Below are 54,496 nucleotides of genomic sequence, written 5' to 3'. Positions count from 1 at the left end.
GAACCCCGAGTTCGGGCGCTGGGAGCCGCAGAGGCCGCGACCCCCCAGCGCTCCCCCTCCGCCTTCTCACCGTGAAATTCGGCTTTGTCAAAACCTTCAGCTTCCTCCAAAGCCACCTGGCTGCTTGCATTTGCCACAGCAAAAGGCTAATTTTGCAAAAGGAAAAATTTTCTATCTCTTATGAGGAAGGGGAGTCCTTGGCGTGGTGGTTTCTTTCATCAAATCCTCCTGGGAAAGCTGCCCTGAACTTCAGGGAGCGGAGGGGCCGAGCGCTGCTTGCGCACGCGCTGGGACCTGGTTCAGAGAGGGGATTGTCCTTGGTAATTGATGAAACCATCGCTTTTTAGTGGAGTATTTATTGTTTGGAGCTTTACCACGAGCTGAACTACTAAGAAATGTTTTAAAGGCAGTGTTACCACAGACCAGCTCCTGTGGGCCCCGCAGCCACCCAAGCTCAGCCCCCCGGGAAAGTCTCCTGCACCCCTTGGGTGAGATACACAGGTGCTACTTCATTTATTTTTGAAATTTTTTTTTTTTACAAATCCAAAAGAACCTGGATTCCTTTGTAGTTTATTCTTTACTTACTGTTTTTTAATTTTCAGCAGCAGGCTGTGCCATCAGCTCTAGGGCTGGTACTTTCGGAATCAAACTTTTAATAATGTTCTTTGTTGTGGGTAAGTGAAAGCAGGTTTAAGTTAAGCTGCCCAGCAGTGCACGGCCAGTGGAAAGAGCAGAGGGAGAAAACACCTTCAACACCAACTGTCCCAGCATGTCCTTGCAGCAAAGCCCTCAGTGGCTGCTGGACCCTGGAGGGCAGCAGTTCTGCTCCGGAGCAAAGGGAATTATCCTTTAAATTCACCCCAGTTTAACTGGGCAGCTCGTTGTCCCGGCGCAGCGCGGGAGCGTGTCCGGGCTCAGGAGGCAGCTGGACACACGTGGAACTCGGGGCTGGGAGCTGCCGAGACCCCGGCCGCTGCCATCCCCGGGCAGCGCAGGGCTGCAGCCCCTCGCCTTCTCCTCTCGCGGGTTTATGCTCGTTTTCTCAACTTCTGTTGCTCGTTTCTACCCAAAGCGAGGAGGGAGTTTGGTCTGTCCCGCTGTTTAAGTGCTTTACAGTTCTTACTAAACCCCTGGGAGGCCGGGGCTGTGCGCTCCGCTGCCGGGAAAGTCACACCCAGGAGGAAAATCCCCACAAGCTGCATTCTGTAAAAAGCCTGATTTCCCATTTCTAACCCATCTCTTCCACGTGGAGGGTGAGAATGGCCACCTGCCTATTCGAGAGCTCCACAGGATTTTGCAGTGAAGCAGCTGGATCCAAGCACTGCTGAAAGACCTGCGTTTATTTTTCTCCTTATTTATATACATCTGGTTTACGTTATCCAAACCTGAGTCTGGACCCATTTTTAAGTTCCTTGTATTACCTGTCTCTAGCGGGGAGCCTGAATGTCACTTTTTCATCAAGAACATCCTCATCTCTCAGATAAACCCGGGCAGGGAGCTCTGCCCAGCCACCACCCGCCCTCCTGCACGTCCCCCACGGATCTGAACACCCGTCTGGTTTGGATGCCCAAAATCTTAGATTTGATAGTTTTGGTAAGAACTGCAAGTGCTTGTTCTCCTTCAGTTCCGCACAGTTATTGCCTGCAGTGAGGACAATATTTATTCTATTTGTGTCTGTTTATTCACACTCGTATATTTTCATATATTTACAGCTCCCCGTTTCCCACAGCAAGTAGAGAAGGTCCTGCCAGCGCTCGCTGCCCCATTCCTCACAGAGATCTCTGCTTCCACGGCGTTTAAACAGAATTGTCGAATCCCAACCCTTTCTTCTTTCATAAATTAAATACCTGTATTTTTGTCTCTTTTGTTTCAACTAGTCCATTTGTTCCAAAGTTTTGGTGGGTTATTCAGCCGCACTCCCTGGTCCTTGGCAGGGGTGTGACGGTCCCTCCACCCAGCTGCTTCATCCTCCAGCGGAGCTCTGTCCTCTGAGCTCACCCAGCGCGGTCTCTGCCCCCTGACCCCGCCGCTCTCCTGCCTCCAGGTTCGTGCGCTGGGTGCCCGTGGTCGAGCTCCCTGCGCCGCGGGTTTTCAGGACGTGGATGGGTGCCAGCTGGGTGCCAGCATCTCCTCTGCAGCGGGAGGGACCCTGCCTGGGGCGGCTGTGGAGAAACAGCGAAACAGAGGTAAAAGAATGGCCCGGCGGACTCGTTTTTAGAACCTGTGTTGCATTTTTGGACGCTTTTTGACTTCTGTATAAAATAATAAAATAAAAAAAAAAATACTCCTCCTCGCCGTATGTCTCAGTGAATGGGTAATCCCATCAGGGACGGGGTTACAACCAGGCGTAATTACTACGTGGCTGAAGAGAAGAGGAGTTAATGAGTCCCTTTCCTGCTAATGAACTATTTTGGATTTAAAACAGCCCTGCTCCATCTGTTACCCAGCTGACGTGACGGTTTTTATTCCCCCTTTAAAGCGAAAAGCTCAGTTGGTGGCATTCCGCCGGCCCGAGCTCAGGACTCGCCCTTCTCGCCGGGCACGTTTTGGGGAGGAAAAACCCCAAACGGTGCCAAACGAGGCGACGTCCCCGCGGGCTGAGCCCTCGCAAACTCGGTGCATGCGAGACGGGGCGTGGCGGGGAGGGCGTGGCGTGTGATGGGCGTGTCCGTGGGCGTGGCGGGCGGCCCGGGGGCGTGTCCGGGGGCGCGTCCGCGGGCGCGGGCGGGCGGCGCATTGTGCGCGGCGGCGGCGGCGGGGCCGGGCCGGGGCCATGGAGCGCTGGACCGGGCGCGTCGCGCTGGTGACCGGCGCCTCCGTGGGCATCGGCGCGGCCGTGGCGCGGGCGCTGGTGCAGCACGGCATGAAGGTGGTGGGGTGCGCCCGCAGCGTCGATAAGATCGAGGTACCGGGGCGGGGGGACCGGGGGGGCCGGGGGGGCCGGGGGGACCGGGCCCGCGGGCTGCCTGAGGCCGGGGGAGCGTGGGGGGCGGCGGGCCGGGGGGTCTCTCGGCGGTCCCGGCCCCGCAGCCCTGCGGGGGGGCTGCCCTGGTGCTGTCACCGAGCCTTGGGTTTGTTTTTTTTTTTTCCTCCTCCCGGTGGAGCAGGGATGGTTGGTTGGAAGTTGCCCGAGGCGCAGATTCAGGTTTGGGTGTTTGTTTATTATTTTTTTAAATTTTTTTTTTTTTTTTAGCTACCTCTGGTCGAGGTCAAATACAGCATCTGGCTGCCTGACCCTGCGCCGTGAGCAGCGGCTCTGGGCTGGGAAGGGTTTAAGGGTAACGTTGAACCCCGCTCAGGGTGGGGTGTAACGTCCTTCTGTCCGCACGCCAGGACTCGGGAGACGGGCCGCTTTTATGAAATAATGCTAAAATAGGGTCTCAGCCCTTTAACGAGCTGTTTACCCCTAGGACAAGCATCTCTAGAGCCAGGTCAAAAACCTCACGGCGTTGGCTTAAAACTAGATGCTTAAATCACTCCTGTGGGACCCTTTTTTGTAGTTGGACGTGTCTGTAGGTTTTCCCTCGCAATGGCACGGGCTAAAGCTTATTTACTTTTTAGGGAGTTTCCTCTGAGGGAGGAAAAAAGTTATAGTCAGTTTAAATATTGTCAGCCGGTTGTTTGGTACCTGCGGAGGCAGAGGAGATCTGTATGAACATCCAGCGTTCGTATTTCCTTAGCAAAGGTGATAAGCACTTACGATGCACAGTTGACCACATGAAGAATAAATTGTCCAAAGAATCACAGAAAACAAGGCTTGACATTGCTGCCGTTGCCGAGAAGTGGGGTTAAATAAAGAAACACTCAGAAGAAACAAAACTTTTTCCGTTCTTCATCACGAATCAGACAGATAGCACTTGCAGAGGGGACAAAATACACCAACGTGACTTATTTAACCGTCCTTTGGGGCTTGCTTCTAATTCTGGACTTCCCAACGTTTTGATAGTGCGGGTCACAGGGAGAGCCGAGCTCTCCGAGGGCTTTCCCACGTGCAGCTGACGGTGTTTAATGTACGTCCCTAGCCTGGCTTCGTGAGGCTCTTGTAGCCTCATGCTACCTGGTATCGGATGCTGTAAAGGATGCTGTTGTTTCCCATTCCCTTCCAAAAAGGACAGAAAAGCCATTTCCAATATTGCCGTTTCCGATATTGCCATTTCTTTGGATTTTCTTTTGAAATCTTTTGATTTTCTTAGTAAAGAAACTCAGTGAAACTTGCATTTTCCTTCAGTGCTGCAGAGGAGTTTCCTTCCTTTCTGAAGCCTGAAAGCCTTCCTTTCCGAAACTTTTCTGGTGAAAATACAGTACAGATTTAAGGAAGAGCAGACTTTTAAAGGCTTTGCCTTTTTGTTTGAGCCTGCATGAAATGCAATCACATTTTCTACGGGTGATTTATCTGCGTTGCCTGGTACACACGTGTACTGAGCAGTGCTGGCCGGTCGGCATCTTCCAAGTCTCTCGTTACTGTTGTGTTTCCAAACCTGGTGTTTAACACCGCAGCTAACGTTTGTCCCAGCTTTATTCTTTCCCCCGTCCTCTCGAAGGACCGAATTGTGTTTGCAGCGCGTGGTCATTTGTTTTGGTAGGTGTCTGGACTGCGTTTTGTTCCACTGCTATTCTGGTTTTATTTCTTGTGAAGCATGTTTCCTTAAAGAGGAAGAAAATCCCAGAGGTGCTGCTCGCTCGGGGAAGGGAAGGTGGTGGAGCGTGAGGTGGCCCAGAGTCGCTCTGGGAACAGCTCCGTCACCTCGGACTGGCTGCCAGGGACTCTTGTGTCGGCACAGATGAGGCTTCTTACCAACCCCTGCCATGCCTTCGGAGCAGAGTTGTTTATGATAACTAAGCTTTCCTCCAGGAGTTTCACCATGCGGGTTTTTTTTCTTTTTTTTAAAAAAAAAAAAAAGGAAGATATTCAGGCTTCAAACTATTGAGCTCACACTGGGACTTGGGACTTTGGACGTGGCTGTAAGGAGCCATCTGGAGGAGCGGGAGCTGGCGCGGTGTGCGGGGGATGAGGGGGCTCTGTCTGGCAGCCCGGCCCCGTCTCGGGAGCTGCCGGGGTGCTCCTGCCCGCTGGAGGGGGTTCGGATGCTCCGGGCCGTGGGAAGGCAACGGGAGGGTCCGTGCCATCGGCGCTTCGTGACAGTGTCGTTACCTTGATTAGTTATTGTATAACCAGATCTATCCACAAAGTACGCTCATCTGTTCTCTCCGGCTGCTGATTTTCCAAGTCGTGGCTGGTCGGGAGCTGGAGGACGCGGGGGGATTCGAAGGATGCGCTAACTCGGGGAGAGCAGCCTAAGGGGCAGGATGGGGGAAGTGATGGTGTCAGGGCTGGGGCACGGTGGTGGAGGGACGAGAGGAAATAAATGTGAAAGAGCTGAGGGCTTGGTGTTGCCAGATGTGAATAAAGGAGAGGTTAGAGCATTGCGGCCGTAATTGCTGCAGGACAAATCCTGTTGCTGTATAAAAGGGAATAATTTGCTAAATACCCTGTGGATAACAGTGTACAGGTGAGCGAACCCCCAAAATAAATCAAGGCAGCTTGAAATGGAATGAGTGCAAACGGTGCAGTTTAAAACCAGGAATCAGGCATACAGTCCTCATTTTGTAGCACAAAAGCATATGTTTTCATTAATGCCATGCACTAGTCATCCATTTTAAGGTAAAGTGGCTGCAGCCACTCTAGATGGTGGTTTTATAACCTACTGTAAACTGGTGACTGAAAGAGTATGTTGTCTTGTGGGGAATTTCACTCGGGCAATAAATGCTATGTCAAGATTTCTTAATCTCTTGAAAGATCAGATAAGGGCTTGAGGCAAGATAATGAAGGAATTGCAAAGTTGTGGTTTTGGTATTAAACCTGTGTCACGACTCCAGTGCTCTTTATTTGACTTTTGAAATAAAAATGTTAATGGCTTACAAAACCTGTGCAAGTTTTTTTGTGGGTGGGTTGTTTTGGTTTTTTTTTCCCCTCCACTGGCTCTCTAGAAAAGCCTCGCACCCGACTTGCCTTGAGTGAGCGCTCTGGCTGACTTCAGTGCTCTCGTTTCAAAATTGGATTTGATTTTTCTTTTGTCACATCTTTGTGTGTCAGGCATGGCCAGCGCAGGCTCCGGCGGCCGGGTTTCCGCTCGGTAATCGTATCTGGCTGTGACCCTTTAAACCGCGGGGCTGACCCTGCTGCAGTCCCTGCTCACAGGCAGCCTCGTGTTCCCCGCTCGTCCCTCCGCTCGCGTGAGTGGACGCTCCGTGTGTGTTGTCCAACAGTAACTTTTTTACAGTAGTCAGATTTCGAGGAATAAAATATGATTAAAATGGCTGTGTTTGACTTTAGGGTGCCAGGAGATAATTTGGGTTGAAAGCTTGTTTTAAATGAGAAGCCTGGAGGTACTAACAGCTGTCGTAGACTTTCTGGCACGTGCTCTCGCTGAGTGTTTCCTGCTCTTCAGATACCTCCACGCCTTCCAAGTCGGGAGCGAGCGTCAGTGCTTTAATGAATTAGCCAAGAGTTTTCAGCAGCCTGTAGGACCCGGCTTTGGTGGAAGCTGCTCCCTGTTAGGTGACCACCTTCACAGGGACCCCCTCGCTGATCACTTGGGTCTCCAGCCTGCGAGACTTGCTGGGATTTAATGACTTGCCACAGCTTAGCTGGTACTCCAGCCACTCCATCCCGGCCATACCCTGCTGTAGGGTGGCCAGGGGCATAGAATCACAGACTGGTTTGGGTTGGAGGGACCTTTAAATATCATCCAGTGCCACCCCCTGCCCCGGGCAGGGCCACCTTCCACCAGCCCAGGTTGCCCAAAGCCCCGTCCAACCTGGCCTTGAGCCCTTCCAGGGAGGGGGCAGCCACAGCTTCTCTGGGCAGCCTGTGCCAGGGCCTCACCCCCCTCACAGGGGAGAATTTCTGCCTTAGATCTGATCTAAATCACCCCTCTGTCAGTTTAAAACCGTCACCCCTCATCCTCTCCCTACTCCCCTGATCCAGAGTCCCTCCCCCCGTTCCCGCAGCCCCTTTCAGCCCTGGGGGGCCGCTCTAAGGTCTCCCTGGAGCCTTCTCTCCTCCAGCTGAACCCCCCAACTCTCCCAGCCTGTCCTCACAGGGGGGCTCCAGCCCCCCCGAGCATCTCCGTGGCCTCCTCTGGCCCCGCTGGAGCAGGTCCGTGTCCTTCTGCTGTTGGTGCCCCAGAGCTGGACCCAGCCCTGCAGGGGGGTCTCACAGAGTGGAGCAGAAGGGGAGAATCCCCCCCTGGCCCTGCTGCCCACCCTGCTCTGGGTGCAGCCCAGCACACGGGTGACTTTCTGGGCTGTGAGTGCACGTTGCTGGCTCACAGTCAGTTTTCCATCCACTAACACCCTGAAGTCCCTCTCCTCAGGGCTGCTCTCAACCCACTCCTCGCCCAGCCGGGGTTTGTGCTGGGGATTGCCCCGGCCCATGGGCAGGACCTCGCCCTTGGCCTTGCTGAACTCCATGAGGTTCACAGGGCCCCACCTCTCCAGCCTGTCCAGGTCCCTCTGGGTGGCACATCCCTTCCCTCCAGCGTGTCAGCCACATCTGTCACTTATTTTTGTTGGGGTGGTTTTTTTTTTTGTTTGGTTGGGGTTTTTTTTAATTTTATTTTGATTCAACTCCTTCCAAGTGTTGTTAATTCATCACTTAGAGCAGACTCCTCCGGAGAGGTGCGGGAAGTCAGCGGGCTCCTGCATCCTTCACATCGCTGCTGGAAACAGCTGAGCTGGCAGGGTTGTGGCCTCGGGTTGGAGTGTCCAGAGCTGTGTGACTCCACTGTGCCGGCTGCCTCGCCTTGTCCAGCTCGCCCCGGGCTCCTGCTCTGCAATGGGAACACGTTGTGTCTGTTGTAGCCAAATAGCAAAGGGCTCAACTTATCCCAGGAGACCCACAAGCATCCCCAGGAGCAGCGGTACCTGGCTGCTCTGCCCAGGGGCAGGATGTTGGTGGGGGAACCTGCTGCCCTCCCAGATCAGGGCCTTCAGGCGATGGCCTGCTTCAAGGCATTGGAGAGATTTAATCATGGATATTGTATTCTAAAAAATATTATTTTTTTTCTTTGTTGGGGTGTGGAGAGCAAGCTGTGCAGGAAGCAATAAACATGGTTTAAAATACAAGGTTTAACAGATTAATTCTAATGCATTGGTGACAGTTATTGATCAAAGGTAACATTTATAACCAGGGACTGCATTGTCAAGGTTAGATCTTGCTCAAGAAATAGCCTTTGATAAGCTGAGCTATTGATTGCAGGCTGGAGCGGTCTAATCTCTGAAGAGGTTAGTGCTCTCTTCGTCAGGCAGCGCTGTGGCGGTGTGGGAGGAGGAAGAAGTAGGTGAGCCTTCCTCATGGGAGCCGAGCATCCCCAGCAGCCATTTGTGGGCCAGCTGATCACTTCACTGGGCTGTCTGGGCCTTAAGGTGCAAGGGAGGCTCTCGACCCCTTCGGCGTTCCAAGGCGGTTAATTAATGGCTAAATGGTTTCGTAGTACCCGAATGTGGAATTTAATGACGTTGCGTGCAGATCACGTTGATGGCTTAGAGGTCAACTGGTTAAAATTTTGGCCTCCTCCAGTGGGTGCCTTGTCCGTGGGGTCGAGCTGTGGATGTCCCTGGGGTGCTGGGTGTCCACGGTGGGGTCTGTCCCTCACCCCTACAGCCAGACCGGGTTTCCCGGGGCGTTCCCGAAAACACGGGTTTCACCTCTGTGCCTGTGTTGTCTTAATCTTGTGACTTAAAGCAGCGTGCTCATGGCTGAAGGCAAGAGGTGTGACTTTTGGTGCCTGGCTCTCATCCGCCGGGCAGCCTGGCCCACAGGCTCTGGGGCTCCCATCCTCCCTGTGCCCAAGGTGGATGAGCTGCTGTCCCCAAACACTCCTTGTGGACATCGTTGCTGCCCATCTCCCCTTCTGCTGGACCCGTCACGCTCCCAGCATGCAGGCTGCAAAGCTGCTGGGCTGTGCAATACCCCAGTGAATTCCTTTTTGAAGGCAGAAGGAGCAGTTTCAGGCAGGATAATCCAAAGGCACAGTCCCCTGTAAATGGATGACCTTCAGAATCTCCTTGGCCTCTGGAAGGGCTTGTTTTGTGTTTGGCGAAGGCCTTGCCTCGGGGTGGTGGGTACTCAAGGCCTCTGAGGTGCTTTTATTGCCGTTTGTCCCTGACCAGATCCTTTCCTGATAAATATGAAAGAGATCCCATAATTGCTGTCCTGAGTAGTGGGAACAAATGCTTCGTTGTCCCAATGGTTTTCCTCAGCCTTGAAGCTCAGGAGGTGCATGGGGGAAGGGTTGCTTTTAAACCAGGTTGGATTCATCCTCCTTTCCCCCAAAACGTGCTTTAAAAATGCTTTATTACAGCAGCCTCCCTTCTCTGCTTCTCTTCTGTTCCCTCTGGCTTTGTAATAGAGCAGCGATACTGGGGTATGTTGTGCTCGCAGCCCTAAAAATAAGTAATTGAGGCTTTCCTGGGATTTTTGGAGATGTGGTGGGGTGCTTGTTCTGCCTCTGCCTTGCTGTTTAACTAGGCAGATCAGGTCGCTGTCCTGTGCCTCAGTTTCCCCAGCTGCTGCCCTGGGGAGGTGGGGGAGCTGTACGGGAGCAGCATTGAGACACGGAGTGGGGTTTTGCCCAGTGTTTTGGGTTTATGGTGAGTGTCCCAGGGCAGGGAGGTCTGGATGCAGCCAGCACAGTGCTGGGGAGTAAATATGATAGTGGTTTTTCTAGGGCTTGTTCATCAAGGCCCACAGAAAGTAGCGGCTGTGCTACCTTAACCCTCGCTCCTGCCAGCATCTGTGTGGGAAGCGATAATGGTAATTTCCTGCCTGACAATATCATTATTTTGCCTCGGTCGGTTCTGGGTGGGTTTACCCCCACCCTGGCTCTATAGGTAACACGGGAGCAGGGTGCTTGCAGGAGCAGAGGACCCGCAGGATCGGCGATCTTGCTCCTTCAGCCCGACTTTTCTCCCAGTTAGGCTCGTGCAGATCAGCTGCGGCAGGGATTAGCATCGGCGTGGATGCGGGTGGTGCTGAGCCGGCCCTGGCCGCTGGCGCTGGTACAGATGTTTAATCGCGGCTGGGAGCTCTGGTCCCCGCGGTGGCGCTGGGGCGCGGGAGCCTTCGGTGCGGGTTGTAAATCTGCGGCCTGTTAAAATTCAGGACCCGTCATCTGAATTTTAGTTCTGGGGAGCACTGGGAGCCGGTCGGGGGTGGGTTGGAGGCCTGCTCCTCTCCCAGCGTGCGTTAATCTGTCTTTTCAGAAGAGGATTCGCTGAGGATTATAGGGGAGCTGATGAGGCAGAGATGTGCGGGAGCGCGGCGCTCGCCCTGCCCTCGCAGCACGAACACTTGCTGCTGTGGGGATGGTGCTGGGGGAGAGCGGGAAAACACCCAGCGAGAAAATCCAGGGCTGTGCTGTGGGGTGTGGAGAGGAGAAAAGGCCGATCTCGTGCTCTGATGGTGGGGACCTGCTATTCTGGAACAGCTCCGGGTGACAGCGGCGGGCGCTTGGTGTGTTGTGTCGCAGGGAGGTGTGGGGCTTGGCCAAGCTCCCAGAGCGCAGCAGCAGCAGTCGATGCTCAGGTCTTCCTGGGCCCCCAAGCTCAGAGCTCACAGCGGTGGGTTATCATCTGCTGCTTCTTTGTCTCACAGGCAGGGATGCTGGGGCTGGGAAGGGGGAAAAAAGCCCCTTGGTGAGGTTGTGACAGAGCTGGGAACGGGTCCTGGCTGTCCTCAGGAGTGCTCCCGAGTTTCACCCACAAGGTACGGTGATACACTCAGTTACAACACATGTGATTCAGCGTGGGCATGTGCTGATGGTTTCCATGGACCTCTGATCACACCCTAGATCTTCAGGGTATTGCCAGGCATCTCCACCTTAGGTGGAGTTTGATTTAATTAAAATAAATGAGTAGGGTTTTTTTCGACTCCCTGAGCATAGTGGAGGTGTGCTCGCCTGCGGTGGAGATGACACAGAAGGCATGTGCCGTGATCTGAGGGTGGCAGGCTGAGGCTGAGGCTCGGTTCTGCCCTCGGCGTGGTGTGTTTGCAGGTTGCCTTGGAAATCCGTGTGTGAACGGGCGACATCCAGCCTGCGACACACGGACCGTTGGGTCTGCTCTGTGCTGGCACTTGGGCGTCCCGGAGCTACGTGGTCTTTGAACCCTGCAGCCGAGGGCTGGTGGAGGACCACGGGTGGCTGCGATACGGCAGCTTCAGTCCTCGTGAGAGTACTGGGGTATTTTGAGGGAGGAAAGCATCTACGTGCCTGGCTGCGTGGGAACCTGTTTTATGCATGTTGGAGCTGAAGAGCAGGCAGGCACCTATGATGCTTGTTTTAGGATAGTCATACCTCAGAATAAGCAAGAGATATTGCTCTAATGAGCTGTCATCGTAGGAGCAGTGTATTTCCTCCTCCCCCACGCCAGCCCGTAGCAACGTGATCTGAGCAAGCAGTAAAAAAAAAAAAAAAAAAAGAAATTAAAATGCCTTCAGCTTTGATGTAAGGAGCGATTGTTTGAACGACTTAAGGTAGCAGGGGATGTTCAAGGCAGTGTAAATGGGGTGATTCGGCTTGTGAGTATGACAGTGGAAAGTCAAAATTAAGCGAGCTAGGAAAAAAATAATCTTGGATGTTTAACTGCTGGAAAAGTGCAGGGAGGAGAGAGGGCTTGGAAAAAAAAAGCAGCGTGAGTCTGGAGCAGTCTGGGAGGACAGTTGCCAGTACCGGGACGACGTGACCGCTCGGGCAGCCCCTTGCGTGGCCGGGAGCCTGGCTGTGGTGCTGGGAGTGGGACCAGCTGAGGGGCTGCCGTGGGCCACCCTGCACCCACGGGCAGGAGATGGCCCCTACAGAGCTGGTGGGTGGGTTTGCTGGGCAGAGGGCAGGTGCAGTGTTGATGCTCAGTGTCCAGAGCCTGGGTCGCATCCAGGAGACATCCCGGGCTGCTGACGCCGGGCATCCGCCAAGATGTAGCTTTGCACGGAGTCTGGTAAATCGTGGCAGCTCCACGGGCGTGAGGAGCCCGGTGGGAGGGAAGGCTGCTGTGCTCTGCTCTGCTCTGCAGCCCTGATGGTGACCACGGTCACAACTACCTGGCTGGGACTGTTACCCCTGTTACCTCTCATCAGTCTGCTTCTGGCTGCTGAAAGTTGATAACCAGTAAAGAGGTCCAAGAGCTTCCCCAGGGTTTTATCCCCTTCTCCTCCACAAAATGAGATCTGGTTTGTCTGGGCTATTTATTACATGAGCACTGATTCTGTGTGTTACCTGTGACTCTTTGCAAGGACAGCAAAGTCAGTACGTTTGGGTGAAAAAACACATACAGGGATTTAAATTTTGTCCCCGTTTTGATCGCTTTTTCTTTTGCCTGGGCCAGGAGGTGGGTGGGTTTCTGGAGCGGTGGGAAAGATTCAGGCTGCTCTAGGAAGGGGCTCATTGTGAATATCTCCATTTTACAGGTGGGGAGACAGCTCTGAGTCTTGCTCGTGGTCCCAGAGCCCACTGTGGAAATAAACCCGTCTAGTGCTTTATTCACTATATAGCTCTTCCTCTATTATGCTTTTGCAGTGGTATTAAATCTTAATTAAAAGAAGCTTCAAACTTGCCAATCAGTAAAATGAAAGGATTTGTAAGTCCCCAGTTTTCCTTCACAACTGTGATGCCGTTCGTTAGGGTTTTTCTCCTTCATTTCCTTTAGATAGCGAAAGTAATTGGGGTGACTTTGGTTTCTTTCCAGTTGGTTTCTTGGTACAGCTATGTATTTAAGCATAAGCTAAATCAGTAGGATGCAAGTACCTGTGATGAATGGCAGGTCAGATTAAAAATTACCTAATGGTTTCTTCTGGCTTTAATCTCTCTGAACTAAATGTGTCTGAAGTTAATAGGATGGTTTGCCAAATAAAGCCCTACGTGACTCTCTTCTTTTTTTCCTCCCCTTAAGAGTCCCTTTAAATGTTTATATCAATTAGTTTTGTGAAACCATTTCACCAAGACTGAATCTAAATGCATGGCACTGTGCCCTTTCCAAGAGTCGTAGGCACAAAGAGCATTAACCCCTTCTTGGGAGAGCTGATGTATTCTTAACATATGGAAAACGTCCCATAAATGTGAGGTATCCTTTTAGACCTTTAAAAACAGACAACTATCTGATATATAGTAAGCATCATGACCAGGTATTCTTCTTTGTCTTTTTTACACGTAGGTGGGTGTTGGGTGCTTTTTTACGTTTGCTCATGCATTCATCCAACACCACTGGAAGCTGAGATAAATCAATCAGGGATGTCAGTGGAAAAAGTGGTGCCTAAGCAAGAGGCACATCGCAGCCCACGTATCTAGTACATGCCGCTGTGCTGGCTCACCATATCACACGAGTAGGTGAGATGCCCATGGTGGAAAGCCAGTCTTTCACGGGTTTTCACGTTACAGAACTTGCTGGGGACTATGTTCATGCTGGGAAGTGTACTGGAATTACAGGGGCATGGGCTTGCAGCCATGGCAGTTAATGGCTCTAGGTTAAATGTTTTAATGCATAGGGTATCTATTTCTTCTTTATGTTGCATTATCCCAGTTTATACCAGTAGCTGTAGCACCTGACTGCCCATTTCCGAGCATCCAGTGATAACACTGTGGTACAGAGATGCTCAGGTCCTGTTCCAGATCTTCATCTTCCACTGCTGGAGGTGCACTGGCCCTTGTCTGTCTTGGTGTTGTATTATGTAGGCACTCTCAAGTTGCATATGAAATCTGGAAAAGCTTTTTTCTTTTTTTTTTTTCCTCTCCTTGTGCATGTGGTGTGCATAAAGTGAAATGAGCATTAATTGAGCGACTTAACGGATGCTCTAAAAATTATTGCAAGCTCTCTAATTCAGCGAGTTGCTTTACATAAGTCTTCTCTCGCAAACTTGCCCGCGGTTGATGTTTCTTTGAAGAGCCTGTGATGACTCTGTATCTAGAGATGGTTGAAGCACCTTCAGCTCTGCCTGGATGTCAGTGGTGTTCAGCACTTCATTTTCAAAGAGAATTTGTTAACACAAGCGTAGCCTGAAAGATGAAAGGATCCACGTTGAGTCTCATTTGAGGCGGTGAGAAACCAGGCAGGAAGAGAAGGATCTTGAGCAATATTTGATTTCTCTGGTCAGTTGTGGCAGAGAAACCTTTCTCCAAGCGAGAAAGAGCTTTCTTATGGTGTATCTAAGACATAAGCTAAGGAGACTGACTGGGAAAACAGGATGAACAGCTCCACCACGACAGCCACTGCTGTGCAGAGCACCCTGTGTTTCCTGCTCCTTCATCTGGGTTGCTGTGCTGCAGCCCGTGGTGTTTAGACCCTGTCTGCCTCCATCGAGGAGCTGTGCTGAAAAGTGAAGGGTTTCACCGAATAGCGAAAAGTGACAGCTGAACGTGGAACCAGAGATACTGAACTCGGCATTTCCCTCTGGGCTCTAGATGAGCTTGGCTGTCCTTTCCCATCCGTGCTGATGGGCCCTTCTTCCTTCCAGCCAGCTCTCCTGGCACAAGTCCTCTTTTGGGAGATTCATCCCAATCCCTCGTGCCTGTATTTCTCATCTTTTAAAATCGTCGGTGTTGCCTGATTAGAGTTCAGCAGGGCTGAGTTCCGCTGGGCGGGTTCCTGCCGTCAGCTGTAAGCTTTCCTCCCCGCAGCTCTGGGATGCACCGTGACGCTCAGCCTCGGGGTGCGATGGGTGCCCTGCTTTTGTGTTCCACCTGTGGGTAGGCTGACTTTGACAGCCAGCACCCCGCTTTGCCTGCGATGAGCACTGACACCTGCAGTGAAAATTAGAGGCACCACTGGAAAGATAACTCAGCCCAGCTCTTTTCAAGCAAACTAAGCGTGGCCTGGCAATTGCAGGAGGTGCCAGGACACCAGCCCTCAGCCAAGAGCAAACTAAGACCATAGTCCTGGCTAGGACCTGGTGAACTAGGAAGAAAAAGTGCCAGACCTGAGCCGTGGTACTTTACGAGCAAATACTGAATGGGATGGATCCCTTAGTGGAGCGCTCGAGTTTGAGCAGTGGGATGGAGAGAGCCCTGAAGCTCTCACCTTGGTGCCAGGTTATGAAGAACGTGGCTGAAGGCCCCTTGCCCATTTTTCCCTCCTGTATCTTTGCAAGAACATGACCCCATCCCTGGAGTGGCTTAGCACCTTCCAGCAGCCCTTCATACTGCTTTTAATTTTCTAAATGCTGCTCTTGCAGATTTTTTTTCCTCAACTCTTTTCTCACGTGTGTACTCTGATCTCTAAAAAGTATATATTTTTTCTATTATCAGCACATAATCAACAAGATTGCATGTGTAGCAAAGTGAAACCAGCCCAGGGAGGGTACAGAGAGGTACAATCCAGTCCCAGGGGCACCTTTGTTCTCTGTTGGGCAGAAACATTGTCTAGCTCAGCCCAAGCAGAGCTCTCCAGAGAGCGTGATGCTGTTGGGATGTATCGATCTCCGGGCTGAACTCAGCATGTCCATCCCCTTCTCGTTTGGTGCTGTGAGAGCAATAATAATTCTTGTGTTGCTGCAATGCCTTCACTGAAGTGGTACCCAGGAAGGAGAGCAGCTTCTGGACCAGACTCTTAGACCTGGGCTGGTTTTGGCTTGCGATCTGTGAAAGCTGTGAAAAACAAATCAGAAAAGCTTAAACTCACTGTTCAGGGACTTGGCCCACCTCTGCAGTGGTCTTAGGTATTGAGAAAGGTTGAAAATTATTTATTGAACAGAGCCACGTGCCCGCAAGTCATTAAAATGAACGTGCTTGGGGTGCAGGGAGGGGTTTGGAGGTCCTGGCTTGTCTGTCCCTCTCCCAGTGAGGATGCTCAGCCCTGCTCTATGTAAAACTCGCCAAAGAGAAAGTTGGTCACCAAAAAAGCCACTGGTGAAGAGCACACTTTATGATTTGGAGTTGGGAGCCAATTCACATCTTCATGTGGATTTTTTTTTCCCCTTTTTGGACTTTGTGGCATCTAACGGAGTTGCCAGCCCTCCTTGTTACCCCGAGGCATGTGGCTGTCCTGCGTTGTGCTGACCAGGGAGCAGGGACCCAATTCTAACAAAACTTCAGGAATCAGAACCCGCAGGTTTCCTGGGTGTGCTGGCATCTGATCTGTGGGATGGCAGGCGTTGGGGGCCAGCTGGGTGGGAGCTGGGCCTGTGCTTTGCTCTGGCATTCGCCAGGTCCCGTGGTGTTTGTGAACTGCTGCAGTGCCACGAGCAGTCCTGCCAGCCTGCACCAGGGGAGCAGGTGCCGTCCTGTCTCTGATTTTTTTTTTTTTTTCCTCTTTCCACTTTCCCTTATGTTCCATGGTTTGTTTTGTTTTTTTCTTTTGTCTAATGTTCGTTTCAGAATTTGGACATCGGGCTGGCTGACAAATGTTTTGGGGGGGCAAGTCTGCCCCTGGGGCGGATGCTGGAAGACCAGCTCTGCTAAGTGAAAGGGACAGGGCACCCTGGGGCTCGCTCGCCTCCCCTGGGAGAAAGACACCTTCAGTGCTCTGGTTTGTCACTCCCACTTTCATGGGCGCGAGCTCTGTCTGAGGCCAGCGTGGCTCTCCAGGCTCCTCCCCACGTCAGTACAGGTGGTGGAGCTGGTTCCAGCATCTGCCTTCTCCAAAATGTGGGAATTGCTCCATGTGTCTTCCTGGAGAGCCAGGAAGGGCTGGGCCAGCCTGGGAGGTGATGCTGCACATCACGGCAAGAAAAAAAGTCAGCATCCCTCCAGTGCGAGCTTCCCGGTGGTGGTTTGGGTGGCCCTGGGTGCTGCTGCCCCGGCTTCCCTGAGTCCTTACTTGTGGCCAAGGCTGGGTGGGCTCCGGGGCCGTTGCCGCGCTCCGAGCTCGGATGGAGCTGGGTTGTTCCGCAGCCGCTTTCGTGTGCGGTCACCGTCCGGTGTCCTCTGCTTCCAGGCAGGCATGTCCTGTGCTGGGCCTCGCTCCTCCTTCTACAAACGGCTGTGAATTGCAGGCCTTGGCATGCAGGGAGGAGCCCGAGGAGTGGGAAAGCTGCCTCTGGCAGGAGGAGAGCTTTATTGCACCCGCTGAAATGTCACGTTGGCGAAACCGCCGTGAGCGACGGCGTTCGAGTGATTTGGTGGACGTTTGTAGCCAGAGTCCATCTCTCCGCAGAAACCAGACATCACGTGGCTCTCGCCTCGCGCTGGAAGCTGTCACTGTCGCTAATATGACACATCAGAGATGAGATGCTGCTTCTCATTAGCATCAGGGGGTAAAGGGCATCCTCCAGAGGATTTGGTGTGGTGGCTGCCGCGTCATTAACACAGGCAGCCAGCAGCAGCTCTTGGCCTTTCATTTGCTTTATAACATCTAGTCTGATAAAAGATCTGGATGTTTGGAATAATTGTTGGTAATGGCTAATTGTCAGGCATGCGATTGCCATGCCCTTTATCCACGCAGCAGTGGGGCAGCCTTGCAGCCCGGTGCCACGGCAGTATTTATTTGTGTTTTGCCAGCACCTGCTCACCTCGACCTGTATTGCCTGGCGTGATGGATGAGCACAGAGTGTGTCCTCAAGTTTAATAACTTAAAGGCTGAAGTGCTCAGACTCTCATGTATATCGATATTTCTTTTTTCTTAATTAGCATTTACAATGATTCTTCCCCAGTGCCTGCTTTTAAGACAGGCTCGACGGGAAGCCTGCGGTGTTTTATTAGCCCTGGAGTGTGTTTTTAAGCAAATGGCTGGATAAGCTGCTCCACGAGGAGAGGAGGCTGATGGCTGTTTTGTTCCTTTCTTTCTCTTCCCTAGAAGTTGGCAGCCGAATGCCAGAGTGCTGGCTACGCGGGGACCCTCATCCCATACAAGTGCGATCTCTCCAACGAAGAGGAGATCCTGTCCATGTTCTCCGCCATCAAAACGCTTCATCAAGGAGTTGATGTCTGCATCAACAACGCGGGGCTGGCTCGCCCGGAGCCCCTGCTCTCAGGGAAAACAGAGGGCTGGCGGACGATGATAGACGTGAGTAGTGTCACTGGGAGAGCGGAACTGTGCTAGATTTTTATTTCTTCTGGCTGCCAGCAGCATTGTCCCCATGTACTTATTTCATGTGTGCAGAGCTCAGGACCTGCTTCTCATCTGGCTCTGACATGGCCCGGGTTTGATTGGGAAGTGGAAAGACATCGTGCACTGCTGAGCCACGTGCCTTCACCTTGGAGTAGGAAAACATTCGATACCTTCAGTAGCATTTTTTCCTTTCGCTCAATGGCCTTCTAAATGGTGATGAGCCTCACTGGGTTTTTTTTCTTCAATAAAATAGGAAATTGAATGCCAAGCATTGGCTTTTGTAGCTAATCCTGTTAGTGATAGCAGTGGGTTGTAAAATGGGCAGATTCTTTTTGTTTTAAAAAGCTGTAATGCTTTTTGTCTTTATAGCTTAATTTTCTGCCCATAATCTGGTTAGAGCTGGATGTGAACAAGGCAATTTCATATGCTGAACAGGGAGTTTGTGCAAATCGTCCATGCCATTTCCCAACAGTGCTTCTCCCTGGGTGTTGCTGTCCTGAGGTGCTGCTCTGCATCTTTCTGGAACTTCACCATCTTTTGTCGTTACGTGGTGGCCCTTTTCTGCACACAGCCACAGCTGTGGGACCCCGGGCCAGTCTGCGTGCCCTTGCAATGGCCCTTTTGTACTGGCTTTCCTGCAGCTCGGGCTGGTGAGATGCTGAAACAGGAGCTGTTCATGAAGCTGGTTTTCCCCTCCTGTACTTTTGTGCATGAAAGCGTTATCCTCATAGGAACAGGAGTCGAACTCATGGCTTTGAGTGAGCCCTGTAGCACCTCCAGCAGCTATGAGAGCTTGTCCTAGTGCAGGAAGAGACGTGTCTATTTGAAAAGTTGCTTGAAGCTGTAGGGTTGGGGCTGCTACATCTGACAGCGAAGTCAGCCGGGATCTGTCGGCTCCTGCAGCAGCCGGTGGCTGTTCATCCAGCAGTAGCTTCAGGGGCTGCGTAAAGCAAAACAGAGGGGCACATGGAGGCCTCGGGCTCCTGCTGCCAGGGCAAGAGCTGCCATCTCCTGACTAATTAAGTTCTTGTTAGGATTTTGGCCGCTCTGCTGGCTGCTGTGACTGCAGCCAAAGTAAGCTCAGCTCAGCTTTGTCTGCCCAGCCAGGCTTTTGTGGGTTGCCCAGCCTGGGTCACTGCACAGCCGCATCTCCCAGTCCCCGGTTGCCATGGAATCTTTAAAGAAAATTAAGTGAAGTGTAGCTGAGACTGAGCTGGTGTAAAGCAGGGCACTTCCCAGCCTTGTCTCACCACAAGCCTGGCCCTGTGGGTCGCCTGCGCCTTGTAAACTCCTTGTCCTGGTCGCTGTGACTGTGCCTTTTGTGGATGCCCCTGTGGATGCTGCGTGTGCCTCACACTCATTTGTCTTTGTTCTTCTGACTTTTTGTTCTTCATAAGGTGGGCAGGCTGCAGGGGACGCAGGTTTTGCCAGCTGAAGGCCTGTGCCCTCTCCGTGCTCCCTTCCCCAGGTGCTCAGGTGGGAGCGCTCCCTTTATCTCACCTTCCATCGCTTTTAGGGAGAAAGATTTTGGAACGGGGATTGTCCTGTACGACATGCTCCAGTGTTGGTATTTAGTGAGTCAAAGTTTGGGAGCCTGTGGGGTCCCTCTCCTCGTGGGTGCTGCCGTGTGCACCTTTCGGAGGTGTTTCAGGGTGATGGATGGGGTGGGAGGAGAGGCAGGGTGGTGACTTCACATGGGCAGCATTAGAAAACCAGGCCAGGGACGTGTTTTATTCCCAGAGGTGATCTGTATGGCTCTATCTGCGCTCATTGCTTGGTAAAACTGCTGCTGTAGCACTGGGAACACTGAGACACCCAAGCTTTCTTCCTGTACCGGCAGATTTTTTCCTCTCTCCAGCTTCCCCAGCAGCTGGTGGGCTTGCTCTTGACTTGTGTGTAATTAAATAACATTCACACCTCTAACGCAAAGGTGAAGCCCTGGGATACTCCAGAGCCAAACGCTTCCCCCACCTCAGCCTAGGCAGCCTGACAAGCCCGGGCTTTCTTTTTAGCCTGCCGGTAAGCGGTAGAAATAGCTCAGGGTTTTTCCTTTCACTCTGTGCCCCTGTTTTGTGGCTGCAACCTCCCTGCCTGGAAATACTCTCCACGCATGCCGTGGCCGTGCAGGCGCTGGTGTGGCAGTGGGGACTGGGGAGGGATGTGCAGAGACAGCGCTCTCCCCACTATGGCAAGCCAGCCCCAGGGAAACACTCGCCAGGCCCATTTCTCTGACATGCTCTGAAGCTCTCGGAGGGTCAGGACGGGGGAAGGTTGCCAGCACCTTTCACGGGCCACTGGGCTTTGCAGAGCTGAGCGGGAGCAGGGAGGCTTCTTCCAAAGGTCTCTCGGAGAAAGGTGTTAGAGAGCAGCACCAGTCGAGATGCTGTTGGAGAGTTTCAGAGTGCTTCTGGGCTGCTAGACAGGAAAAGTTTCTAAACAGCCATCGATCTATTGATTTAGGAGGCATTAGGGCCTTAAATTAAAGGCATTTTTTTCCTTTTGGCAAATCGATTTTTGTTTCCATGCATTTTTTATGAGCTTTGAGGCTCTGTCTCCTTCCAGGCTCCCCTCTCAGTATACCTATTCCATAAAATTTCTTGCTACACAGCTAACAGTCAAAATCATGTTATCATTTACTTATTCCTCCTCTTTTTCTGATGTTCCAGCTCCTTATTGTCTGCTGTTTATTCCCCAGGGAGGAGCTGCTTCTCCCTGGGCTCCAGGAGTCTCATGTTTAGGATCGTGTCTCCGTTGCTTTACAGCAGCGCAGAGCCCAGCCAGGAAATTCAGTATGTGTGCAGGAGGGAGCCTGGCAGGCAGGTTCTGAGCCCATCATCTTTTGGTTCACAGCTTCCCCCTTTTTCTCTCCACTTGTTTGTGTGGTTGTGCTTGACACGAGGCTGGAGCAAAGTCCTCCAGCTGTCCCCAATCCGCGCAGGAGTAGCCAGGGTTGGGTGCTGTGTACACACTGACTCCAGGCTCTGGGATTTGAACGGCTCCTTCACGTTTTACCTACTGACCTTTACAGTCAGGAATTCAAGCTGAACTTTCCATTTGCAGCGTTCGGGGCACAAAGGACTGCAGCGCACATCCTCTCGCTCCTCTGGATGCTAAATGGGTTTGATTCTTCTTGGCATTATTCACTGACCAGCAAGGCTCTGTTCTTCTTGCTTTTATATCTCATCGGTGCAGAGATATGTTTTCTGTAACCTGCGTTTTTAAGTGTGCTTAGGAACTGGGATACACATTTTGATGCCTTAGAAAAGGCTGATTCTGGGAAGTGAAATGCTCAGCGCTTCCAGGAACAGGCTCTTTTATGCTCTCCCAACCTGGCAATTGGAACTCATTAATTACTAGAAAATGTGCCGTCGTTGTTTCTGTCGCGTTAGCGCACACCCGCAGCAGCCGCGGACCGGCTGCCTTGTGCAGCACGCTGTGTGCAGGCAGAGCACAGATGTGCTGGCCATCTTTGTAAGGGACCTTTGAACCTTTTGTTCTTAAAATAGGAACGGGGCTGAAAAATGTCTTGTGTGGATATTTGTAACAACGGCCTTTAGATTGTTTCTCGAAGTGATACAGGCCTAAGCCTGGTTCGTTTTCCAGGCACGTTTTTAGGTTCCTGAGTGCCTATTCCATGTTTTGAAATGGGATTTCACCCCAAAATCCTGTGGGTGTTATCAGGAAGAGGCAATCCCAGCTCAGCTGCCTTCCAGCCAGTTGTTTTGTTGTACCAGGGTGTCTTATCGTACAGGCTCTGGACTTTCCCATGTGGCTGTTGATGAGTATCTTGCTTTGCCAGTAGTTGTCAAAATGTTGTAACTCTACCGACGCAAGGAAGCATTGCTCAGCGTGAGTCACAGCGTTGGAGACGGGTCTCAGGCTTTAGGCTGATGTTACCCTCTAGTGGCCTGCGGAGATGGAGTGGAATTGGGGAGCGACCGCACCAAAGACACGGTGCCTGGTGGGTTCAGGGCGCCTGGGGGCAGCAAGAAAAGCGGGGATGCTCCTTGTCACGAAGGTTTTTTATACTAACAGTTGCCCAGATCCATATCTGAAAGGACTGGCTTCTCACTTGGTTAGTAGATCAGACTGGAGTGCGTTACTCCTGCTTTCCTTGCCCACCTTACTGTGAAATCCAAAAGCCTTCAGATGCCCTGCCTGCTCTGGGCTTCAGTCCAGTGCTGAGGTGTCACTTCTGCTGACATGTCTGCTAACTTTCTTCCCTGCACAGCCAAGGTAAATCTTCGACATGGTGCCAGGCAATTTATCTCTGTAGTTCCAGGTATGATGACTGAGGTATCCAGCAGCGACCGTGTGCTCAACCAAAGTGCACTCGGATGAAGATGATGACTCTACTTGTTGTGTTGCCTGGGTACTCCAAGATCAGATAAGCATGCTATTTACCTATCGCCAAGACAAAAACTCACAAGCATGGCCTCTAGTAATGAACAGAGAATAACGACCGAGACAAAAGCAGTGACTGGAGGATCCTTCAGCTGACCCCGCTCGTCCTTTGTATGCTGCTCAGTACTGATATCTCTCAAGTCCATCCCTTTCTGCCTCTTACTTTCTGGTCTCCAAACTAATGTTCCTCTCTCGCATGTCCTTTTGTGCTAGCAAGTCCTAATTAGCCTGCCCCATTCTCGTTTATAAGTTTCACAGCGATGGTAGCCAGCGTACCCTTCGCTCACTGTCCACGTGGTCTTGTTCCTGCTGCTCCTCCCGTTTATAGTTGCACCTGACTTCTGATTCATCAGAAGTTTAGTTCTTCCTCGATATTTCATTCACAGCGGTGGTTTTAGACCCGCCTGGCCTGCTCATTTAGTTAGCAAAGTGACGTGCCATTAAGTAGGACCTGCCAGCGTGTCCTGCTTTGAAATGGTTACAGCCTTTCCAGAGGGCTTCAAGCAAAGGCTTTCCACCTTTCAGCCACTTTTCCAAATCTAAACCACTGTAAATTTGAGCAATTAGCACTGCTGCTGAGGCAGCTTGCTCAACAGTCTTGCACACACCTCTGGGTGCTTTGTATTCCAGCTGGGGGAGTTTCCGTACCTTCGTCTTCCTGGAAACTTTGACTCTGTGTTTTATGGTCAGCAAATGCTCAGGGCATCTGCGCGTTAACGGTGGCACATTGCAGATACAGCTGAGTCTAACCAAGCCACGGTGTGCTGGGAAGTGCTGGTCCAAAGAGCAAGACCCTGGAAAGCTCTGGATCCTGTGCTAAAGGGCTGGATAAACTGCCATGTCCTTTCTTCCTTGGCTTATCCAGTTAGGGCTGAGGAAGATGTCAGTGGACAGTGTGACAGATTTCATATCTGCAGGGTTACTTGCCCACTCTGGCCTTCCCCGTGGCACAATGTGATCTTTGGCTTCATGTGTGCCCAGGGAGCTCTGCTGGCTGTGTGGTTTGCAGTGCCTCTGAGCGCCTGGCTCTCTGACAGGCAATATCTGGGGATTTCCTCGTTAACTACCTGACCTAATTACCTGCTGTTAGTGTCCTATCAGCTGCTCAAACACCGGTGTGCTCAGTGCTGCACAAAATAAACAACCTTGTCTCCTGGACAGAGCGCTGACTGTGGAGAAGCGGGTTTGTTCTCCTTTACTTAGGCCTCTACCCTCACACTTGCCCATAAAATGTTTATTTCTGGCAGAGGCCAAGGCTGTCTCACAAAACCAGGTGTCTGTGACCCCCCTGCCCACACCCCCTGTGACTGCAGCCCCCAGCGTGGTCGCAGCGTGACGTAGGGGGTGCGTACGTGCATTTCCCTCTGTTGGCATCTGCGGGAATTGCTGTGGGTCAGGCACTGGAACCTGCGTCCACGGCTTCAGGTGTGCGGGGGACAAGTCAAAGGGTGCCAGGCAGGGCTGCTGGGCTTAGTTTTTCCTTCTTTTCTCTTCCCTCAGGTCAACGTGATGGCTGTGAGCATCTGCACCCGAGAGGCTTACCAGTCCATGAAAGAGAGAAACATCGATGATGGGCATATTATTAACATTAACAGGTACACAGCGGGGGAAATGGGGGGTCAGCCACGTGGGCTTCCTCCTCCTCGCCTCACAGGGAGGATTTAAGCAGTGGAGCTTTGACCTTGGAGCGCGCTGATGGTGCCCAGGAGGGGTTTTCCAAGGATTGCAATGGCTGATTTTCAAACCACTTTTTTTAACCTCTGCTGGTCTAAATGCAAAAAAAAAACCAACAAAAAACAAAACCTGAACCAGGGAGAAAAGGGTAACGCCAATCACATGCAGTGGTGTAAGGTTGAAGATTAAAACTTCTTGACCAGCTGCAGAAAACAGCAGTGTCAAGAGGTGGTGTGCGTTTCCTGCAGGAGAGGGGAATTCCTCACATAGCCACCATGTCGGTGTCTCTTTCGGTGTTCATTATGGTGGTTGGAATATCCTGTTTTTTCCTTCTCGGGACTCTGCTTGCCTCCCCACCTCTCAGCACGTTCCTTTCTGCTCTCTCCTCAGCATGAACGGCCACAGCGTTGTGCCACAGTCAGTGGTGCATTTTTACAGTGCCACCAAGTACGCAGTTACGGCCCTCACGGAGGGGCTGAGGCAAGAACTCAGAGAAGCAAAGACTCATATACGAGCTACAGTGAGTACTGTGGGCTCTCTTCCTCTCTCCTGCTTTTGTGGGTGGTAGAGAGCTGGCAGGCTTTATGGGGCCGAGGAAAACAGGCGAGGAAATGCAGAAACTGGGAACGTTCAAGTCCTGTGGCCAGCTGTCCCTGGCCACCTCTCTTTCCCAGGTAGAGAGACACTGGGGGCAGAAGGCACAGCAGCAGTGAGATGTGTCAGGGAATAAACTTTCTGCGTGCACAAAGTGGGTGGTTGCTTGCCCGGGAGCGAGCGGGGCTCATGGCAGCAGAGGGATGCAGACAGCTGGGCTGTTTGCTCTCATTCAGAGCTTGCATCTCGGGAGTGATGTGTCCAGAAGTTCATTTGCATTGCAAGCTTTTCCATCATTTTCTTTGCTTCTCTGTCCCTTTGGGGCATGAAGAGGGAAGTACCCATCAGCAGTTCCCTAGAGGTACCTGCCACAACAATCATTAAGGCAAAGCCTTGCTCACTTAAGCTGTTCCCCTAGAAAGAGTGTGGGGAAGGAGAACAATAGAAAGGCGGCTTGCTTTTTCAGTGCTAAAATGTTTTCTCTCCTTTTATTTTTTTACTGAAGGGGAATTACAAATCCTATTAGGATGTGCTCTGCTTTTTTCCAGTGTATATCTCCAGGACTGGTAGAAACAGGATTTGCTTTTAAACTTCACGATAATGACCCTGAGAGAGCTGCTGCAACCTATGAGAGCATTCGGGTAGGACATGGACAAATGGAGACAGAGGGAAGTGGCTTTGATTATAGTTTAACAGTCTCTCCGCTGGCATATAGCACAAGGAACTAGTTTTGCCGAGTGCCCAGTGCTTTCCAGGATGTAATCAGCATCCCCCAAGTCTCAGCACTCAGATTCAGCACTGATTTTTACACACTATGTAGATTTTCATTCCAGTTCCGTTTCTGACTCTCTATATTTTTCTTTTATTTTGACATTCCTGTAAATAAATATCAGTCAGCTTTGACATTTGGCAGGCTATGGCTTCTTTATTGAAAAGATATAATAAGCAAACGTGCCTACACAGGAAGAAATGTGAGAGCATGTTGACTTGCAGGTGGCTAGCACAGGATTTCTTGTGCTTCTTGGGTAATTTTTGATAAGGATGGCAATGCCCGACCTGGCAGAATTCCTGTGTCAGTAGTAAGGTTATTCACAGCAGATGGAGAATTATCAGCACCAGACACGTCCTTTGTTAAATTTTTAATGGATTATTTTTTTCCTGCTTGCTTGCATCTTTTTGACATGCCCCAGTGACACTGTTGAAACCCATTATTGATGGTTAGGAAAGGAGTGCTCTTGTGGTTAACTTTCTGCCCTTTGACTGAGAATCTCTTCCCTGTCTTTCCAGTGTCTGAAAGCTGAAGATATGGCTAACGCTGTCATATATGTCCTCAGTGCCCCACCTCACGTACAGGTAGGCTGTGCTTGGGCCGGGGGACTCCGCGGTGGGTGGCTGAAGGCGGGGAGGGCAACTGCTGCCCTGACATTTGCTAATCAGCGTTGCGGCCGCTGTACCAGCTGCGTGCTTGGCAGAGCCTGGGCTGGGGATTAGCAGCGATCACGTTGTGTTTACCCTCCCCTTACGGCAGCTATGGGATTGTGCTGCTCACGGCCCTGCGGATCCAGCAAAGGCTGCTCTGCCCCCAGAGAAGGGCTGCGCGAGGAGGGAGAACCGCAGGGCTGTGGGCACGCTCTGCCCTTTTGGATGGTGCCATCTGAGATTTGCGGACAGTCTTGCAGCTGGGTCAGGGTCTGCCAGTTGCCAAATAACGTGTTAGTCTCATTCTGCCGAGTGCTGTGCACCTCCCCACGGGTGGTGTGAGGTGCTTGTGCTGCCAGAGGGATTTCCCTCCTGTGAAACAAGAAATAAATGACCGGCTTTGAGCTGGAGCCAGGAGGAGGCAGGAGCAGTGTCAGAGTTTAGTATATGCAACATAAAAGTTTCTATTGCAAAAGCAAGCTTCGGTCATGAGAGGTTTAGCAGCCCCTTGTGTGAACTCTGCTCCCTGGGGCAAGACGTGGCCATCTCGACCTTGGATCAGTTGTGATAGTGGCCACCTTGTCTTAAGAAGATAAAAAAATCCTGCCTGTGGCTTCTGCTTGACCCTCTGTGAGCAGGAGCAAACTAAAGACTCGAACCATGAGAGTTTATAATCAGTGTCATCTTGTACCCTTTTCTGCACGTGTTTGTGCCTATATCCCTTCCCCTAAAGGCAGAGCAGTCACGTACACCTTTATTTCTTTCTAATATCTCAGTTAAGCAGGCTCATTGCTAGTCACAGGAACTTTCTTCATGTGCAGCTTCCCACTGTAATGGTGCAGCCTGGAAGTGCCCAGTGCAGGATTTAAAATTGACTCAAGTGCTCCAGTAAAATCCTATGTTGGTCTCTTCCAGATTGGAGATATACAGATGAGGCCCACGGAGCAGATATCATAGCAAATGAAGAGGACTGTGAGCAGCACCGTGTATCCACTCCACTTCGAACCCTCTGGCAATTTAGGGTGTCGTCAGCTGGCTAGCAACATTTTAATCAAGTACCAAGGATCGTGTTTGAAGAATTCTTTTTCTCTCCCTCTCTCTGAGCTGGTGCTGGTGCTGAGCCAGTTTAAAAAGAAACAGTAGTGGGTCTCTTTCTCCCCCACTCCTTTCTGAAACTGCTTAAGAGGAAAATGTATTTGAAAATAATGCAGGGAAGTGGTTTGTGGAAGATTGTTGTCTCCAGGCTGGTTTATTCTTCCTTTTGCTTTCTTTTCAAGGTTTGTTTGATATTATTTGCTGATGCTGTGTCTGGACATAAGTGGTGCTTGCCAGCCTCGGTATGCTTAGGGTTTTTGAGATTTTCAGTGGATGTCATACATGTATCCATCTAATTTTGGGGTTTATTTTCATCAGATTGATTACTGATGGTAATGATGCATGTGGTATCTTCTACTTCTTTCATACTCCACTGCCCTAAACCCAGCGTACAATCTCACCCGCCTCCCCTCACCCGCCTTTCCCATTCACATGAATCATGCCTGCCAAGTCTGAGGAAGTATAAATGTGTGTGCTTGCTGTTTCTCTTTCTTTCTAGGTAGGTAGGTAAATAGTTGGAGGAAAAGTACCTGTACTTCTGCAGGTTAGAATGATCATCTAAGTGGCATAGTTACAGTAAGAGTGAGTTGTTTGGTATTTTTAATAAAAACTAAATGTGTGCTGTCTTGTGATCACCTCTATCTTTGGTATCATCTCCCAGCACTCTTGATGTTTTTGTATGTGATGTTTGCATGCATTGACACTTTTCTGAAAATACTGATTGGTCTTAGAAAGATGTATGGTGCTGTTTAAATGCTGGTGCTGCTGAGTTGGAAATACTGGAAGTTTGTTTATCCGCAGAGATGTGAACTCGGAGAGAGAGAGAGAGTGAAATGAACCATGCTGAAGCTGTCCAAAACGAAAAGATACTAGTAGGGGCATTTGTCTGTGAAGCAGCCGGTAAAAGGTCTGGTTCAGATCTCGTACTAGTTCTAGGCTGGTGCAGCCCCAGTGTTTTGCTCTGGGTTTATTCTGTCTTGAGGAAGAAGCGAATCAGCCTCAAAGCTGATACGTGCAGACCTGGAGACCACTTGAGTTGTCTTAAGACTCTGGCGGCGTGGCAGAAACACGTCTGGGTGTCGTCCAGCTTGCTGCAGAGCCAAGGAGCTGTTAACGTAGACGTTGCCTTAAGGTTGCAGACTGGCTCCTGCTGCGCTCTGGACTTTCTGTAGTGTTTTGGAAGGGGAACCGTTGGTTTAGGTGGAGCGGGTGTGGTCAGTTGATCGGAGCGAAGGATCAGGAGCCAGAGGAACTTGGGTTGGATTGTTTTGCTTACACCAGTGTAGCTCTGTGGGAGTTCATCTGTGTTACACCACCAGAAGGGAGACCAGAAGTGGGCCACTACCATCATGAGTTTCAACTCCCTATAAAGCCTTGGGCAAGTCACTTTACCTCTCTGCCTCAGTTTCCCCATCTGTAAAATGGGGATAATAATACTTACCTACCTCACAGGGGTGTTGTGAGGACTCACAAACTTTTGTAAAGCACTTTGAATATGAAAAGCGCTATGTAAGTGCTGAGTGTTGATATGAAGTATTATTATTAATTAAATCTTGTGATACATAGAATTCCTTGTGCCAAAGGTGAGCAACTGTAGAAGGATACAAGGAGAAAACTGGTAAAACATTCCTTCACAAATGGCAAAACAAAAGCAATTTGCCCCTTTTTTTCCTCTTTATAAATACATGCTCATGGTGCGTTCTGTCCATTCCTCATCTGTCACCAGTTTCTACTGGCAAGTACACGTAGCCTCATCTCTGGATTTGGCCTTTTAATTTACTGTGAGGGAAATTCATGCCCCGTGGTGAAGCCTTGTTCGACTAATGCACTGCCCTCCTCCGCCTTGCCGAGGCGGTGGCTTTGTGGGGGCTCTGTGCACAGAGCTGGGTCTCACCTGCAGCGTTGTGGTAGATCGTGTCCCGCAAGGAGCAGCCAGTCCAGGTCTGCACGCCGCCAGCGATCCTCACCGCAGCAGAGAGCCTGCGCCAGCTGGGAAAGTGCTTCAGTCTCTGTGCCACCGCGATCCTCAATTCCACCTGGCTAAGGAAGGTTCAAGCAGTGTTGTGCTTTTTTTTATAACACCCCTGCGACGTTCAGCTAGACTTGATGTGAAAACTCCCGGTGTCTTCCGTAGGGTTTCTTTTGCAGGAGCTGGTTGAAATTCAGCAGATGCGCTGTGCGGCGTGTGCCATTTTTTTAAGAGAAGATGGTTGAACTAGACTTGAAGGCCAAAAAAAAAAAAAAAAAAAAAAAAAAAAAATTAGGAACTTCTGAGCAGAAAAAAAATAAGCAGTGTGAGGTTAATGGTTGGACTAGATGATCTTCAAGGTCTTTTCCAACCTTGATGATTCTGTGGATGTGGGCAGCAGTGGTGAAACATCTGAATTGGTGGCTGCAGCTCTGTACAAAGTTAAACAGGTGTTGAAATGCACAGCTGGGGAGGGGCCTACCTTATCTTTCTGCTCTGTAAAAGGAGGCTTTGGAGAGAATTGCTTAAGGGCCTTGAAAAAGGGCCAGTTTGGGTAGTTGCTGCCTGAAAACAACCTCACTGACCTGCAGCCCTGGAAGCCTGTTGGTTTTTTTTTTTCCCTCTCCATTAACATTTGTAACATTTGCAAGTCTATAAAATAAATTTGAAATAATACCCAGTATATTTTTCCATTTCAAATGTGTTTTTAGGGGACAGTTCCTGCTGCCCGTTAACTTCCCACATGAAGCGCGGCCTGTGGAGGGGTTTGTGTGGCCGCTCTGCCTCGTGTAACCTGGTGGCACCTTGAGCCACCTTCCTGGGATGAGATGGGGTTGGCGGCATGACTCTGAGGCATTTAAAAACCCCAAACAGGAGGGTGAACTGTGTAATTTATCAGTAGTTTTCTAATTGTGAACTGTAAAATAAAGAATAAACAGAGAGGCACACGTGGTTCTTTTGTTGTGTATATTGTCATTTTTGTGTTATAATGTCCTTTTTTTACTGTTCACAGCTAAACTTTTGTGAAGAGTTCAAACAGAAACATGTGGTTTTTGTTCTTCGTGAGGAAAAAAACCCATAATTTCTTTCTAGAGCAGAATAGCATCCAGTTGTCTCGCGGATAACCTGTGGAGGTTGGACTCGCCCATCCTTGTTCAAACGAAGCTGCACACACAGGGGTTCACTGAAATCCCCAGGTAGGCTGTTGGGCACGGCTGGGTTTGACTAAACTGTGCAAGGGATGAGCTGCTGCTGCTTGGACTTGGATATTGAACTCTTTCTGTCTCTCGTGCTTGCCTCGAAGCAAGATAGATTATCGTCGGCGTTAACTGAAGGCATTTTTGTTCCCCAGTCCCCTTTCAGCTTGTCCAAGCGCAGAGGCACGTTCCTGAGCTCAGGTTTGCTGATAAGGTTTTTGCAAACTAGTAATGAATAGCTGACTTGGCTGCCACTGCTGAATTTGAGGCAGGTATTTTGGATACCTTGTAAATAGGTAGAGAGCATTTGTAGAATTAAACCCATTATTTTTTCCTATTGTTGGGCTTTTTTTTTTTTTTTTTTGTCCTATTTAGTATATATTGTCAGTTACAGTAACATGTTTGCTGGAGGGACAGCGGTTTTATCTGGCAGACTATGTGGTCTCAGGGGACTAGTCTCAGCTCTCATTCTTTTGGCGGGGAGGAACCACAAGCACAGTTGTCTCCGGTAAGCAGCAGGAAAAACATGATTTCACTTGAGATCTCTGAACCTGCAAAAAAAAAATTCCGTTATATTTTTGAGGCCTGATGTAACTTGTCTGTGCTTCGGACTAACAGTATAGAAAAGCACTGAAACACTTTGGGTTCTCTCTGCAAAATCTTTTTAAAGTAATATAGCCATGGTTTGTCCCCCGTGGCCCACGCAGGTGTGTTTGCCTGAGGGATAAACCCCTGGAAGCCCTAAACCTCTTGTTGTGCATGACCTGGTTCCCTGTTTGCCTGCCCCTTGCCTACCCGTTTATGAAATTAAAAGATGAATATAAAATATTCTATAATTAGAAGAGCAGAGTTTTCGTTCGAAGCTACAGGCTGTTAGGGAGTTGGGCCCCAGGACTTGCCCGCAGCTCTCGGAGCGCCCTTGGCCGGGGCGCAGAGCAGCACTTTCCGTGCCTGGGGGGTCAATCGACCAGGCGGTCGCCCTCAGAATGTGCGTTTCCAGCCCGTTAGATGCTGTTTGGACAATTTCCATTGTCTGTGGGTTTTTGCATCCTGCCTGAGCACACACGGCCTTTGGGAATGGGGTCAGAGAGAAACTGCAGCCTGACCGCTCTTTTTCAAAAATTTTTTTAATATTAAAAAACATCCGGGCTAGGCCAGGGCCAAGACTTTCCACAGCGCTGGTGCTTCTGTGCGACCTGGGTGGTTGGTCTGGGGCCTGCGGGAGGCAGCCCCGCACCCCGGCCCGTGCGAGAAGCCCTAACGGGGCGGTTTAAAGCTGGTTTTTGGTTAATTCAGGCTCTGGCAGTGCGGGCTCGGGGCAGCACCAGCCCTCGCCGAGGGGGTGACGGCTGCCGGGGCCCCTCGCGGGGGGCGGCGGGGCCCGAGGCCGCGCTCCCCGGCCCCGGCCCGGCCCGGTGCGGGCGGGCGCCCCTCAGCGGGAAGGAGGCCGGGCCGCCCGCCGCCAGGCGCCGCTGCCGCGCGGGGCGGGGCCTCCCCGCGCTCTCCCGCCGGTGCCGCCCGGAAGCGGTAGGAGCGGGCCGGGGCCCACGCGTGTCCGCCGCCACCGGGGAGCTCCCGCCATCCCGCCCCGCGGACCCTCCGCACCGCCCGTGTCCCGGCCGCCATCACGCTTTTTTGCGGCCGGGCTGAGCTCCGTGTCCCGTGTGTCCCCCCCGGGCCCCGCCACGCTCGTCCCCCGTGTCCGTGGGTGGTGCGGGGCCGCCTCCTGTCAGCTCAGCCGCGGCCTGAGGCCGTGCGGCTTCCCGTGGGCAGGCCGCCGGTGCCTGCGCTGGCCTGTCCCGCGCGGAAAGGCCGCCGATGGAGCTCAGAGCGCTCAGGGGCAGCGTCTGGAGGGCCGTGGGGCTGTCACCCGCGCGGTGCGGCCGCTGGTGGCCGGGGCTGAGGTATCGCTCCACTCGGGAGCGCCAGCCCCCGCCTTCCGCCCCGCCAGCCGCAGGTGGGGATGAGCAAGGGCCACCCCGAGGTGGGGATGGCGGCAGTCGGCTTCCCCCGCCAGCCCTCCCGGCGGTTTCTCGAGTGGGGGGTGACTCCCGTACCCGCCGGGAGGGCCTGTCCACGCGGGGCCAGCCACGACCGTGGCACAGGTCCTACGAGAGAGGGGCCAGGCAGGGTCCGCCGGCCAGAAGGGAGTCGTGGAGCTCGTGGGAGGGCGACTTCTCCAAGGCGAGGAAGAGGCCGGACGGAAAGCCGCTGTCCATCGAGAGGACCAAAGGCTCGGAGATCTTATTTGGGATCGCACCGTGTTCCCTGGCCCTCTCTCAGTCGCGAAGGGACCTGTTCAGGTTGTTCCTCAAGCAGAGCAGCGGTTCCCGGCTCGTTATGAGTGAGTTTGTCCTTCAGGCCACAGCCCGGGGAGTGCCTGTGCACCACGTCAAAAGGAGAGAGCTGGATGCACTTTGCAGAGGTCAGGTCCATCAGGGAGTTTGTTTGGAGGCCACCCCTCTCCGTTTCAAGAGTCTGGAGGAAGCTGAAAAGCCTGATGTGGGGCATGAAGAGAGGCCGAGCCGACAGCTGGTTTGGCTGGCGTTGGAGCAGATCCAGGATCCCATGAACCTGGGGGCACTGCTGCGCTCTGCGTACTTCTTGGGGGTGGACAGAGTGGTGACAAGCCAGAGGAACAGGTATGGGGTTGGGTAGCTGCTCCTTCTGCTTTCCTCTTTCTTCTTCTCCTGGCTCCCAGAGAGGTTTCCAGCCTGTGTTGCTCGACAGTTTCCTTAGAGAGCTTTCTAGGACTGAGCTTGAGAGCTGGAGTCGCCTAGCTCCTGCTTCGTGTTGCGCTCTGCAGGGAGGCTGTGGGACATGGTATTCCAGGCTGGTAAGGAACTTCCCTGGCTACTGTTTGTTTTAACCTGTTTTGTGTTTCAGTTGTCCATCCGTGCACAAAATGCTGTAACTTATTTCCTGGGTTAATATCTGAGCCCTTCTGTTCTCCATAGGAAAACATGTCCGTATAGTGAGCGAGATCTTTCGTGGACTAGTTGGAATTGCATTGCAGAGGCAAGACAAGGAAATGCAGAAACAGAAACTCACGGATTTTCTTTTTTGCTCTCATATGACACTTTTCCTTTCCTTTTTCCTTGCAGCTGCCCCTTGACTCCGACAGTGAGCAAAGCTAGCTCTGGCGCTATGGAAGTCTTCGACGTCTACAGCACAGATGATCTCCGGAGCTTTTTGAAGGTAGGATGATCCACTTTTTTCTTTCCTTTCAAGAAACCTCAAATATTGCATTTGCTGAACACAGAAGAAGTACAAAAAAAAAAAGGACTCAAGTTAGTTGTGGTGTCCTGTGCTCCCGCTCTGCATTCCTGTTTGCTGCCGGTGGTCTGTGCTGTCGGACCACCTCTGACAGGCACACACCCCCAGTCCCCTTCCATCGGGTGGGGTAACAGGTCTGAGTTGTGGGTCTTTTTCTGGAAGATGGTGGTAGGAAAACGCCGCGTCTGTCTCCCCTGCTCAGGCTGTCAGCTCGGTAAGATGGGGTGCGTCTCCCTTTCTCCGTGGGTTCCGGAGCTGGCGCTGCTGCCTGCAGCAGGTCTTGCCCGGTGTGTGGCGGAGGCAGCATCCCGGGGCCCAGGCACATGATGGCAGCATTGGGCAGCCTTTGGAGCAGGGAAGAGAGGAGCAACCAGGGCCGGGGCGAGCTGCTGGGAATGGTTTTTTACGATGTACCTAAGCGGTGAGGCGAGATAGGGCCCTTTGCAGAACGTGTTGCCAAAGGAAAGAGAATGCACATGGAAAAACGTGTTTTAAACTGACACAAACCCAGGGATGTTGCTTGGAATTGGCAGAGTGTGTCCATCCCCTGTGATAGCACTGCCCTGACTCCCTGTGGAGATCCCCTCTGCCTTGGCCGGGCTCGGGATTGGCTGCATATTGTGTTCACACAGAGCAGGGGGCTGCGGGCCCCCCCCTGTTCGTGTGGGATCCCCCAGACGACTTGTGGGGGTTGGAGGGGTCAGCACGGGGTGGGAGGGCAGAGGCTGCAGACCCTCAGGGGAACGGAGGCACCCGGCCTGGGCTCCGGGGTCGCTCCGTGCCTGAGTCCCTTTGAGGAAGAGCTCGTGGGGTGACTGCGAGGAGGCTGAGCAGAGGCAAGCCTGGACTCTTCCCACTTGGTGCTAGAAAATCCTTGTCCAGCTGTACAGTAGGTCGGTGGCAGCTGGAGCTCTGGATGACGGTGAAATGAAAGATACATAAAATACATTGATATTAATTGAAACAGCTGGAAGAATCACTTTGTTACTGCAAAGCTTGAATTATTAACATTTTGAGCCATTGCAGCAGTTCATTTAATTGGACCCGGATTCACTGGCCTAACCCTTGGTGTTGCCTGGCTGGTGTAAATTTGATATAACGTAATGTAAAAAGTGCCAATTTTGCAGGAAATGAAGCTGGCAAGAAGCAGAAGCTCTTTTATTGTTAAAATGGATTTCCAAGACAAATAATTAAGGGTCTTTTTACCCTTAAGGGTGCAGGAGGGACAGCTGGTTCACTGGGTCTGGGAGACACTGAGTGTTGAGTGCCCTGCCCTTGGTACGAGCTGATTTTGGGCATCTGAGTTTGAAAATGTGCACTTGTGTTTGAAAATGTTACTGTGGGCTTCTGACAGCTGAGCCTGCACTTGGGAACTTCCACTGTATTGCTCTATGGATTAGCCGTATGCTAATTTGTTTAACACTACTCTTTTTGTAAGCTTTCCTGGCAAAAACCCTTCTAGAGCTGTTGTATGGGCAAAAAAAAGCAGCTTTTCAGTTGCTGTTTGTTTGCTTGCTGAACTGGAATAAACACCAGAAGGAAAATTACTTTTTTTTTTTTTTTTCCTCCTTAAATCAAGGTTTGTGTGCTGGTACTGGGAGTACTTTGCTGGTAAAAATTCAAGGGATGCCAAAAAAACAAGAAAAGCCAGTCAATTAACTGAAAACTTTAAAGAAAAGTGTGTTTGCGTACTTGATGTATTTTTCTTTTTAGGCTTGAAAAGTAGGCAATTTTAAAATACTTGTTTACTTTCCCTTTCTAGGCTAAAACTGCAGAAGGCTGGGAAGTTGTGGGAACAGTCAGCAATCCTGAGGATGCAGAAAATATTCCTGTCATCAGTTGCTTGGAATTTCGGTGGAATAAACCCATTATTATAGTAATAGGTATTTCAGTTTACAGAGCTTTGGGCTTGGCGGAAGGGCCTGTGTGAGGGAGCGATCAGGGTGATGTTTCACTCCCAAGCTTCTTGCAGGTCTGGTACATTACATCACACTTTGGTCTGGCAAAGAAAAGCTGAGCAAGGAGTCCTAGAATGATCTTGAAGCAAATGAAATAGGGACCCAGAAGAAGAGGGGGAGCTGAGAAGCTTCCCAGGAGGAACTGAAAGAACAGTTTGTGTAGATAACAAGGAGTTTCGTAGCTGCAGAGGGTCTAGATGGCGGTTTTCGGTGGCAGGGCAGGTGTGGTCAGTGCAGCCACAGTGTATTGGTTTGCACTGTGTTCTGCAGCGCGTTTGATCCTGTCCTAGAGCCCCGAGCCTGGATTTTCTGTGCTGGTGAACCACAAACCTGAGAGAGAGTGCCAGGAGGTACGCGTTTGCTCTTGCTGCGCTGAGGCTGTAAGGGTGAGCTGTGTTGTGTCTTTGCTCTGTCGTGTTTCCTTTTAAAAAAAGAAAAAACAAAACCAGGAATACATCTCTGTGCCCAGGTGTGGAAAGAAGCATGAGGAGCTGTCGCTGGGGATGGCCTGAACGCAAAGCTGGGCTTTGTGGCACGGAGACCAGCCAGCGGCTGCTTTTGTAGCCTGGGAGCAGGCAGGAGCTGTTGGGTGCCGTGGGCCTCGCAGGAGGAGCGGCTGTAACCTCCTCCCTGCCAGACCTGTGCGCTGTTTGAGCAACGGGTGACGCCTTCCCGAGCCTCTAAATGGGGTGATTCCTCCAGGGCCCTCCGCTTCTCTCCTCTCCCTGTGTAAGGGAGACTTGCAGAGGACGTTGTCTTCTGTAGGCAGAGTTTGGGCTGGTGCAGCCTCCCAGAGGGTGAAGAGGAGTAACCCTTGTGGTGAATAGAGAAAGCAATTCACCCAGGAGTGCTGCTTGAGGCACCTTTGTGCGGCCGTGCTGTAGCCCCCTGCTTTATGTCACCTGTCACAAGAGCTGGTTTGAGCTTTTACACTTGGAAGTAGTGTCATGCTGGCGATGAGCCGTCAAGGGGCTGTAATCCTGCCCTGTGCTGCGGTTTTCTTGGCTCAGAAGACATTCCTTTAATTAAAATGTTTATTGAACTCCTAGAAATACTGACAAGACAACGCCGCAAATCTGGCATCTCTACAAGATGTGTGGAGCTTTATTATAAAGGGAGTAGGGAGGCTGGCAGCACTGCTGATGGACCACAAAGAAATGCATCCCAGAAACGACGACAACACCGGGAGAAAGGAAGGGGGTGAAAGTGGCAGTGGTGTCGTTACCTTGAATTATGAGAGATTTCTCCAGGAAAAAGTCCAAATATCCTTTTGTCAAGGGAGATTGGAGGCTGATTGGTAGATGCATGAGGAGAGCTCCCGGACCTTGCAGCAGTAATGATTTCAACTCTCTGCTGAGCACTAACTCTTTGCTGAAAAGAAAATTGAACATTACAGTCGTCTGATGCTGGGGTTGTTTGAAGAAACGTCCTAGATCTGAATATGTAGCGTACCTGCAGCTGCAGAGAGCAGCAGAGATAATTTAGCACGGTAGTGAGCTTCCTCGCATTGCACAGATTGTTTTGTAAGTTAAGCATTTGCAGACTAGGATTCACGCTCCTGGCAGCCTCGCTGGCTTGGCAGAGAGTGATTTGGACAGTCCAGCGTAATGTTGTCTGCACTGGAGTCATTGCTGAAGGTGACAGGCAGGCTGGCTGCCGCCAGACGGGGAGCCGTGTGCGAACAGGAGCAGATTGGGAGCAGTTAGGTGTCTGAGCAAGAAGAGTTTCTGGGTAATTTGTTCTTACACATTCAGTCTTTAGCTGGGGGTTGAAGGTTTTCATGGAATTGGTGGTTTTACCAAGATGCTCGTTTTGCATATTTCTCTGAGCTGCCAGCGCAGCCGCTTCTGCCTGGATTTGAACTTCCTGCGCTGGAAACTGGGCAGGAAGCCTGTTTTATCATTTCAGCCAAGCTCTTCCTCTGGTCTTTGAGGCCTGTCAGTGAGGACTGAAGCCAAGAGATGGAAGTCAAAGATCAAAGTCAAAGTGGGAAGCGTTTGTTCACCAGTATAAACTAGGATTTAATCTGATTCAGTCAATACTCCCTCCCTCGTGTCACACTCTGCAAGTCTTTTTGCCCTGAATTTATGGTTCCTAATTATTTTAAGCAGCCAGAGCCATAAAAAGCTTTGTAAAAGCTGGAAGCAAAATTGCTGCCTTTATTAGGAATCGTAAGACCCTTATCAGGGAGAGGAGGATTGTTCCAGGAGCCATTGCACCTCTGGCAATAGCTGCTGTCCCAGTTGGAGAGTCCCACGAGAGTGTGGTTTGAGAGGCTCAGGAGGGAAATGTGACTTTAAGTTGCAAAACTTTTCTGTGTTGAATCAGGAAAAAGTAGGATAATTTTTTTTATTTTTTTGGTAGTGAAGCATCCCTAGAGAGCCCCAGTCTAGCAATGAAGAGGCAGGCTGGGCTGTGGCAGGCCTGGCTTTTGTTCCTTGTGTTGTCCAGGCTTCCCTGTGACCTTGGATAATTCACCCTGTTGGCTTACAGCAGGAGAGAAGCAATGGTTAGGGTGGGATTTTAGTTTTCCGAAAGTTCATTTACCCCAGCCAAAGGATGCTTTTACCTATATGGCTTATTTCATGTGGGAAGGTGAGGCAAGATGCATTACACAAAGTGTTCTTTTCCGTACACAAAATGCATCTTGCCAGTTAGATCAGGCCAGCAAAACTTGAGACTGGGCCTCAGCTTCCCACCTGCAAAATGGGAATAATAACACCTTCCTACCCTGTGCAGTCAGAGGGATATCGTGACACGTAGGGGCCTGTGTCAGGAGACACCAGGGGCAGAATTTCGTGGCAGCTCAGCCCAGCAAGGAGCTCGTTTGGAGTGAGTCTTGAGAAAGTGCCTAAAGCATCCACGTATGCTGTTAAAACTTCAGATAAACGTCTACATTTAGGTGAGCTGAGCGAGGCCTTGGCGACCGCCCTGGTCACGCAGGCAGAGGTGCAGAAGCCCTTGGTTAGGCAGCGTGTGAGCTCCCAGGACGAGTCGGGTTCAGCCGGGGACGGGGTACGGCTGTCGAAGGGGAACATTTGGCTTCCAGCACGCTGAGCCTGTTTAATCAGAGGGTGAGCCCGTCTTTGAAATGAGCTGGGTATTTTTGCAGCCGTGTAGCTGTCTTTGTAACTCCAAATAATGAATGTGGAAGAATTCTTTGGGGAGCCGAGCGGGCTGGGAGGTCTGTGGTCTTCTGCATTTTCACTTGTCTGCGCGCAGGATTGTTTAAAGCCTCTCCCTTTCCATTTCCCTTCGTGACAGAGTGAGTCAAACAACTACTAATGACCTGGGATAGATTTCAACTCTGTTTCACCAGTGTATCAGCCCAAACATATCAGGGCTGTTGGATGGTTTAACAACTAATCAATTGAAGCCTCTGGTTAAACTGTCTGCATTCACAAGTTGCACCCAGCTGGTGGTACTGTCTGCTGAAAAGGCTGAGCCCGTCACTATCAATAGGGATGTGGGATTTGCTGGACCAGATAGGGCCTGTGGCCTCTTGTCTGCCTTGTCCCTCTGGCAGCAGCCTGCAGACGTGGGCAACCGTCTGCTGGCGCGGTGGCCGCTTGCGCGGGGGATCTTTGTGCTTACGCCACAAGGCTTTACGCCGTGCGCGCAGGCGTGTTGCACAGGTAGTCCCTCAAAAACACTTCAGATACTGGAGAACAGATCCAGGGAGGCTGGAGTGGGCCAGGAAGGGGAGGCAGGTAAAGTGCCCATCTCGCCTCTGGCAGTCCTTGGCTGTCGCTGCGTGGGAGCTGCTGAGGTGAGCTTAGGGGCAAGGGTGTAGTTGTGGCAGAGCATTAGCAAGAACTGTACTTGGGAGAGGGGAACAGGGACGTGGGAGCGGCTGCGAGCTGGCCTGAGCAGTGTCTTTGTTCTGCAGGTAGCGAAGGCGACGGGCTGTCCTTGGAGACGCAGCTCTTGTGCCATCGGATGCTGGCCATCCCCCCTGGCAGAGCGCTGCACCCCGGCATCGAGTCACTGAACGTCTCTGTTGCTACAGGTAAAACCGGTTCTGAGCACAAAGGCGTCGTAGTCCAAATTTCTGTATTTAAAAATCAAACAAACATCCACGTTAGCAGAATGATTTTATTGTGGTTTAAAGTAAGGTATTTATTTATTTATTTCTGCTTTCCTACAGGTATTCTCCTCCACTCCATCTGCAGCCAAAAGCTGAGGCACGGCGATTGAAATTTTTTTTAATTGGTGGGGGAATCTGCTTGGCATTTCGTGGCTGTGCTCTGTCGGTGTGGAGATGGAAGTGCTCTTTCCAGAGTCTTCACCGCCGCTGCAAGTTATGGGGAGAGTCTCCCACTGACCTGAGCTGCTTCGTGGCTGACGCACGCTACCACCAGCACCCTGCCTTAACGCCAGGACACCTGCCCAGGTAACAGCTCCCACGGCACCTTGGGGGAGCGGCTGTACGGGAGACAAAGCTCGCTTTTAAAAGCAGACAGTCAAATCCTTCAGTTCTTGCAGTAAAATACCCGGTGATGGCCGCAAGCTTTGTGCTTGTTGCTCAGGGGACTTTATACATCGCTCGGGACTTTGTCCATCGCTTGTGGAGAGAATTGGGGCTGCAGGCGAGAGCCAGTACTGCTGAGAGCAGCCGTGCCCCCCTGTCCCCCAGCCCACCACCCCCTTAGCAGCCGAGAGGGTGCTGGTGAGAGCCAGGTGTGACTGGGGACTACTCGGTAGCAGTTTCTTCACGACCAGGCGGTTTCCCTGTTCCGTATTGCTGCTTGAATGTCTAAAAACCCACCGTGTTGTATCTAGTTGTAAACCAGGTCCGCAGCCCTGCCCAACGAGCTGTTAGAAAATGGCTGTAGTGGGGAAAAACGCGGCCTGTTGAAATAAAGCCTCTGTATAGATTGGTTGTAGGCTCGAATCAATCCCTTTTGTGTCATATATAAATCCAGAGCGTGATTAGTGGAACAGAGCACTTCCTTCAGGTGGGAAGGGGAATTGGGAGCTTTTTCTCTTCTTCCGGGGCAGTTTCCTTTCCATGGTGGGCTGGATGCTGAGCTGCCCCAGCACCGCGCATGGCGGGTGGGGTGAGGGCAGTTTCATTTGCAAATATCCTGCTTGAAAACCAGACTGGCTAAATTATTGAGAACCAAATGAATGTTATCACTTAGCACCTTAATTATTTTATTTAGCTACTGTGGCCCTTTGCATAGGATTCCTCATTAACACTTAATTTACAGTGCCCTTTAGGGATAATTTCAAACAATTCAGCTCAGTCTCCCCCCCTTCCCCCCTTCCAAATGAACAAGTAAATCACTCAGAGTGACTAATTAGGACTTTCCTTTGAGCTAAATGAAGTCTGTAAACCGGTCTGTGGATGTGGAGGTTTTTCAGATGCGTCCCTGGGAGGGCCTGGCCGGTGGGTGCTTCGGGGCTGGGGACGCCCCAGGTGCCCGGGGTCCGGGAGGGGGGGGGACAGGACAGGACATGGAGCTCTTGCAGAGCGTCGCACTCACTTTTGTGGCTGTGATGGAGGAGGTGCTGAGCTGCGGCTGCCCCGGCGCCCTCCCCACGGGAAAAGGACAAACCCCAAACCCCTCCGACGCGGCGGCTGTCGGGGCTTTGTTGCCCGAGCGTGAAGGTGAGCTGGTCACTGAATAACGGTGAGCTGGGGCATTGCTGGGGCGACGGCTCTTGCATTTTGTGGGCTGAATGTCTCTTTTTAAATTTATTTTAATGCTGAAACAGAAGGCTCAGGGCCAGGGAGGCTGCAGGCCAGGCCCCCCCCCTCCCCGGTGCTGCTCCCGCAGCCGTGGGCGCCCCAGCAGAGGGTGCCCGTGGCTCAGGTTTGCTCATTTTTCAAAGGAAAGATTCAGCGCCTGGGGCTAACTGAATCCTTCCTTCCGCGGTAGGGATGAGGATAAAGCCATTTCTTTATTCCTGACCTATAGGTAAGTATATATATTTTGATTTCGTAGGAACTGCAGTTTCTCCTTTTTCCTTTCTTTTTAATTTGAGCAGTACTTCGGTAGAGCAGACACCTCACTGGCTTTGCGTGTGTTTGGGAAAGCCAGGCACTGTCAGACTGTGCTTAGCCGTGCTGGCTCACCCCCTCTAGTGAGGAGGCAGGTGAGTAACGATGGAGCAGGTACTTCTGGAAGGCTCCTAAAAAGCTTTGAAACTTCAGTGCCGACAGGGTGAGTGAGGTAGATCAAAGTTCCCTCAGTCCGTCAGCCCAGCAGCCGTCACAACTCCCCTGCAGATTTCCCTGTAGAGCTGCTGGATCCACGGGGCACCTCGATTTGGTGCTGGAGTAGCAGACAAGGCTTGTACGGAGCTGCATGAGGCTGGGATTTTAAGAGACAGGAATCTGAGCTCCAACTAGGGCTGCAGCTCAGGCTTTTTGACTCGAGAGCTGCAATACAGCTTTTGTGGGAGCAGTAAATCCCACGCGGGACGGCTCCGCTCTTTGCCTTCAGCCCTTTTCCCTCAGTGGTAAGTTTTGGCCCCACTTTGTTTCACCGGGATGCCTGTCTGCCATCGCTCAGGCAGCTTTGGACAGGGCTGCTGCTGGATGTGTTCTCCAGCCCCAGCTCCATCCTGCTCCAGGCCGAGACCCGCGAGGAGCACGGGGACCTCTGCACGCTCACACCTTTGGAGAAGGAGCTTTGTGCTGTGCAGTTTGCCCCTGATCTAATAAATGCAATCCATTAATTGGATCATTGCCTGCTTCTCCAGTTAATTTCCTGGATATTTTTAAATGTTAAAATGTAGTTTTTATAGTCTTTCATTATTTTTAGCCTTAAGCTTGACTATAATCGCCCCTGTAATGTAACTGTAAAAAACTCCCAGCTTTATATCATAAAGGAGGATATTAATTGTCATTTTTTTGTGTACATCAGCAAGATCAAAACATGCTTCCTGATTACTTCTGTTTGTACATACAATCTCTTTGATATTTAGATATGAATAAAGTGTGTGTGTAATTTGAAAGTCAATTCTTCCCTCCCCGCTGCTTGTCATGGATTCTTTTCAGAGGCTTATTTACCAAATTGATTTTAAAATTTAGTAATTGCCCTTCCAAAATGATTTCTCAATAATCAAAGTGTCTCTAAGCTCAGTGGCAAAATATTTGTCCTCCTTGGTTCAGAAGATGCGCTCTGCGCCACGGCCTTTTTATCCTCAGACGAGGGCGAACGCAAATCTTTTCATCCCCCAAAAATCAACTCCAGGGAGAAGTGGCTGCAAGAGAAGCTCAACTCATGCCCCAGATTTCACTTTTGTGCACAGATTATCAACACGACCGAAAAAAATCCCATTCCATCAAATCCATCGCTGGGTCCCGATGAGGTTTCCTGAGGCCGGAAGGGTTTTGGGACAGAGGACACGTGTCCCACGGAGGCACCACAGCTGAAGGGAGCAGCGTGGGGTGCTGCTGGGCTGGGGCAGGAGCGGCCGGAGCTGGAAACGCCGCCCAGGAGGCCCTTTCCCCGCCGGCAGCGGGGAATCCTCCACCGCGCCGCAGCCCCGATCCGCGTTTGTAAATGTAATCAACCTTGAGGTCTTGTTACTTCCACAGGTGCAATTAACATTACCATCTGCTAATCCGTGATTAACGATGTTTACAAATATGCTACAACATGTTAAAATGTGCCGGCACTCTTTTTTTTTTTTTTTTCCCAGCCCCCCCTCCCTGTTTTGGCACGGGAGCTGTGCTGCCGGCAGCGGCGTGGGAGGGATTTCCCGACGGAGGGCTCCCCATTTTGTTTTCATTATTTAAAAGTGCTGTTAAACTCCAAACCAGCTGTAGGAATGACAAGTTCAAATCAGAAGGTCAGTGCTGCTAAATGGGATTTAATTGCACGAGGGTTTGAGGTACAAACTGATGAATCTGAATAATAAAACTTTGTGGGGAGCGACATATGGTGCAGTTTAAAGTAAATTTTTATTGATCATCCCACAACTGATGTGTTAATGAGATGGCAGTCTTTGCTTTGGGTTTGATATTGATGTGGAGTTTTAATAATGTCACACAGGAATATTGTGGAGGGTTTTATAATATATATGAAAAAAGTGTTTTCTATTAACTGCCGTTTTCTTCTTAACACAGAGAGGAATACATTACATCGCTCCTGTATGTCCTCCAGATCTAGGTTACATGTAATTGCTCGGTAATTGGTAGAACCATGTAAAAGCCATGGTATTTGCCAGTAAACCCTCCTAAGTTACCATGAAATTGAAGTGTGATATTTATTCTCTACAAAACTTGCTACCCAAATATCACGTACAATCGGGTTTGGTCGCCTCAGAGGCGCTCGTGCAGCGGCCGTGCCGTGCGTAACGCCTGCACGGCTCGGGTTTTGCACTGGTGTCAGCCCAAGCACTGGAAGGGTTTCTGACCGGGAGGTTAAGGGGTTATTTTGCTTCAAGGGGAGATGCTTTAACCTCCCTAGGGCTTCAGTTTTAGGATTATTGAAGGTATTTTGAGGCCCAACTCAAAGTGATGGAGGTTTGGAGGTAGCTCAAGAAGTTCTCGCTGTGTTTTTGCGGGACTGCGAAGAGTAATTAACCTGTACGATGGGTTTTGAAGCCTTTGGAGATAAAGTATTTGTCAGTACACTGGGGCATATCCTCGGGTCACCTGTATTTTAGCCTCTTGTTAAGTAGGATGTCCAAAACTGCTCCCATCTTAGCAATTCTCAAGATTTAACCACAACTCTGGTGTAGAGACCTCCAGCCCCAGGGCGTGCGTGGGCTCACGTGCAAGGAGTCTCCACTTTGGATTTTTCCTCTGATGAAGGTTTTTTTGCCCCGTCCTATGAAACAGCTGGGTGGGTTCAGCGACACGACTCCTTATCGCCTGCCACGTGGCTTTAAATATGAGCAGAAGTAATTGCTTTGCTTATGATCAATAGTTTTATATACTTTAAGAATGTAACAATACGCTGTGAATTGATGCAAAGTTAAACCTGCCAATTTTTTTTTTTTTATTTTTTTTTTTTTTCCGCTGGCCTGTTTTAGAAGCTGCGAACTCAGCAGAGTTTCCCCTGCGCTTGGGAAGCGGCAGCTCAGCTGTTTTCTCTGAAGACCTGAACGTCTCATCCTGCCTGTCCCACGGATCCGGCCCCGACTGTTGGGTCCCTTTTCACGGCCACTTGCACAGGACAGCAGCTGTAGTGCCCGCAGTTGGATATAAATGTCCTTTCTTACCGTTTTTAAAGCTGCCTTTGAAAGGTTTGTACGGAAGATACAAAGTCTACTCGCCCTTGTGGGTTCAAGGCGAGGTGTTACCAAAATGTCCGAGCACCAGACTGCCCATGGGAGAGCGGGCAGAGGGGCCAGGCTCAGCCCTGTGGGGCAGCTCGGGGTGCCCAGCGCTGCCTCGAAGCCTCTATGCCTATATAATTCATTAGCACTGCTCCAATGCTTAATTAATTATGGGAGCAATCACTGCCTGCTTCTCCTGAAGGAGGAATGAATAGTAAAATGATGCTTTCCCTCCTCTCCTCTTTCCACCGCCCAAGTCTGCAGTTGCTTTCCCCGTTTTGAGAGCTGTTGCTGCAGATGTGCCTTTTCTGTTGTATTTTTGAGCCTTGCTGGGGTCGGGGTGCTGTAGGTTGACACCCCTGTTCGCAGTCTGGGCTGGGACCCGGTCCCACAGCAACCCCTCTGCCACCAGGCACCAGTGCTTTGGGAACGGCCCGTCCCCGCTTTGCTGCCAGGGACCAGGCGGTCGGGGGCCGGTACGGGGCTGGGGCAGGGGGGAGCTGGAGGTGGGGATGGGAGAGGGTGGGGTGCTGGGGTGAGGACAAGGAGCAGTGGAGTGATGCTGCGGGCAGGGCAGGATGGACATTGTCCCACCAGTGGTGCAGCCGAGCGCCCTTGTGCCTGCTTCTGTCAAGGTGTGGGGCAGCATCACGCATTAGAGGTGTGACACGGTGTTACAGCGAGGAGCGGGACCCCTCTTCCACTTGGGATTGTTCCCGGCACACACGCTCCACCCCGTGAGCGGCTGCTGGGGGGAACTGAACCATTTTGCAACCCTGGACCAAGCTGCTTGCACAGCCCCATCCCTGTCCACTGAGGATGGGGCAAGTCGGTGCCATAAAACCCTCTCGAGCCGACCCCGGGCGAGCCCCCCGCTCCCCTGCGGCGCCGGGGGGGAGTCAGGAGAACGGTGCTGAGCGAGGGGGACGCGGGAGCGATGCGCCAGGGTTCGCCTTGCCCGGCGGAATAAATGAGGTGGTGGTGTCTGGCGGCGCCTTCGCAGCTTTGCCAACCCTCATTAGCACCTTTCAGCAAAGCGGAGCTTATTCAAACTATATCACAAGTCTTTTGCTGGAGATTGCATCTGTGCCTAATATGCATTTTTATATAAACAAGGGTACTAAATGGCCTTTCAGTTCCCTCTGTAATGTCTTTTTTAATGGAAAGTCCTGAATTAAGAACATATATATACGACTCTAAGAATTTTCTAAGTGATATTGAAAACCTATTGTAAAGTAGGATTTCTTCTTGCAAAATTATTTTAATGAGGTTCCAGTTTATTTTCTGGCTATATTTTACTTATTTAATCCTCCAGAGGGGCTTTTCAGAGGCAGCATCTCATTTTCAATGCAACTATTCTTAACATTAGGGAAAACTACCTTTCTGAAATGCATGAAGGGAAAAAAAAAAAAGGAGAACCAGAGGAAGATGTACGAGATAAGAATAAACTTGAAAAGCTTTGAGGTGGTTTATGGCTTCTCTTGAAAGAATAACAGTTCATGTATTTTTGTTATGGTGTGGTTTAATGATGCTTGCAGAAAAAAGATAAGGTAGAAATGGAAATATAAAATTAAACCAGCAAAGTGAATGTGATTATTTTAGTTACTAGTATTACCTGGGGAAAACGCTCTTGGGGTTTTTTATCTAGACTAAATATTTGCTTTTCTAAAAGGGAAGGCCCTCTGCATCTCCCGGCACAGGGTGGGAAGTGAAGTTTTCCTGAGGTGAGGCTGGAGGCGGCTCTGCCGGGGCCCCGGCCGCCGGCGGCCCGCGGCGGGTTCGTCCCAGCCCAGCGCCGGGTGTCCCGGGGACGTGCTTTGCCCACGGGGGTTTTCGCCAGGGCTGTGCCGGGTGCCGTGATGGGGAAACGACCCCAAGAGAGGCTTCACAGCCTCACCACAGTGTCTGTGCCACCGTGTCACCGCGGGCACCCCGAGCGGCTGGGGGGAGGCACGGTGGGACCCTGGTTCCCAGCAAATGGGTGTGACGGGGGTTTGTGACTGTTCTGGAGGGCTTCTCCTCACCAGGAGCTGGGCATGGCTAATCCCCAGGGCAGCACGGTCCTGTCCATCCTGTGCCATCCCACCTGTGCCATCCCATCCCATCTTTGCCATCCCATCCCTCCCCTCCCCTTTCACCCCACCCATCCCCGGCAGCAAAGAGCTCAAAGGCTCCAACGCTTCCCCAATCCGAGAGCTCTTGCCTTCCCTGAGCAGCTCCACAGGTTTCCAGTCCGAGCTGAGATGTTGTGGGATCGTGCTGGCCGTGCAGTTTGATGGGGACTCGACAGGATCAGCCAAATCTCAAGTCATCTTGGGCACAACAGGCATGACCCCGGCTGAGCGTGGCCCCCGAGCATCCCACTCCAGCCGCTGTCGGTGAGCCCAGCGCTGGGTCACGAGAGGTAAACTCGCCGATGAATTAAGCCCGACATGTGGCCTTGAGCCTCACTGGGTAGTTAATTTTTCAATTTCTTTCATGGATCTGGAATAGCAAAGAGCCTGTTTATAATTAAAGTACTTGAAGATTTATACTTTAATTCAAATAGCTGAAAAGAAGCAGTTTCTGTGTAGGTTTCTTCACTATCAGAATCTAAAACAGATTATTATGTAAATTTTTTCGATCCTAAATTCATTATAATATTCAATTTCAGGAAATGCTCTTGACCATCTGCTGCTGCTCTAAGAAATGAGTCTTGGAGATTGTTTACTACCAGAAATATTGTAGGTATTTAGGGTAGATCACAGTGGAGTGTAAGGGCAATGTACTGATTTCTGAGTCTGGTTATATAAACCCGCAGCGCTGATGCCACGGGCTGAGCGAGACGGAAAGTGCATCCGCAACTGTGGCAGCTGCTTCTCTGCCAGCACCCTGGCTCATCCTGGCTCATCCCAGCTCGGGGTGCTGGTGCCACCCCCCCCCTTCCCCATCCACAGCATTGATCCCATCCGTGAGCGGAGGGTACCGGCCCTTCCCTGCCTTGTAGGGAGGCAGTATAGATTAACTGCTGGTGTTAAAGTGGTTTGAGATCCCTGGGATAAAAAGTACCACAAAAGTGTCATTTGGTGTTTATTGTAATGTCCAAACCTGCCAAGAGAAGCCTCGTGTTCATCCCCAGCAAGTTTCCTGCTTGATATTTAGAGCAAGAGCGGCCGAAAAGAGGGGGCGAAGCCCTTGTCACCTGCACGTGTGCAGGACTGGGAGCCCAGCGCTACCACCCAGCCGTGCTGAACCTTAATCTGTTTTTCCCAGTGTATTTTACTCCCAAAAGCTTGGACATCGTTAGCGGTGTCAGGTGCAAGGGGTGAAGCCCAGGAGCTGTGAGACGACGGGCTCGAGGCGCTGCTCCTCCCCGGCTCCCGGCAGTTGCTTTCGCTGCTGTTATTCAGCCTCTGCGAGGCACTGAAAGATGTTGCTGCCCCCCTTCTTGCTTCCGCACGTTTGGGGTTGGCTTTGTATGGAGGAGGAATGTATTAAATGTGTTTTCTTTTTCTTCCACCGCAGCCTCGCTCAACAAGTGCAGCACCCATGGGGCTGGCGGCTGTGCCGATCGATCGGGGCCGGGGCCGGGGCCGTGCCTGCCCTTCCCGGCGACTGTGCCCAGTATTGACGAGCGGGACCGACGCTGGGAAGCAGTGGCTGCTGGTGGGGAGCAGGAGGGGACTGTGGTGGGGGTGTCCCCAGGGCTCGTGTTCCCGCTGGACCAGCAGCCGAGCATCACCCGAACATCCTCCTAGCACGGGGTTGGGCTGGGGATGAGGCTGCATGGAGAATATTCGTTAGTGTTGAATTATGTACAGTATTTGGGAAGATGAGCTGTTAATGTGGTGGAATAGACTCCAGAAGGTCACCGTGTCTGGCTGGGTAGTGTAGGAGTGCCTGCGTGCAGGGGTTGCCTACCCCGAGCAGGAATCGTGTCGTGTGGCTCTAGCAGGTTCTACAGGAGCGTACGCAAAGGGCTGGCAGCGCTACTCCCGGTGCAGCACGGTGACTGCCAGCACAGGAGCTTCAGAGTTGCCCGAGGTTGGTTTTTTTTAGCAAACCCAGTTTGGTTCCAAAGCGCGTCTGTGCTATCAGCGGTGTGTAGGAAGGTGGGTGATGTGAGTGCAGGCCTACAGGACAGGGGCTGTTCAGCAGCCCTTGGATAAATATCAGAGTGTAGGGTATGACGGAGAGGTTTTTTTGTTCCTGTTCTTCGTTCATGTACAAACGATGAAACCAGCGTTTTCTTATCTGGAGCTGTCCCAGGCTCCAGGTTGTCAGTATTCAAACCCTGGCAACCACTAATCGCCTTATTTCCCCTCCTTCAGGGAAATTTTGACTCTTGTCCTCTGCTGCTGAGTAGATCTTTAAGCCAGTAATAACGTGAGACAGAGGGAAATTAACGGCCTTGTCCTGCCCCTTCCCTGGCTGAAAACTGCTAAAGAATTAAAGAATTAAAAAGGTATAAATTTGCATTCTATTTATTTTCCTGCTGATGAGGAGTTTGGTTTTAATGGGGTGCGAGGGAAGGTGTAGGCACCCTTCCCCTTCCCTCCTCTCTGAGCCCCGGCAGCTCCTGTGTTTGTGGGGTCACCCGTGGGGGACGGGAACTGGGGTTGCCTGGGATGGGATTTCGGCAGCCAACAGCCAATCCAGCATCTTGTCCCCTCTTAAATGTCCTAATCCTCACCGGTGGCACCTGCAGAGGGGATGAGGAGGGTGAGTGTCCTTCCTCTGCTGGCCAGGGATGTGGCGGTGGCACCGTGCGGGTGCTGCACCCCGTGGGCTTCTCTGGGGTGTAAATCCGGAGGGGGGGGGGGGGGAGCAGGGCCACAGTGGCCTTTGTCTGCCTGTGCCAGACAGATGTGAACAAACCCGAGTTCGATTTCCAAGACCGCCTGGGGAATATTGCTAACTAATTATAGAAAACAGAAGATGCGCTCCCCTCCTCTTGCATTTTTTGATAAACATTGTCTCCTCTCAACAGCTGAGTATTTAATTAGTGTTGATTGTTGTTCGCGTGTTCAATAACCACTCATCAGGAGGGAGGTGTCCGCTGGGGCAGCGTGGCCTGGAGCACAGAGGAGCGCAGGGTGTTCATAATTAAGGATGCAATTTATTTGAGTAAGTCATGTGTACAGCACCCTGTGTTTTAGGTTAATTTTCAAGGTTAAAGGGTAAAAAACAACACAGCTCACAACTTCGTCAAACGAGGAGCGACGGTTGGCAACTCAACGCTGAAAGCTGTGCAAGAGGTGTATATATATATGTGTGTGTGTGTGCACACGTATCCAAGCCTCTGTGTGTGTGTACGTACGTGGCGGTGCACGTGCTCCCACCGGAGCCCTCCCGGCCCCTCAGTGCTTCCCATCCTCTTTCCCTAGAGACTGAGACTCTTTCCCAAGTTTTGGCTGGAAAACGTTGCCGTGTGGTGTTGGACTCTCCAGCTGTAGGAAGGTTCCTTAGGAATGATAAAAAAGGAAACAGGCAGCTTTTTCTCGGTGCTCTGGGGGGTGGGGAGGGCTGAGGTTCACCACCAGCCTGGGTTTATCGCATCCCGCCGGGGCGTGCGGGAGGCACGTTTTCAGCCTCGTGTTTGCCCGTGTTTCCCCGAGGAAGAGCGTCGTGTGCCGCGGCCCCGCGGGCAGGGCAGGGATTTGGCTTCGCTTTCCAAGCACCGTACGGGCCGCTCCCATTTAGAGGACTAAAACCTCAAGCAGAACAGCTGTGGGTTTAAGTGTGTGTCGGTGCTCTCTGGAGTTGGCACAAGTGGCCTCTTCTTGACTGTGCACCCGTGTTGGGCTTGCACCAATGTCCAGGGCAGGATGGTGAAGTTCTGGGGGTGGGGTGGTGTAGGATCATCCCTACCAGCGGGGATATGGGAGCCCCTTCACATGGTTTTAGGGCCATTGCTATCGTTGTGTGTGACCCTCTGCACCGGGCAGGACTCGTCTGGGTCCCCCCAGCACCGGGAGGGCTTTAGCCCGGGGGGGCTGAGCAGGGCCAGGCAGGCGTTGGGCACAGCCCCGTTCCCTGCACGGCCCCTTTCCTGCTGACAGGACGGTTTGTGCATGGGTAGGGGGAGCAGCAGCTAAAATAGTAAACAAGCAAATGCCCATCTCCTCCCTGCATGGTTTCCCCTTTATTTATTTATATGTTTATTTTGCCATGCCTCCTGACAGCAGTGATGGAGCTGTCATGCTTTGGTGGCCACCAGCTCGTGATCTGGCACCTGTTCTCTGCGCTTTAATCTCTCCGCTCCGCTCATATAGAGAGTCTATACATAACCCCCAGCCAAACAAAACGTGAAGAAAAATAAAACCTAATTACATGCCATTGATTTCTTCGCAAATTTGCTTCTAATACACTTTTTGACTACTCCTTGATTTTTTTATTTTTTTTTTTCCCACTTTTCCTTTCTTCTCTCCTTTCCCCGTCCGCTCACGCAGCAGCAACCTCCTCCCGGGGAAGCGAGCGGCTGCCTTCCCCGCGCTGGACACGCCGAGCCCTGGAGCAGTTAGGAAATGCGTAGCCTGGAGTGGTTTTTTTTGCTCTTAATAGGCCGTAGGGATGATCTGTGCACTGAGCCTCTTCCTAAGGGACAGGTAGGACCGTACAGCTTCCTTCATTTCTTTTCCTCTTCTCCTCTGCTTCGTCTTTGTAAGCCTGACCGGTGTTTTCAGTGCCAGCGTCACTGTGGGCAGCGCTGTTGGCCACCAGCGTCCCCTCCAGCTTGCCGGGTGCTCCGGAGGCAGCAGCGGGTGGCCTATGGGCCAAATCCAGCTGGCATGGGGGGGGCTGGTGCTGGTCCCAGCCTCTGCCACCGATCAGCGTGAGCAGCAGGTTGGCTGTGGAGCAGCTCCCATGTGCCTGTGCCCAGCGGGTGGCCGTGTCCTGGTACAGCACCATCACTGCGGGGAGCCTGGCACGGGGGGGGGGGGGGGGGGGGGGGGGGGGGGCGGCACGTTGGCAGTGTGGGGCAGACCCCCATCCCAGCTCATCCCATCGCACCCTCACCCCGGAGCTCCGATTGCAGCGTCGGTGCGTTGGGCCATGGCTTTGGGTTCGTTCCCTCGCACCGGTGGCTCGGCTCAGGCCTGGCCCCGACGGCTCTGGGGGCTCGGCTGGGGTTGGGGTGCGTTGGCTGTGGCAGGAGAGAGGCTCCACGCTCACACGGGGCTTTGAACTCCACCATGATGGGGGGAAGTGGCTCCTGATCAGCCGTTCCCCAGGTCTCGCTCCCTCCGAGCTGCCACGGCGCGCAGGGAGCCTGGGCTGGCACCCCGGGCTAGCAAACAGGCACGCAGGTGGGCGACGGGGCTGGATGTCCCCAGCCCTGGGGACAATTTGCTGGGGTGGGGGGGAGCTGGGGAGCACTGAGCCCCGCCAGCAAGCTCTGTGCAGCAGCTGAAGGGTTAAAGGCAGCGGGACGCGGAGGCACAGGTCACTGGGCAGCAGCTTTGGTCAGAGCTTGCTCTTGTACATCAATATATTGAATATCCTCTAATCTGGATCCGCGGGAACCGGGTGCGACCTGTGGGGAGCAGCAGACGAGTCTTGTCCTAAAGGTGACGCAGGACGGGAGGGCTGAGCGGGGCGTAACCTGACCCACCGTTTGCAAATCAGACTCCTAAAAATGTTATCAGCTATGAAAACGAAGACCAAAAAAAATCCTAAAGAGAGAAAACCCCAAAGATTGCCCCCTCCCTTCCTCTGTGGGGGTCCCCAGGGCTGGAGCCTGACCACGGCCACCAGTGCCACCTGTGCATGGCCCCGGTGTCACCAGTGCCAGGGGGGTGCTGACCCACTGCTGTGGCACCCCTGGAAACACCCGCTTCCAAGAGAGTGGCCAGATTTATAGCCTAAGGAGATGTATTTAGGCCAAAGACAGTTCAGTTGTGTTAATTATGAAAATCTAAAGATAATCTATATTTAATGTCAAATTTTTCTCAAATTTACTAAAGAGCGAGGAGAATATATGCACATGATGACATTTAAATGAAGAACAAGGTGCAATTAAACTCCAAAATGTACAGTAGACTAATTGGGAGAGGATGACAAATATAGTTATCATCAGCAACTAATTAGGGACCTGCTTTAGCTTTCCCTGCTTGATTAATCTTGACTAGGTGTTAATAAGTTATGCGGGCCCAGCCGTAAGTTGTGAACAGGCTGTTTGTTGCTCCGTCTGGCGTGGCAGGGGGGTGGTTTATGTTCACAGCCTCGCGGGAGGATGCTTTATGCTCAAGAGGGACGTTCCTGTAAAAGGGGGTTTGTTTTCCCGGGGAGGGGGATGCTGGGAGAGGCCGTTCTTTGGCCATGGCAAAGTCCCCACGGGGGTCCCTGGGCTGGGTGCGGAGCCTCGGTGCGCGGAGGGAGGAGGACGAGCCCGGGAGTGCTGGCTCAGCGCTGTTGACACATCCCTTGTCTCCCAGATTTACGCTCTTATCTTTTTGCATTGAAAGGTAAGAATAATAGTAAAATGTTAATGCCGTACTCTACATATAATACTGTACATAAACGGATGACATGACATGGGAGACAGATAAATCACCGCTGTGTTCAGACAATAATCTGCGGGAGACAGAATAACACATGAGTTCTCCGAGTGTAGGAATGTGCTCAGGAAAACGGGGTTTTACAGCCCAAACACTCTCCGATTTTTACTAGGACGTTTATTAGAGTTCAATTTTATGAAATTAGGTATATTTTTAAATATGCTGTTCTCTGCTCGTAATGGACACTCAGTGCTGTAAGAGCCTGGAAATGCTCACAGGTAAATGACTCGCTGGGACTTGGTGCCCATTAAGACGCCAAATACATTCGCTAGAGCTGTGCTAAAACGGGGAGGAAAATGTGTTTCTGCCTGGAAAACTCCCGGGGGCACATCCCTGGCACGACTTTCCTTGTGGGTTTGCAGGTTGTTGGAGTTTCCTGGGGAAGCTATAAAAGCTTTTTCCATAAAGCCCTGGCTCCCCCGCGGGAAGGTGGTGGGGAAACTTCCCCCGGCTGCAGCCGTGCGGGGCCGGCATGGACGTGGTTCTTCAACCGTCCTACAACTGTCCTGGGCTGTAGGTGTGCTATGGAAAACAGTATCATGTGCTGGTCCTGCTTGTTGAACACCATCCCCAGGTGGGTGCTGTGCCATGAGCGCCCGGCACCAAGCAGCTCGGTGGGACACGGTGCTGCCACCCTTTAAACATGGCACTTCTGCAAAAAAACCCTCCTCAAAAGGCCTAGGGGGCTTCTCCCACGTGGACCCCAGCGGGGTGTAGCGGGAAGATGCTGCTGACAGATCGAAAGCTGTTTTTTCCCAAGAAACAATCCCGAGCGATGGTGGGAGAGCAAAGCCATTACCGCGGAGGATGAACTTGGCTCAGTCACCATGGAAACGCTGGCCGGGACCCGGCACCGCTCGCGTGTGCCTGAGTCCCGTTGACCTCACTTAGAATTATTACCTTTAGCCAAATAAAATAATTTGTGTTAATAAAGAGACCATTTTCTCTCGGCTTCCAAGCGAGCCTTCCCCAGAAGGCAGAGTGACTCCTTAATTACACTTTTACTGCAAGGTGATTAATGTTCAATATGTGATACTCCGTTTAAATAAGTCGCTTATTAACACCTTTAATATGTTTTAATTTTTTTTTTTTTTT

The 54,496-nt window shown here is 51.5% G+C and overlaps 2 protein-coding genes across 6 annotated transcripts; both read left to right on the top strand.

The window, feature by feature from the left end:
- Positions 1 to 2,750: 2,750 nt before the first annotated feature.
- On the top strand, positions 2,751 to 29,435 carry DHRS11 (dehydrogenase/reductase 11). The gene is made up of 7 exons (XM_074922738.1): positions 2,751 to 2,905; positions 17,782 to 17,991; positions 23,941 to 24,035; positions 24,505 to 24,634; positions 25,257 to 25,349; positions 25,996 to 26,061; positions 27,043 to 29,435. Exons 1-7 carry the CDS (start codon positions 2,774 to 2,776, stop codon positions 27,082 to 27,084), a joined length of 768 nt encoding a protein of 255 aa, XP_074778839.1. The 5' UTR covers positions 2,751 to 2,773; the 3' UTR covers positions 27,085 to 29,435.
- Positions 29,436 to 31,932: 2,497 nt separating this feature from the next.
- Positions 31,933 to 45,327, top strand: MRM1 (mitochondrial rRNA methyltransferase 1). 5 transcript variants are annotated; one of them, XR_012634861.1, is made up of 7 exons: positions 31,933 to 33,029; positions 33,492 to 33,585; positions 35,426 to 35,546; positions 39,511 to 39,630; positions 39,769 to 40,014; positions 43,278 to 43,427; positions 44,616 to 45,327. XR_012634861.1 is itself a non-coding variant. In XM_074923026.1 (6 exons), the coding sequence occupies exons 1-6, from the start codon at positions 32,206 to 32,208 to the stop codon at positions 39,816 to 39,818; spliced, it is 1,131 nt and encodes a 376-aa protein (XP_074779127.1). In that variant the 5' UTR covers positions 31,933 to 32,205; the 3' UTR covers positions 39,819 to 41,088. The 5 variants fall into 5 exon arrangements, 2 of the variants coding, with proteins under 2 accessions (XP_074779127.1, XP_074779126.1); XR_012634860.1 differs by lacking the exon at positions 43,278 to 43,427; XR_012634862.1 differs by lacking the exons at positions 43,278 to 43,427; positions 44,616 to 45,327 and adding an exon at positions 41,097 to 43,245.
- Positions 45,328 to 54,496: the final 9,169 nt, after the last annotated feature.

The sequence above is a fragment of the Athene noctua genome, chromosome 19 (genome assembly GCF_965140245.1).
Source record: "Athene noctua chromosome 19, bAthNoc1.hap1.1, whole genome shotgun sequence".
NCBI classification, from domain to species: Eukaryota; Metazoa; Chordata; class Aves; order Strigiformes; family Strigidae; genus Athene; species Athene noctua.
Note: the sequence above shows the minus strand (reverse complement) of the source record. Positions and strands in the feature narration are given on the sequence as shown.

What these genes read in the sequence shown, in the direction of transcription:
- MRM1 (XM_074923025.1), top strand. Translation starts at nt 32,206, where the DNA reads ATGGAGCTCAGAGCGCTCAGGGGCAGCGTCTGGAGGGCCGTGGGGCTG. An exon ending in ATCTCCGGAGCTTTTTGAAG is followed by an intron (nt 33,586 to 35,425) that starts GTAGGATGATCC and finishes TTCCCTTTCTAG; the next exon opens with GCTAAAACTGCAGAAGGCTG. An exon ending in ACCCATTATTATAGTAATAG is followed by an intron (nt 35,547 to 39,510) that starts GTATTTCAGTTT and finishes TTTGTTCTGCAG; the next exon opens with GTAGCGAAGGCGACGGGCTG.
- DHRS11 (XM_074922738.1), top strand. Translation starts at nt 2,774, where the DNA reads ATGGAGCGCTGGACCGGGCGCGTCGCGCTGGTGACCGGCGCCTCCGTG. An exon ending in CATATTATTAACATTAACAG is followed by an intron (nt 24,036 to 24,504) that starts GTACACAGCGGG and finishes CTCTCTCCTCAG; the next exon opens with CATGAACGGCCACAGCGTTG. An exon ending in GTGCCCCACCTCACGTACAG is followed by an intron (nt 26,062 to 27,042) that starts GTAGGCTGTGCT and finishes GGTCTCTTCCAG; the next exon opens with ATTGGAGATATACAGATGAG.